The sequence below is a fragment of the Pieris napi genome, chromosome 10, assembly GCF_905475465.1.
Source record: "Pieris napi chromosome 10, ilPieNapi1.2, whole genome shotgun sequence".
Taxonomy (NCBI): Eukaryota; Metazoa; Arthropoda; class Insecta; order Lepidoptera; family Pieridae; genus Pieris; species Pieris napi.
In genome coordinates, this window is record NC_062243.1 from 7,038,080 (window position 1) to 7,110,168 (window position 72,089).

Below are 72,089 nucleotides of genomic sequence, written 5' to 3' on the forward strand. Positions count from 1 at the left end.
CAGAAGTTATAATCAAATAAAAAAAACTATTCGAAATAAGCTACGAAGTGATTTAACCAAAAATAACTTCATTAAAGAACAAATCACGGTATTCTCGAAATCACACTATATCTACCATAAAATTTACTTGTACAATCAAAACAACACGACTTTGGGTATTTTAAAAACAACCGTTAACCTTAAAATAATTACACAAAAATTACCGAATAAAAGTAACCCAAAACGTACTCACAGTATGCGGCCTCGACACCAACCACTTTTCTTGTCAACGTCCGAGCAACACCAGAGCCCGTGGAACACTGAGGCCTTTCTTTTAAAGAAGGCGGGTGGGGATCGAAAGCACCCACTATGATTTCTGCTTAAATTTATTTATTTATTTAGTTATTAAGCTTACATCACACAGTACAAAATCTTACATCTAAAATGTGTGACAATTAATGTAAACATACGTTTCACAAAAAATTAAAGAGAAATTTTAAATTTAAAAAAAAAGACAGTTACAATACTTATATATAGGGAAATAACACATAAGAAACAGCTTTTGACGGCTACCCTCAATATGAGTGCGAGGCGGCGGCGTCCTAATTGGCAAATTATTCTAAAATTAACGGTTGTTTACGAAGCTTATTTGTGAGCGATATCCTATCCCACTTCTGATTTTAGCAACCAGAAGTTATAATCAAATAAAAAAAACTATTCGAAATAAGCTACGAAGTGATTTAACCAAAAATAACTTCATTAAAGAACAAATCACGGTATTCTCGAAATCACACTATATCTACCATAAAATTTACTTGTACAATCAAAACAACACGACTTTGAGTATTTTAAAAACAACCGTTAACCTTAAAATAATTACACAAAAATTACCGAATAAAAGTGACACAAAACGTACTCACAGTATGCGGCCTCGACACCAACCACTTTTCTTGTCAACGTCCGAGCAACACCAGAGCCCGTGGAACACTGAGGCCTTTCTTTTAAAGAAGGCGGGTGGGGATCGAAAGCACCCACTATGATTTCTGCTTAAATTTATTTAGTTATTAAGCTTACATCACACAGTACAAAATCTTACATCTTTAATGTGTGACCATTAATGTAAACACAAAAAAATTAAAGAGAAATTTAAAATTAAAAATTAAAAAAAAAGACAGTTAAAATACTTATATATAGGTAAATAACACATAAGAAACAGCTTTTGACGGCTACCCTCAATATGAGAGCGAGGCGGCGGCGTCCTAATTGGCAAATTATTCTAAAATTAACGGTTGGTTACGAAGCTTATTTGTGAGTGATATCCTATCCCACTTCTGATTTTAGCAACCAGAAGTTATAATCAAATAAAAAAAACTATTCGAAATAAGCTACGAAGTGATTTAACCAAAAATAACTTCATTAAAGAACAAATCACGGTATTCTCGAAATCACACTATATCTACCATAAAATTTACTTGTACAATCAAAACAACACGACTTTGGGTATTTTAAAAACAACCGTTAACCTTAAAATAATTACACAAAAATTACCGAATAAAAGTAACAAAACGTACTCACAGTATGCGGCCTTGACACCAACCACTTTTCTTGTCAACGTCCGAGCAACACCAGAGCCCGTGGAACACTGAGGCCTTTCTTTTAAAGAAGGCGGGTGGGGATCGAAAGCACCCACTATGATTTCTGCTTAAATTTATTTAGTTATTAAGCTTACATCACACAGTACAAAATCTTACATCTTTAATGTGTGACCATTAATGTAAACACAAAAAAATTAAAGAGAAATTTAAAATTAAAAATTAAAAAAAAAGACAGTTAAAATACTTATATATAGGTAAATAACACATAAGAAACAGCTTTTGACGGCTACCCTCAATATGAGAGCGAGGCGGCGGCGTCCTAATTGGCAAATTATTCTAAAATTAACGGTTGGTTACGAAGCTTATTTGTGAGTGATATCCTATCCCACTTCTGATTTTAGCAACCAGAAGTTATAATCAAATAAAAAAAACTATTCGAAATAAGCTACGAAGTGATTTAACCAAAAATAACTTCATTAAAGAACAAATCACGGTATTCTCGAAATCACACTATATCTACCATAAAATTTACTTGTACAATCAAAACAACACGACTTTGGGTATTTTAAAAACAACCGTTAACCTTAAAATAATTACACAAAAATTACCGAATAAAAGTAACCCAAAACGTACTCACAGTATGCGGCCTCGACACCAACCACTTTTCTTGTCAACGTCCGAGCAACACCAGAGCCCGTGGAACACTGAGGCCTTTCTTTTAAAGAAGGCGGGTGGGGATCGAAAGCACCCACTATGATTTCTGCTTAAATTTATTTATTTATTTAGTTATTAAGCTTACATCACACAGTACAAAATCTTACATCTAAAATGTGTGACAATTAATGTAAACATACGTTTCACAAAAAATTAAAGAGAAATTTTAAATTTAAAAAAAAAGACAGTTACAATACTTATATATAGGGAAATAACACATAAGAAACAGCTTTTGACGGCTACCCTCAATATGAGTGCGAGGCGGCGGCGTCCTAATTGGCAAATTATTCTAAAATTAACGGTTGTTTACGAAGCTTATTTGTGAGCGATATCCTATCCCACTTCTGATTTTAGCAACCAGAAGTTATAATCAAATAAAAAAAACTATTCGAAATAAGCTACGAAGTGATTTAACCAAAAATAACTTCATTAAAGAACAAATCACGGTATTCTCGAAATCACACTATATCTACCATAAAATTTACTTGTACAATCAAAACAACACGACTTTGAGTATTTTAAAAACAACCGTTAACCTTAAAATAATTACACAAAAATTACCGAATAAAAGTGACACAAAACGTACTCACAGTATGCGGCCTCGACACCAACCACTTTTCTTGTCAACGTCCGAGCAACACCAGAGCCCTCGGCAATATGGGGCCTATCTTTTATATAAGGCGGGTGGGGATTGAAACCCCCCTCTATGATTTCTGCTTATATTTTTTTATTTATTTCGTTATTAAGCTTACAACATCACACACAGTACAAAATCTACTAAATATTTTACAAAATCTTACATCTAAAATGTGTGACAATTAATGTAAACACATACGTTTCACAAAAAAATGAAAGAGAAATTTTAAATTTTAAATTTAAAAAAAAAGACTATTAAAATCCTTATATATAGGGAAATAACACATAAGACACAGCTTTTGACGGCTACCCTCAATATGAGAACGAGGCGGCGGCGTCCTAATTGGCAAATTATTCTAAAATTAACGGTTGGTTACGAAGCTTATTTGTGAGTGATATCCTATCCCACTTCTGATTTTAGCAACCAGAAGTTATAATCAAATAAAAAAAACTATTCGAAATAAGCTACGAAGTGATTTAACCAAAAATAACTTCATTAAAGAACAAATCACGGTATTCTCGAAATCACACTATATCTACCATAAAATTTACTTGTACAATCAAAACAACACGACTTTGGGTATTTTAAAAACAACCGTTAACCTTAAAATAATTACACAAAAATTACCGAATAAAAGTAACCCAAAACGTACTCACAGTATGCGGCCTCGACACCAACCACTTTTCTTGTCAACGTCCGAGCAACACCAGAGCCCGTGGAACACTGAGGCCTTTCTTTTAAAGAAGGCGGGTGGGGATCGAAAGCACCCACTATGATTTCTGCTTAAATTTATTTAGTTATTAAGCTTACATCACACAGTACAAAATCTTACATCTTTAATGTGTGACCATTAATGTAAACACAAAAAAATTAAAGAGAAATTTAAAATTAAAAATTAAAAAAAAGACAGTTAAAATACTTATATATAGGTAAATAACACATAAGAAACAGCTTTTGACGGCTACCCTCAATATGAGAACGAGGCGGCGGCGTCCTAATTGGCAAATTATTCTAAAATTAACGGTTGGTTACGAAGCTTATTTGTGAGTGATATCCTATCCCACTTCTGATTTTAGCAACCAGAAGTTATAATCAAATAAAAAAAACTATTCGAAATAAGCTACGAAGTGATTTAACCAAAAATAACTTCATTAAAGAACAAATCACGGTATTCTCGAAATCACACTATATCTACCATAAAATTTACTTGTACAATCAAAACAACACGACTTTGGGTATTTTAAAAACAACCGTTAACCTTAAAATAATTACACAAAAATTACCGAATAAAAGTAACCCAAAACGTACTCACAGTATGCGGCCTCGACACCAACCACTTTTCTTGTCAACGTCCGAGCAACACCAGAGCCCGTGGAACACTGAGGCCTTTCTTTTAAAGAAGGCGGGTGGGGATCGAAAGCACCCACTATGATTTCTGCTTAAATTTATTTATTTATTTAGTTATTAAGCTTACATCACACAGTACAAAATCTTACATCTAAAATGTGTGACAATTAATGTAAACATACGTTTCACAAAAAATTAAAGAGAAATTTTAAATTTTAAAAAAAAGACAGTTACAATACTTATATATAGGGAAATAACACATAAGAAACAGCTTTTGACGGCTACCCTCAATATGAGTGCGAGGCGGCGGCGTCCTAATTGGCAAATTATTCTAAAATTAACGGTTGTTTACGAAGCTGATTTGTGAGCGATATCCTATCCCACTTCTGATTTTAGCAACCAGAAGTTATAATCAAATAAAAAAAACTATTCGAAATAAGCTACGAAGTGATTTAACCAAAAATAACTTCATTAAAGAACAAATCACGGTATTCTCGAAATCACACTATATCTACCATAAAATTTACTTGTACAATCAAAACAACACGACTTTGGGTATTTTAAAAACAACCGTTAACCTTAAAATAATTACACAAAAATTACCGAATAAAAGTGACACAAAACGTACTCACAGTATGCGGCCTCGACACCAACCACTTTTCTTGTCAACGTCCGAGCAACACCAGAGCCCTCGGCAATATGGGGCCTATCTTTTATATAAGGCGGGTGGGGATTGAAACCCCCCTCTATGATTTCTGCTTATATTTTTTTATTTATTTCGTTATTAAGCTTACAACATCACACACAGTACAAAATCTACTAAATATTTTACAAAATCTTACATCTAAAATGTGTGACAATTAATGTAAACACATACGTTTCACAAAAAAATGAAAGAGAAATTTTAAATTTTAAATTAAAAAAAAAAGACTATTAAAATCCTTATATATAGGGAAATAACACATAAGAAACAGCTTTTGACGGCTACCCTCAATATGAGAACGAGGCGGCGGCGTCCTAATTGGCAAATTATTCTAAAATTAACGGTTGGTTACGAAGCTTATTTGTGAGTGATATCCTATCCCACTTCTGATTTTAGCAACCAGAAGTTATAATCAAATAAAAAAAACTATTCGAAATAAGCTACGAAGTGATTTAACCAAAAATAACTTCATTAAAGAACAAATCACGGTATTCTCGAAATCACACTATATCTACCATAAAATTTACTTGTACAATCAAAACAACACGACTTTGGGTATTTTAAAAACAACCGTTAACCTTAAAATAATTACACAAAAATTACCGAATAAAAGTAACAAAACGTACTCACAGTATGCGGCCTTGACACCAACCACTTTTCTTGTCAACGTCCGAGCAACACCAGAGCCCGTGGAACACTGAGGCCTTTCTTTTAAAGAAGGCGGGTGGGGATCGAAAGCACCCACTATGATTTCTGCTTAAATTTATTTAGTTATTAAGCTTACATCACACAGTACAAAATCTTACATCTTTAATGTGTGACCATTAATGTAAACACAAAAAAATTAAAGAGAAATTTAAAATTAAAAATTAAAAAAAAAGACAGTTAAAATACTTATATATAGGTAAATAACACATAAGAAACAGCTTTTGACGGCTACCCTCAATATGAGAGCGAGGCGGCGGCGTCCTAATTGGCAAATTATTCTAAAATTAACGGTTGGTTACGAAGCTTATTTGTGAGTGATATCCTATCCCACTTCTGATTTTAGCAACCAGAAGTTATAATCAAATAAAAAAAACTATTCGAAATAAGCTACGAAGTGATTTAACCAAAAATAACTTCATTAAAGAACAAATCACGGTATTCTCGAAATCACACTATATCTACCATAAAATTTACTTGTACAATCAAAACAACACGACTTTGGGTATTTTAAAAACAACCGTTAACCTTAAAATAATTACACAAAAATTACCGAATAAAAGTAACCCAAAACGTACTCACAGTATGCGGCCTCGACACCAACCACTTTTCTTGTCAACGTCCGAGCAACACCAGAGCCCGTGGAACACTGAGGCCTTTCTTTTAAAGAAGGCGGGTGGGGATCGAAAGCACCCACTATGATTTCTGCTTAAATTTATTTATTTATTTAGTTATTAAGCTTACATCACACAGTACAAAATCTTACATCTAAAATGTGTGACAATTAATGTAAACATACGTTTCACAAAAAATTAAAGAGAAATTTTAAATTTAAAAAAAAAGACAGTTACAATACTTATATATAGGGAAATAACACATAAGAAACAGCTTTTGACGGCTACCCTCAATATGAGTGCGAGGCGGCGGCGTCCTAATTGGCAAATTATTCTAAAATTAACGGTTGTTTACGAAGCTTATTTGTGAGCGATATCCTATCCCACTTCTGATTTTAGCAACCAGAAGTTATAATCAAATAAAAAAAACTATTCGAAATAAGCTACGAAGTGATTTAACCAAAAATAACTTCATTAAAGAACAAATCACGGTATTCTCGAAATCACACTATATCTACCATAAAATTTACTTGTACAATCAAAACAACACGACTTTGAGTATTTTAAAAACAACCGTTAACCTTAAAATAATTACACAAAAATTACCGAATAAAAGTGACACAAAACGTACTCACAGTATGCGGCCTCGACACCAACCACTTTTCTTGTCAACGTCCGAGCAACACCAGAGCCCTCGGCAATATGGGGCCTATCTTTTATATAAGGCGGGTGGGGATTGAAACCCCCCTCTATGATTTCTGCTTATATTTTTTTATTTATTTCGTTATTAAGCTTACAACATCACACACAGTACAAAATCTACTAAATATTTTACAAAATCTTACATCTAAAATGTGTGACAATTAATGTAAACACATACGTTTCACAAAAAAATGAAAGAGAAATTTTAAATTTTAAATTTAAAAAAAAAGACTATTAAAATCCTTATATATAGGGAAATAACACATAAGACACAGCTTTTGACGGCTACCCTCAATATGAGAACGAGGCGGCGGCGTCCTAATTGGCAAATTATTCTAAAATTAACGGTTGGTTACGAAGCTTATTTGTGAGTGATATCCTATCCCACTTCTGATTTTAGCAACCAGAAGTTATAATCAAATAAAAAAAACTATTCGAAATAAGCTACGAAGTGATTTAACCAAAAATAACTTCATTAAAGAACAAATCACGGTATTCTCGAAATCACACTATATCTACCATAAAATTTACTTGTACAATCAAAACAACACGACTTTGGGTATTTTAAAAACAACCGTTAACCTTAAAATAATTACACAAAAATTACCGAATAAAAGTAACAAAACGTACTCACAGTATGCGGCCTTGACACCAACCACTTTTCTTGTCAACGTCCGAGCAACACCAGAGCCCGTGGAACACTGAGGCCTTTCTTTTAAAGAAGGCGGGTGGGGATCGAAAGCACCCACTATGATTTCTGCTTAAATTTATTTAGTTATTAAGCTTACATCACACAGTACAAAATCTTACATCTTTAATGTGTGACCATTAATGTAAACACAAAAAAATTAAAGAGAAATTTAAAATTAAAAATTAAAAAAAAAGACAGTTAAAATACTTATATATAGGTAAATAACACATAAGAAACAGCTTTTGACGGCTACCCTCAATATGAGAACGAGGCGGCGGCGTCCTAATTGGCAAATTATTCTAAAATTAACGGTTGGTTACGAAGCTTATTTGTGAGTGATATCCTATCCCACTTCTGATTTTAGCAACCAGAAGTTATAATCAAATAAAAAAAACTATTCGAAATAAGCTACGAAGTGATTTAACCAAAAATAACTTCATTAAAGAACAAATCACGGTATTCTCGAAATCACACTATATCTACCATAAAATTTACTTGTACAATCAAAACAACACGACTTTGGGTATTTTAAAAACAACCGTTAACCTTAAAATAATTACACAAAAATTACCGAATTAAAGTAACCCAAAACGTACTCACAGTATGCGGCCTCGACACCAACCACTTTTCTTGTCAACGTCCGAGCAACACCAGAGCCCGTGGAACACTGAGGCCTTTCTTTTAAAGAAGGCGGGTGGGGATCGAAAGCACCCACTATGATTTCTGCTTAAATTTATTTATTTATTTAGTTATTAAGCTTACATCACACAGTACAAAATCTTACATCTAAAATGTGTGACAATTAATGTAAACATACGTTTCACAAAAAATTAAAGAGAAATTTTAAATTTAAAAAAAAAGACAGTTACAATACTTATATATAGGGAAATAACACATAAGAAACAGCTTTTGACGGCTACCCTCAATATGAGTGCGAGGCGGCGGCGTCCTAATTGGCAAATTATTCTAAAATTAACGGTTGTTTACGAAGCTTATTTGTGAGCGATATCCTATCCCACTTCTGATTTTAGCAACCAGAAGTTATAATCAAATAAAAAAAACTATTCGAAATAAGCTACGAAGTGATTTAACCAAAAATAACTTCATTAAAGAACAAATCACGGTATTCTCGAAATCACACTATATCTACCATAAAATTTACTTGTACAATCAAAACAACACGACTTTGGGTATTTTAAAAACAACCGTTAACCTTAAAATAATTACACAAAAATTACCGAATAAAAGTGACACAAAACGTACTCACAGTATGCGGCCTCGACACCAACCACTTTTCTTGTCAACGTCCGAGCAACACCAGAGCCCTCGGCAATATGGGGCCTATCTTTTATATAAGGCGGGTGGGGATTGAAACCCCCCTCTATGATTTCTGCTTATATTTTTTTATTTATTTCGTTATTAAGCTTACAACATCACACACAGTACAAAATCTACTAAATATTTTACAAAATCTTACATCTAAAATGTGTGACAATTAATGTAAACACATACGTTTCACAAAAAAATGAAAGAGAAATTTTAAATTTTAAATTAAAAAAAAAAGACTATTAAAATCCTTATATATAGGGAAATAACACATAAGAAACAGCTTTTGACGGCTACCCTCAATATGAGAACGAGGCGGCGGCGTCCTAATTGGCAAATTATTCTAAAATTAACGGTTGGTTACGAAGCTTATTTGTGAGTGATATCCTATCCCACTTCTGATTTTAGCAACCAGAAGTTATAATCAAATAAAAAAACTATTCGAAATAAGCTACGAAGTGATTTAACCAAAAATAACTTCATTAAAGAACAAATCACGGTATTCTCGAAATCACACTATATCTACCATAAAATTTACTTGTACAATCAAAACAACACGACTTTGGGTATTTTAAAAACAACCGTTAACCTTAAAATAATTACACAAAAATTACCGAATAAAAGTAACCCAAAACGTACTCACAGTATGCGGCCTCGACACCAACCACTTTTCTTGTCAACGTCCGAGCAACACCAGAGCCCGTGGAACACTGAGGCCTTTCTTTTAAAGAAGGCGGGTGGGGATCGAAAGCACCCACTATGATTTCTGCTTAAATTTATTTATTTATTTAGTTATTAAGCTTACATCACACAGTACAAAATCTTACATCTAAAATGTGTGACAATTAATGTAAACACATACGTTTCACAAAAAAATGAAAGAGAAATTTTAAATTTTAAATTTAAAAAAAAAGACAATTAAAATCCTTACATATAGGGAAATAACACATAAGAAACAGCTTTTGACGGCTACCCTCAATATGAGAACGAGGCGGCGGCGTCCTAATTGGCAAATTATTCTAAAATTAACGGTTGGTTACGAAGCTTATTTGTGAGTGATATCCTATCCCACTTCTGATTTTAGCAACCAGAAGTTATAATCAAATAAAAAAAACTATTCGAAATAAGCTACGAAGTGATTTAACCAAAAATAACTTCATTAAAGAACAAATCACGGTATTCTCGAAATCACACTATATCTACCATAAAATTTACTTGTACAATCAAAACAACACGACTTTGGGTATTTTAAAAACAACCGTTAACCTTAAAATAATTACACAAAAATTACCGAATAAAAGTAACAAAACGTACTCACAGTATGCGGCCTTGACACCAACCACTTTTCTTGTCAACGTCCGAGCAACACCAGAGCCCGTGGAACACTGAGGCCTTTCTTTTAAAGAAGGCGGGTGGGGATCGAAAGCACCCACTATGATTTCTGCTTAAATTTATTTAGTTATTAAGCTTACATCACACAGTATGCGGCCTCGACACCAACCACTTTTCTTGTCAACGTCCGAGCAACACCAGAGCCCGTGGAACACTGAGGCCTTTCTTTTAAAGAAGGCGGGTGGGGATCGAAAGCACCCACTATGATTTCTGCTTAAATTTATTTAGTTATTAAGCTTACATCACACAGTACAAAATCTTACATCTTTAATGTGTGACCATTAATGTAAACACAAAAAAATTAAAGAGAAATTTAAAATTAAAAATTAAAAAAAAAAACAGTTAAAATACTTATATATAGGTAAATAACACATAAGAAACAGCTTTTGACGGCTACCCTCAATATGAGAGCGAGGCGGCGGCGTCCTAATTGGCAAATTATTCTAAAATTAACGGTTGGTTACGAAGCTTATTTGTGAGTGATATCCTATCCCACTTCTGATTTTAGCAACCAGAAGTTATAATCAAATAAAAAAAACTATTCGAAATAAGCTACGAAGTGATTTAACCAAAAATAACTTCATTAAAGAACAAATCACGGTATTCTCGAAATCACACTATATCTACCATAAAATTTACTTGTACAATCAAAACAACACGACTTTGGGTATTTTAAAAACAACCGTTAACCTTAAAATAATTACACAAAAATTACCGAATAAAAGTAACAAAACGTACTCACAGTATGCGGCCTTGACACCAACCACTTTTCTTGTCAACGTCCGAGCAACACCAGAGCCCGTGGAACACTGAGGCCTTTCTTTTAAAGAAGGCGGGTGGGGATCGAAAGCACCCACTATGATTTCTGCTTAAATTTATTTAGTTATTAAGCTTACATCACACAGTACAAAATCTTACATCTTTAATGTGTGACCATTAATGTAAACACAAAAAAATTAAAGAGAAATTTAAAATTAAAAATTAAAAAAAAAGACAGTTAAAATACTTATATATAGGTAAATAACACATAAGAAACAGCTTTTGACGGCTACCCTCAATATGAGAGCGACGCGGCGGCGTCCTAATTGGCAAATTATTCTAAAATTAACGGTTGGTTACGAAGCTTATTTGTGAGTGATATCCTATCCCACTTCTGATTTTAGCAACCAGAAGTTATAATCAAATAAAAAAAACTATTCGAAATAAGCTACGAAGTGATTTAACCAAAAATAACTTCATTAAAGAACAAATCACGGTATTCTCGAAATCACACTATATCTACCATAAAATTTACTTGTACAATCAAAACAACACGACTTTGGGTATTTTAAAAACAACCGTTAACCTTAAAATAATTACACAAAAATTACCGAATAAAAGTAACCCAAAACGTACTCACAGTATGCGGCCTCGACACCAACCACTTTTCTTGTCAACGTCCGAGCAACACCAGAGCCCGTGGAACACTGAGGCCTTTCTTTTAAAGAAGGCGGGTGGGGATCGAAAGCACCCACTATGATTTCTGCTTAAATTTATTTATTTATTTAGTTATTAAGCTTACATCACACAGTACAAAATCTTACATCTAAAATGTGTGACAATTAATGTAAACATACGTTTCACAAAAAATTAAAGAGAAATTTTAAATTTAAAAAAAAAGACAGTTACAATACTTATATATAGGGAAATAACACATAAGAAACAGCTTTTGACGGCTACCCTCAATATGAGTGCGAGGCGGCGGCGTCCTAATTGGCAAATTATTCTAAAATTAACGGTTGTTTACGAAGCTTATTTGTGAGCGATATCCTATCCCACTTCTGATTTTAGCAACCAGAAGTTATAATCAAATAAAAAAAACTATTCGAAATAAGCTACGAAGTGATTTAACCAAAAATAACTTCATTAAAGAACAAATCACGGTATTCTCGAAATCACACTATATCTACCATAAAATTTACTTGTACAATCAAAACAACACGACTTTGAGTATTTTAAAAACAACCGTTAACCTTAAAATAATTACACAAAAATTACCGAATAAAAGTGACACAAAACGTACTCACAGTATGCGGCCTCGACACCAACCACTTTTCTTGTCAACGTCCGAGCAACACCAGAGCCCTCGGCAATATGGGGCCTATCTTTTATATAAGGCGGGTGGGGATTGAAACCCCCCTCTATGATTTCTGCTTATATTTTTTTATTTATTTCGTTATTAAGCTTACAACATCACACACAGTACAAAATCTACTAAATATTTTACAAAATCTTACATCTAAAATGTGTGACAATTAATGTAAACACATACGTTTCACAAAAAAATGAAAGAGAAATTTTAAATTTTAAATTTAAAAAAAAAGACTATTAAAATCCTTATATATAGGGAAATAACACATAAGACACAGCTTTTGACGGCTACCCTCAATATGAGAACGAGGCGGCGGCGTCCTAATTGGCAAATTATTCTAAAATTAACGGTTGGTTACGAAGCTTATTTGTGAGTGATATCCTATCCCACTTCTGATTTTAGCAACCAGAAGTTATAATCAAATAAAAAAAACTATTCGAAATAAGCTACGAAGTGATTTAACCAAAAATAACTTCATTAAAGAACAAATCACGGTATTCTCGAAATCACACTATATCTACCATAAAATTTACTTGTACAATCAAAACAACACGACTTTGGGTATTTTAAAAACAACCGTTAACCTTAAAATAATTACACAAAAATTACCGAATAAAAGTAACAAAACGTACTCACAGTATGCGGCCTTGACACCAACCACTTTTCTTGTCAACGTCCGAGCAACACCAGAGCCCGTGGAACACTGAGGCCTTTCTTTTAAAGAAGGCGGGTGGGGATCGAAAGCACCCACTATGATTTCTGCTTAAATTTATTTAGTTATTAAGCTTACATCACACAGTACAAAATCTTACATCTTTAATGTGTGACCATTAATGTAAACACAAAAAAATTAAAGAGAAATTTAAAATTAAAAATTAAAAAAAAAGACAGTTAAAATACTTATATATAGGTAAATAACACATAAGAAACAGCTTTTGACGGCTACCCTCAATATGAGAGCGAGGCGGCGGCGTCCTAATTGGCAAATTATTCTAAAATTAACGGTTGGTTACGAAGCTTATTTGTGAGTGATATCCTATCCCACTTCTGATTTTAGCAACCAGAAGTTATAATCAAATAAAAAAAACTATTCGAAATAAGCTACGAAGTGATTTAACCAAAAATAACTTCATTAAAGAACAAATCACGGTATTCTCGAAATCACACTATATCTACCATAAAATTTACTTGTACAATCAAAACAACACGACTTTGGGTATTTTAAAAACAACCGTTAACCTTAAAATAATTACACAAAAATTACCGAATAAAAGTAACCCAAAACGTACTCACAGTATGCGGCCTCGACACCAACCACTTTTCTTGTCAACGTCCGAGCAACACCAGAGCCCGTGGAACACTGAGGCCTTTCTTTTAAAGAAGGCGGGTGGGGATCGAAAGCACCCACTATGATTTCTGCTTAAATTTATTTATTTATTTAGTTATTAAGCTTACATCACACAGTACAAAATCTTACATCTAAAATGTGTGACAATTAATGTAAACATACGTTTCACAAAAAATTAAAGAGAAATTTTAAATTTAAAAAAAAAGACAGTTACAATACTTATATATAGGGAAATAACACATAAGAAACAGCTTTTGACGGCTACCCTCAATATGAGTGCGAGGCGGCGGCGTCCTAATTGGCAAATTATTCTAAAATTAACGGTTGTTTACGAAGCTTATTTGTGAGCGATATCCTATCCCACTTCTGATTTTAGCAACCAGAAGTTATAATCAAATAAAAAAAACTATTCGAAATAAGCTACGAAGTGATTTAACCAAAAATAACTTCATTAAAGAACAAATCACGGTATTCTCGAAATCACACTATATCTACCATAAAATTTACTTGTACAATCAAAACAACACGACTTTGAGTATTTTAAAAACAACCGTTAACCTTAAAATAATTACACAAAAATTACCGAATAAAAGTGACACAAAACGTACTCACAGTATGCGGCCTCGACACCAACCACTTTTCTTGTCAACGTCCGAGCAACACCAGAGCCCTCGGCAATATGGGGCCTATCTTTTATATAAGGCGGGTGGGGATTGAAACCCCCCTCTATGATTTCTGCTTATATTTTTTTATTTATTTCGTTATTAAGCTTACAACATCACACACAGTACAAAATCTACTAAATATTTTACAAAATCTTACATCTAAAATGTGTGACAATTAATGTAAACACATACGTTTCACAAAAAAATGAAAGAGAAATTTTAAATTTTAAATTTAAAAAAAAAGACTATTAAAATCCTTATATATAGGGAAATAACACATAAGACACAGCTTTTGACGGCTACCCTCAATATGAGAACGAGGCGGCGGCGTCCTAATTGGCAAATTATTCTAAAATTAACGGTTGGTTACGAAGCTTATTTGTGAGTGATATCCTATCCCACTTCTGATTTTAGCAACCAGAAGTTATAATCAAATAAAAAAAACTATTCGAAATAAGCTACGAAGTGATTTAACCAAAAATAACTTCATTAAAGAACAAATCACGGTATTCTCGAAATCACACTATATCTACCATAAAATTTACTTGTACAATCAAAACAACACGACTTTGGGTATTTTAAAAACAACCGTTAACCTTAAAATAATTACACAAAAATTACCGAATAAAAGTAACAAAACGTACTCACAGTATGCGGCCTTGACACCAACCACTTTTCTTGTCAACGTCCGAGCAACACCAGAGCCCGTGGAACACTGAGGCCTTTCTTTTAAAGAAGGCGGGTGGGGATCGAAAGCACCCACTATGATTTCTGCTTAAATTTATTTAGTTATTAAGCTTACATCACACAGTACAAAATCTTACATCTTTAATGTGTGACCATTAATGTAAACACAAAAAAATTAAAGAGAAATTTAAAATTAAAAATTAAAAAAAAAGACAGTTAAAATACTTATATATAGGTAAATAACACATAAGAAACAGCTTTTGACGGCTACCCTCAATATGAGAGCGAGGCGGCGGCGTCCTAATTGGCAAATTATTCTAAAATTAACGGTTGGTTACGAAGCTTATTTGTGAGTGATATCCTATCCCACTTCTGATTTTAGCAACCAGAAGTTATAATCAAATAAAAAAAACTATTCGAAATAAGCTACGAAGTGATTTAACCAAAAATAACTTCATTAAAGAACAAATCACGGTATTCTCGAAATCACACTATATCTACCATAAAATTTACTTGTACAATCAAAACAACACGACTTTGGGTATTTTAAAAACAACCGTTAACCTTAAAATAATTACACAAAAATTACCGAATAAAAGTAACCCAAAACGTACTCACAGTATGCGGCCTCGACACCAACCACTTTTCTTGTCAACGTCCGAGCAACACCAGAGCCCGTGGAACACTGAGGCCTTTCTTTTAAAGAAGGCGGGTGGGGATCGAAAGCACCCACTATGATTTCTGCTTAAATTTATTTATTTATTTAGTTATTAAGCTTACATCACACAGTACAAAATCTTACATCTAAAATGTGTGACAATTAATGTAAACATACGTTTCACAAAAAATTAAAGAGAAATTTTAAATTTAAAAAAAAAGACAGTTACAATACTTATATATAGGGAAATAACACATAAGAAACAGCTTTTGACGGCTACCCTCAATATGAGTGCGAGGCGGCGGCGTCCTAATTGGCAAATTATTCTAAAATTAACGGTTGTTTACGAAGCTTATTTGTGAGCGATATCCTATCCCACTTCTGATTTTAGCAACCAGAAGTTATAATCAAATAAAAAAAACTATTCGAAATAAGCTACGAAGTGATTTAACCAAAAATAACTTCATTAAAGAACAAATCACGGTATTCTCGAAATCACACTATATCTACCATAAAATTTACTTGTACAATCAAAACAACACGACTTTGGGTATTTTAAAAACAACCGTTAACCTTAAAATAATTACACAAAAATTACCGAATAAAAGTAACAAAACGTACTCACAGTATGCGGCCTTGACACCAACCACTTTTCTTGTCAACGTCCGAGCAACACCAGAGCCCGTGGAACACTGAGGCCTTTCTTTTAAAGAAGGCGGGTGGGGATCGAAAGCACCCACTATGATTTCTGCTTAAATTTATTTAGTTATTAAGCTTACATCACACAGTATGCGGCCTCGACACCAACCACTTTTCTTGTCAACGTCCGAGCAACACCAGAGCCCGTGGAACACTGAGGCCTTTCTTTTAAAGAAGGCGGGTGGGGATCGAAAGCACCCACTATGATTTCTGCTTAAATTTATTTAGTTATTAAGCTTACATCACACAGTACAAAATCTTACATCTTTAATGTGTGACCATTAATGTAAACACAAAAAAATTAAAGAGAAATTTAAAATTAAAAATTAAAAAAAAAGACAGTTAAAATACTTATATATAGGTAAATAACACATAAGAAACAGCTTTTGACGGCTACCCTCAATATGAGAGCGAGGCGGCGGCGTCCTAATTGGCAAATTATTCTAAAATTAACGGTTGGTTACGAAGCTTATTTGTGAGTGATATCCTATCCCACTTCTGATTTTAGCAACCAGAAGTTATAATCAAATAAAAAAAACTATTCGAAATAAGCTACGAAGTGATTTAACCAAAAATAACTTCATTAAAGAACAAATCACGGTATTCTCGAAATCACACTATATCTACCATAAAATTTACTTGTACAATCAAAACAACACGACTTTGGGTATTTTAAAAACAACCGTTAACCTTAAAATAATTACACAAAAATTACCGAATAAAAGTAACAAAACGTACTCACAGTATGCGGCCTTGACACCAACCACTTTTCTTGTCAACGTCCGAGCAACACCAGAGCCCGTGGAACACTGAGGCCTTTCTTTTAAAGAAGGCGGGTGGGGATCGAAAGCACCCACTATGATTTCTGCTTAAATTTATTTAGTTATTAAGCTTACATCACACAGTACAAAATCTTACATCTTTAATGTGTGACCATTAATGTAAACACAAAAAAATTAAAGAGAAATTTAAAATTAAAAATTAAAAAAAAAGACAGTTAAAATACTTATATATAGGTAAATAACACATAAGAAACAGCTTTTGACGGCTACCCTCAATATGAGAGCGAGGCGGCGGCGTCCTAATTGGCAAATTATTCTAAAATTAACGGTTGGTTACGAAGCTTATTTGTGAGTGATATCCTATCCCACTTCTGATTTTAGCAACCAGAAGTTATAATCAAATAAAAAAAACTATTCGAAATAAGCTACGAAGTGATTTAACCAAAAATAACTTCATTAAAGAACAAATCACGGTATTCTCGAAATCACACTATATCTACCATAAAATTTACTTGTACAATCAAAACAACACGACTTTGGGTATTTTAAAAACAACCGTTAACCTTAAAATAATTACACAAAAATTACCGAATAAAAGTAACCCAAAACGTACTCACAGTATGCGGCCTCGACACCAACCACTTTTCTTGTCAACGTCCGAGCAACACCAGAGCCCGTGGAACACTGAGGCCTTTCTTTTAAAGAAGGCGGGTGGGGATCGAAAGCACCCACTATGATTTCTGCTTAAATTTATTTATTTATTTAGTTATTAAGCTTACATCACACAGTACAAAATCTTACATCTAAAATGTGTGACAATTAATGTAAACATACGTTTCACAAAAAATTAAAGAGAAATTTTAAATTTAAAAAAAAAGACAGTTACAATACTTATATATAGGGAAATAACACATAAGAAACAGCTTTTGACGGCTACCCTCAATATGAGTGCGAGGCGGCGGCGTCCTAATTGGCAAATTATTCTAAAATTAACGGTTGTTTACGAAGCTTATTTGTGAGCGATATCCTATCCCACTTCTGATTTTAGCAACCAGAAGTTATAATCAAATAAAAAAAACTATTCGAAATAAGCTACGAAGTGATTTAACCAAAAATAACTTCATTAAAGAACAAATCACGGTATTCTCGAAATCACACTATATCTACCATAAAATTTACTTGTACAATCAAAACAACACGACTTTGAGTATTTTAAAAACAACCGTTAACCTTAAAATAATTACACAAAAATTACCGAATAAAAGTGACACAAAACGTACTCACAGTATGCGGCCTCGACACCAACCACTTTTCTTGTCAACGTCCGAGCAACACCAGAGCCCTCGGCAATATGGGGCCTATCTTTTATATAAGGCGGGTGGGGATTGAAACCCCCCTCTATGATTTCTGCTTATATTTTTTTATTTATTTCGTTATTAAGCTTACAACATCACACACAGTACAAAATCTTACATCTAAAATGTGTGACAATTAATGTAAACACATACGTTTCACAAAAAAATGAAAGAGAAATTTTAAATTTTAAATTTAAAAAAAAAGACTATTAAAATCCTTATATATAGGGAAATAACACATAAGACACAGCTTTTGACGGCTACCCTCAATATGAGAACGAGGCGGCGGCGTCCTAATTGGCAAATTATTCTAAAATTAACGGTTGGTTACGAAGCTTATTTGTGAGTGATATCCTATCCCACTTCTGATTTTAGCAACCAGAAGTTATAATCAAATAAAAAAAACTATTCGAAATAAGCTACGAAGTGATTTAACCAAAAATAACTTCATTAAAGAACAAATCACGGTATTCTCGAAATCACACTATATCTACCATAAAATTTACTTGTACAATCAAAACAACACGACTTTGGGTATTTTAAAAACAACCGTTAACCTTAAAATAATTACACAAAAATTACCGAATAAAAGTAACAAAACGTACTCACAGTATGCGGCCTTGACACCAACCACTTTTCTTGTCAACGTCCGAGCAACACCAGAGCCCGTGGAACACTGAGGCCTTTCTTTTAAAGAAGGCGGGTGGGGATCGAAAGCACCCACTATGATTTCTGCTTAAATTTATTTAGTTATTAAGCTTACATCACACAGTACAAAATCTTACATCTTTAATGTGTGACCATTAATGTAAACACAAAAAAATTAAAGAGAAATTTAAAATTAAAAATTAAAAAAAAAGACAGTTAAAATACTTATATATAGGTAAATAACACATAAGAAACAGCTTTTGACGGCTACCCTCAATATGAGAGCGAGGCGGCGGCGTCCTAATTGGCAAATTATTCTAAAATTAACGGTTGGTTACGAAGCTTATTTGTGAGTGATATCCTATCCCACTTCTGATTTTAGCAACCAGAAGTTATAATCAAATAAAAAAAACTATTCGAAATAAGCTACGAAGTGATTTAACCAAAAATAACTTCATTAAAGAACAAATCACGGTATTCTCGAAATCACACTATATCTACCATAAAATTTACTTGTACAATCAAAACAACACGACTTTGGGTATTTTAAAAACAACCGTTAACCTTAAAATAATTACACAAAAATTACCGAATAAAAGTAACACAAAACGTACTCACAGTATGCGGCCTCGACACCAACCACTTTTCTTGTCAACGTCCGAGCAACACCAGAGCCCGTGGAACACTGAGGCCTTTCTTTTAAAGAAGGCGGGTGGGGATCGAAAGCACCCACTATGATTTCTGCTTAAATTTATTTATTTATTTAGTTATTAAGCTTACATCACACAGTACAAAATCTTACATCTAAAATGTGTGACAATTAATGTAAACATACGTTTCACAAAAAATTAAAGAGAAATTTTAAATTTAAAAAAAAAGACAGTTACAATACTTATATATAGGGAAATAACACATAAGAAACAGCTTTTGACGGCTACCCTCAATATGAGTGCGAGGCGGCGGCGTCCTAATTGGCAAATTATTCTAAAATTAACGGTTGTTTACGAAGCTTATTTGTGAGCGATATCCTATCCCACTTCTGATTTTAGCAACCAGAAGTTATAATCAAATAAAAAAAACTATTCGAAATAAGCTACGAAGTGATTTAACCAAAAATAACTTCATTAAAGAACAAATCACGGTATTCTCGAAATCACACTATATCTACCATAAAATTTACTTGTACAATCAAAACAACACGACTTTGAGTATTTTAAAAACAACCGTTAACCTTAAAATAATTACACAAAAATTACCGAATAAAAGTGACACAAAACGTACTCACAGTATGCGGCCTCGACACCAACCACTTTTCTTGTCAACGTCCGAGCAACACCAGAGCCCTCGGCAATATGGGGCCTATCTTTTATATAAGGCGGGTGGGGATTGAAACCCCCCTCTATGATTTCTGCTTATATTTTTTTATTTATTTCGTTATTAAGCTTACAACATCACACACAGTACAAAATCTACTAAATATTTTACAAAATCTTACATCTAAAATGTGTGACAATTAATGTAAACACATACGTTTCACAAAAAAATGAAAGAGAAATTTTAAATTTTAAATTTAAAAAAAAAGACTATTAAAATCCTTATATATAGGGAAATAACACATAAGACACAGCTTTTGACGGCTACCCTCAATATGAGAACGAGGCGGCGGCGTCCTAATTGGCAAATTATTCTAAAATTAACGGTTGGTTACGAAGCTTATTTGTGAGTGATATCCTATCCCACTTCTGATTTTAGCAACCAGAAGTTATAATCAAATAAAAAAAACTATTCGAAATAAGCTACGAAGTGATTTAACCAAAAATAACTTCATTAAAGAACAAATCACGGTATTCTCGAAATCACACTATATCTACCATAAAATTTACTTGTACAATCAAAACAACACGACTTTGGGTATTTTAAAAACAACCGTTAACCTTAAAATAATTACACAAAAATTACCGAATAAAAGTAACAAAACGTACTCACAGTATGCGGCCTTGACACCAACCACTTTTCTTGTCAACGTCCGAGCAACACCAGAGCCCGTGGAACACTGAGGCCTTTCTTTTAAAGAAGGCGGGTGGGGATCGAAAGCACCCACTATGATTTCTGCTTAAATTTATTTAGTTATTAAGCTTACATCACACAGTACAAAATCTTACATCTTTAATGTGTGACCATTAATGTAAACACAAAAAAATTAAAGAGAAATTTAAAATTAAAAATTAAAAAAAAAGACAGTTAAAATACTTATATATAGGTAAATAACACATAAGAAACAGCTTTTGACGGCTACCCTCAATATGAGAGCGAGGCGGCGGCGTCCTAATTGGCAAATTATTCTAAAATTAACGGTTGGTTACGAAGCTTATTTGTGAGTGATATCCTATCCCACTTCTGATTTTAGCAACCAAAAATAACTTCATTAAAGAACAAATCACGGTATTCTCGAAATCACACTATATCTACCATAAAATTTACTTGTACAATCAAAACAACACGACTTTGGGTATTTTAAAAACAACCGTTAACCTTAAAATAATTACACAAAAATTACCGAATAAAAGTAACCCAAAACGTACTCACAGTATGCGGCCTCGACACCAACCACTTTTCTTGTCAACGTCCGAGCAACACCAGAGCCCGTGGAACACTGAGGCCTTTCTTTTAAAGAAGGCGGGTGGGGATCGAAAGCACCCACTATGATTTCTGCTTAAATTTATTTATTTATTTAGTTATTAAGCTTACATCACACAGTACAAAATCTTACATCTAAAATGTGTGACCATTAATGTAAACATACGTTTCACAAAAAAATTAAAGAGAAATTTAAAATTAAAAATTAAAAAAAAAAGACAGTTAAAATACTTATATATAGGTAAATAACACATAAGAAACAGCTTTTGACGGCTGCCCTCAATATGAGAGCGAGGCGGCGGCGTCCTAATTGGCAAATTATTCTAAAATTAACGGTTGGTTACGAAGCTTATTTGTGAGTGATATCCTATCCCACTTCTGATTTTAGCAACCAGAAGTTATAATCAAATAAAAAAAACTATTCGAAATAAGCTACGAAGTGATTTAACCAAAAATAACTTCAGTAAAGAACAAATCACGGTATTCTCGAAATCACACTATATCTACCATAAAATTTACTTGTACAATCAAAACAACACGACTTTGGGTATTTTAAAAACAACCGTTAACCTTAAAATAATTACACAAAAATTACCGAATAAAAGTAACACAAAACGTACTCACAGTATGCGGCCTCGACACCAACCACTTTTCTTGTCAACGTCCGAGCAACACCAGAGCCCTCGGCAATATGGGGCCTATCTTTTATATAAGGCGGGTGGGGATTGAAACCCCCCTCTATGATTTCTGCTTATTTTTTTTTTATTTTTTTCGTTATTAAGCTTACAACATCACACACAGTACAAAATCTACTAAATATTTTACAAAATCTTACATCTAAAATGTGTGACAATTAATGTAAACATACGTTTCACAAAAAATTAAAGAGAAATTTTAAATTTTAAAAAAAAGACAATTAAAATCCTTATATATAGGGAAATAACACATTAGAAACAGCTTTTGACGGCTACCCTCAATATGAGAGCGAGGCGGCGGCGTCCTAATTGATCGTTCACGTGGCGACTTATTCTAAAATTAACGGTTGTTTACAAGGCTTATTTGTGAGCGAAATCCTATCCCACTTCTGATTTTAGCAACCAGAAGTTATAATCAAATAAAAAAAACTATTCGAAATAAGCTACGAAGTGATTTAACCAAAAATAACTTCATTAAAGAACAAATCACGGTATTCTGGAAATCACACTATATCTACCATAAAATTTACTTGTACAATCAAAACAACACGACTTTGGGTATTTTAAAAACAACCGTTAACCTTAAAATAATTACACAAAAATTACCGAATAAAAGTAACCCAAAACGTACTCACAGTATGCGGCCTCGACACCAACCACTTTTCTTGTCAACGTCCGAGCAACACCAGAGCCCGTGGAACACTGAGGCCTTTCTTTTAAAGAAGGCGGGTGGGGATCGAAAGCACCCACTATGATTTCTGCTTAAATTTATTTATTTATTTAGTTATTAAGCTTACATCACACAGTACAAAATCTTACATCTAAAATGTGTGACCATTAATGTAAACATACGTTTCACAAAAAAATTAAAGAGAAATTTAAAATTAAAAATTAAAAAAAAAAGACAGTTAAAATACTTATATATAGGTAAATAACACATAAGAAACAGCTTTTGACGGCTGCCCTCAATATGAGAGCGAGGCGGCGGCGTCCTAATTGGCAAATTATTCTAAAATTAACGGTTGGTTACGAAGCTTATTTGTGAGTGATATCCTATCCCACTTCTGATTTTAGCAACCAGAAGTTATAATCAAATAAAAAAAACTATTCGAAATAAGCTACGAAGTGATTTAACCAAAAATAACTTCAGTAAAGAACAAATCACGGTATTCTCGAAATCACACTATATCTACCATAAAATTTACTTGTACAATCAAAACAACACGACTTTGGGTATTTTAAAAACAACCGTTAACCTTAAAATAATTACACAAAAATTACCGAATAAAAGTAACACAAAACGTACTCACAGTATGCGGCCTCGACACCAACCACTTTTCTTGTCAACGTCCGAGCAACACCAGAGCCCTCGGCAATATGGGGCCTATCTTTTATATAAGGCGGGTGGGGATTGAAACCCCCCTCTATGATTTCTGCTTATTTTTTTTTTATTTTTTTCGTTATTAAGCTTACAACATCACACACAGTACAAAATCTACTAAATATTTTACAAAATCTTACATCTAAAATGTGTGACAATTAATGTAAACATACGTTTCACAAAAAATTAAAGAGAAATTTTAAATTTTAAAAAAAAGACAATTAAAATCCTTATATATAGGGAAATAACACATTAGAAACAGCTTTTGACGGCTACCCTCAATATGAGAGCGAGGCGGCGGCGTCCTAATTGATCGTTCACGTGGCGACTTATTCTAAAATTAACGGTTGTTTACAAGGCTTATTTGTGAGCGAAATCCTATCCCACTTCTGATTTTAGCAACCAGAAGTGATAATGAAATTTAAAAAAACTATTCGAAATAACACTAAATCTACCTTAAAATTAACTTATACAATCAAAACAACATGACATTGGGTATTTTAAAAACAACCGTTAACCTTAACCCTTATCTTCATTTTGTATAGTATACCATACATCCAACTTTATAAAAATATATGATCCCTATAAAATCATTTTTAACCCTTATCGTGGCAAGATTCTATTTTAGAAGAAAAGCAAAAAAAATTATATAGAAAAACAAGATGTATACTATTCTATACATTGCTACACGTACAGTGATTATCGCATTTTCAGGAATGTATATTATGCTATACATTGGTATATTTAGGGAGAGTTGAAATGTCACTAGTAGTTTTTAATATATACCAAAAGATTATTGTAAATAACATGATTTTAAATAAAAATAACTGTCTTGGTGGAAATAAAATGTTTAATAAAATTAATCTTTCTTGAACAACAAAATAATCGTAATTTAATAATTCAGAGACCCTATTGCTTGCAGTGGTACTCCAAAAAACATTTTCGATTCTTCACATAACAAAGATGAACCTTACATTTTGTTCACATCGTACTTGCCTGGCCAACTTTGCAGTACTTGCACCTCTCATATCCGGTTATTTGCGGCCAATGATCATATTTGTCACACCGGACATCATCGCATGGTTTTTATATTTGCTTTGTCCGGTATTACGTCTAAATTTTTCACTGAAACGTTTCGACCTCGTTTCGGTAGGCCACTGTAGATTTCGTACCTAAAATCTTCTAGACGATCCTGCTTTCTAGTGGTATTTATCATTTTGTTATGTCTGTGACGTAAAGCCAAGCGTTGTTGATGCCTACGAGTATATACAAAAGCTGGGAGAAAATTTTCATATACCACCTGTGCCATCTTATTCCAGTGCGATATAATGCAATCAGCATGTCTGCCAAATCGACACCTCTAATGTGACGATTATAGTCTTTAACAATTTTAGGACATCTAACATCAACACGAGATTTTGCTTCTTTGCCGAATCGTTTTATATTTTCGACAGGGTATGCATCATCATAAGAACCCACCAATGTGACCTGTTTATTATCAACCCACTAAGTATTTAATAATTATTTCTTTTTCAAAGCCTTTTCAGTTAGCAGGTTAGTAGCAGCATCTTTGAGTCTATTTTGTATTTTGTCTGATTGTTCCTTAACTAAATATACCATAATTTTCCCTCAACATAATTTATAGCAGTCTATTAGCCCAAAGCAAAAGAAACATGCAAAAAACCCATCGTTATAGTAAAGCCAAACCATATTGTATTATAGATATATATTTATATATCAGTTATGTAGTATTTCAGTAATAATAATATGTGTATTTTTTGTGGGAATCGAATCCCAACTTTGTGTGTAGCTTTCTACAACCACTATATCAACGAGGCAGTCAAACATAAGTTCAACTGTCTTTTAAATTGTAATAAAATTGGTTTAATATACATATAAGACAGACATACTTGCAATTTAATTTTTATAGTAAAGTCCATTAAAATATTCATTCCGTGCAGTTAGCAATGTATATTATTCTATACACTATCAACGAAAGGTAAATTACTGTAACTGCGGCATTGTGTAGTATAATATACGTTAGTAAAAAACACGACAAAAACATACTGATTCTCATAGCGACAACAGCATATTATATATAAAAATGTGTTAAAACAAACATTTAGGCATGTGTATTTTATAAAAAACATGCATATTTAGGAGTACAAACATAAAAATAAAATAAAACTTACTATAGATAAACCTGTGCGGCGCATTTTGACATTTATTTTTCACAATTGATTTAAAATTATGACAGATAAACTACTATTTTTATCTTTGAAGTATAAATAGACGTCTAGAAATGTCATGTGTTTAATAAAACTAAGTTAACCCTTATATTCATTTTGTATAGTATACCATACATCCAACTTTATAAAAATATATGATCACTATAAAATCATTTTTAACTTCCTAATTTTAAATCAATTGTGAAAAATAAACGTCAAAATGCGCCGCACAGGTTTATCTATAGTAAGTTTTATTTTATTTTTATGTTTGTACTCCTAAATATGCATGTTTTTTATAAAATACACATGCCTAAATGTTTGTTTTAACACATTTTTATATATAATATGCTGTTGTCGCTATGAGAATCAGTATGTTTTTGTCGTGTTTTTTACTAACGTATATTATACTATACAATGCCGCAGTTACAGTAATTTACCTTTCGTTGATAGTGTATAGAATAATATACATTGCTAACTGCACGGAATGAATATTTTAATGGACTTTACTATAAAAATTAAATTGCAAGTATGTCTGTCTTATATGTATATTAAACCAATTTTATTACAATTTAAAAGACAGTTGAACTTATGTTTGACTGCCTCGTTGATATAGTGGTTGTAGAAAGCTACACACAAAGTTGGGATTCGATTCCCACAAAAAATACACATATTATTATTACTGAAATACTACATAACTGATATATAAATATATATCTATAATACAATATGGTTTGGCTTTACTATAACGATGGGTTTTTTGCATGTTTCTTTTGCTTTGGGCTAATAGACTGCTATAAATTATGTTGAGGGAAAATTATGGTATATTTAGTTAAGGAACAATCAGACAAAATACAAAATAGACTCAAAGATGCTGCTACTAACCTGCTAACTGAAAAGGCTTTGAAAAAGAAATAATTATTAAATACTTAGTGGGTTGATAATAAACAGGTCACATTGGTGGGTTCTTATGATGATGCATACCCTGTCGAAAATATAAAACGATTCGGCAAAGAAGCAAAATCTCGTGTTGATGTTAGATGTCCTAAAATTGTTAAAGACTATAATCGTCACATTAGAGGTGTCGATTTGGCAGACATGCTGATTGCATTATATCGCACTGGAATAAGATGGCACAGGTGGTATATGAAAATTTTCTCCCAGCTTTTGTATATACTCGTAGGCATCAACAACGCTTGGCTTTACGTCACAGACATAACAAAATGATAAATACCACTAGAAAGCAGGATCGTCTAGAAGATTTTAGGTACGAAATCTACAGTGGCCTACCGAAACGAGGTCGAAACGTTTCAGTGAAAAATTTAGACGTAATACCGGACAAAGCAAATATAAAAACCATGCGATGATGTCCGGTGTGACAAATATGATCATTGGCCGCAAATAACCGGATATGAGAGGTGCAAGTACTGCAAAGTTGGCCAGGCAAGTACGATGTGAACAAAATGTAAGGTTCATCTTTGTTATGTGAAGAATCGAAAATGTTTTTTGGAGTACCACTGCAAGCAATAGGGTCTCTGAATTATTAAATTACGATTATTTTGTTGTTCAAGAAAGATTAATTTTATTAAACATTTTATTTCCACCAAGACAGTTATTTTTATTTAAAATCATGTTATTTACAATAATCTTTTGGTATATATTAAAAACTACTAGTGACATTTCAACTCTCCCAAAACATACCAATGTATAGCATAATATACATTCCTGAAAATGCGATAATCACTGTACGTGTAGCAATGTATAGAATAGTATACATCTTGTTTTTCCAAAATTTTCATGTCACGTTTTTTTTATTTATTTTTTTGATGATTTTTATGCCCCAAAGAAGCTACCTATATAATTTTGTTTTGCTTTTCTTCTAAAAAAAGAATCTTGCCACGATAAGAGTTAAAACAATTGCCTCGACACCAACCACTTATCTTCTCAACGTCCGAACAAGAACAGAGCACGTAGCACACTGAGCCTCAGTGACTGAGGTCTTTCTTTTATAGAAGGCGGGTGGGGATCGAAACCAACCACTAAGATAATTCTGCTTGATGAATTTGTAATAAACAAGTTTCGTGACATTTCGTGTACTCGTTCCACGACCGAACCCGAATCGACCATAGAGACAAACGGCAGTCATAGAAACGAGTGTCAAAGATTTCTTTAATATTTATTATTAATAAGTTTTAAATGTTTAAAGTGATATGATAATATACTACTTTCAATATTAATAATAATGACTATGGAGTCATTATTATTATCGACCATTGAATAGTCGTTAATTTATAGATCTAGCAACATTGACAAATTAAAAAAACCATTCGTATTAACGGCCTCGAACCAATTCGACTTTGACATTATTAATTGACAATGACAGCTGACACTAACACAATGTCTTCAATATTAATTATAAAGACTACAGACTATCAAATAGTCGTTAATTTGCAGATCCATTAATATTGGTAAATAAAATAAACCATATAACCGTTTTCAACTAATTTGACCCCGATATTACCAAATGATGATGAATGACAATTCCTTAAACATAAATAATAAATGCTATGAATTTACCACAGACTATCAATCCTTTATATTGTTTATTATTATCTTAAATATACTTATTTAGTTGAATTAAATATCAATCTTTATATTTTTGTAACAATATAATCATTATATAATATGAATTTGCGCCCATATATATACTTACGAACAAATTGCATTAAACCGGGAAACCAAAAGTGTTTTAAAATTAGGTCACAAGTCATGTCAACCCCGATATGTTCATGCTCGTCATGGAATACCCTCAGTAAGCTAGGCCTCTGACCCTTAGGTACATAACAAAGCAAACGCGGCTCTTCACCAACGGGTGAATAACGATAATAGAGCACATCGTTTTGACATACATATCGTCTGGGATCTAAATTACCTTCTCCGAGCTTACGTATGAGATCGGCGGTCTCGGAGTCGGCTGATTGAGCCATCTGCGCACAGTTCAAGGGCCGGGCCGCTCTAGTGGATTCCTACTCAAGTAATCCGCATGACCCATCATGGTACATTTACGATATTGAATTTCAAAATTAATGTCCTGCAGGTAAATCCACCAGCGTGCAACTCGTGGAAGAAAATGCTTCTTACATTCAATGGCCTTCAAGGCATTGCAATCGGTGATTATCTTAAAACTTATACCAACCAGATAATGCCGGAAATTTTGCTGATCCTTGACGACCGCCAACGTTTCTAATTCATAATATAAATGGTACTTGCTGGGCTCCGCGCCCTGGGTGACCCTACTAAAATATGTTACTACTCGTTTATTACCATCCGTGTGGGCCTGCACGAGCACGGCACCATATCCTGCACTGCTAGCGTCAGTATGTGAACTACACAGTGGAAAGGCTCGGGTCAAAAATCGCAAGTATTGGCTCGCTAGTCAATTGCTTCAAGAACTCTTGTCGGACTCGATCTTGTTCGGGTCCCTATTCAAACTTGACGTCTTTCTTAGTGAGACGCGATATACGGTCTTTGTCGCGTAACCTTCAATATAACGCTGGAAGTATCCAGCTAAACCTAAAAATATGTAGATATTATATATTGCTTTGAACAATTTCCAGGCGTAAAGTGCTACATGTCTCGGCTAGTTTTTTTTACATTGCGTGTTCAATTAAATAGATTCATTACTCGATCAATCGAAGTACATTTTGAAATAAAAATGAGTTTATCAACAACACACATTATTCATACAAATGTTAAACAAACAATGCGTGTTTAATTAACTTAGTATCGTTGATGATTTTCCGCCGAGCTCTAGTTTCGCGTGTTCCTCGCAGGCCACGTCGATGTTATAAAGACTTTTGAACCGCGCCTTCTTCACAGGGATTCTTTACTACGTACTTCGCTCACTCCAGTGAGCTGCTGTCCTGCACTTCAGGCGAATGACGACCCCGCGGCGGCCCAAACCCGAGGTCCCGGGAAAAGCCCGTGTCGGCTGAAAACAGCCCGAGCTTAGCTGTCAGGGCCCTTTGGCAACAGCGAGATTAATAATTTCCCAAATAAAAAATGTATAAACATGCATCATCGCATCGACGCGTGATTATGGCTTCATAGCGGCGTGTCCTCTACACATTCTGTATTAACGACTTAACGTAATCTTGTAGTAGCTTATCTATAACATATACAACTTGTTTTAAAAAAATCTCACGTTGAAAGAAGATAATTGAATTATTTGAAAACTTTCGGATGGCAACACAGTCATTGAATTTCTTAGGTTAGTATGGTTTATTGTCTTGATTTTATTTTTATTTATTTATTTATTCTATACATCATCCTAAATAGAAAAAAGTTGGCGTGGTGGAAACACAAACTGGACACAGTTGATACTTCATGCAATTACTCATTTTTATTTCTATTATTTATTTTTTCCGAATAGTTAACAGGTATAATAGCCTAAGCATTTAGAAAGCTTTATAATCAATGTGAGAGACAGTGATAACAGCAATGACTCTGATGAATCTATGCATATTGATTTTTTCGATTCTGATTTTGATTATTCCGAATTTGCCGCGCTTTTTCGTTATCTTCTTTCATTTGCCTGACTCTATCTGTCAAGTATTAATTCAATTATATACCTTTAATTCAAAACTCAATTGTCACTCATGTCTAGTTCTAGTCTGTGCCAATAACATTTTAAAACACTATTTTGTATGGAATATGCATTAAAGTATTTACTAATGATTATTTCTTGCTTTCGTTTAATACCCTACCTAGTATTATATCTCCATCTTTAAATTACAATAATGAACCTTCTTCCAAAAAGCCATAAAGAATTTAGTGATAAAGACTATTGGAATAAGTTTTTCAAAAAACGTGGAAACAAAGCTTTTGAATGGTAGGTTAACTTTAGATTTGCACATCTTACAAGTTAATTCCATGTATGTGACTAAATAAAATATTTTGCAGGTACGGGGAATATTTAGAACTATGTACATACTTACATAAATACATTAAACAGACGGACAAAATATTAATCCCTGGCTGTGGTAATTCTAGTCTTAGTGCTGATCTTTATGATGTTGGATTGAAACAAATAACAAACATAGATGTCTCAGAAGTTGTAATTAGGCAAATGAAGGCTAAAAATGTGGCAAGATCAGAAATGACCTTTACCTGTATGGATGCTATGAAAACAACATTTGAAGATGATGAATTTAATGTGGTACTTGATAAAGGTACATTGGATGCTTTAATGCCAGATGAATCTGAAGACACTATAGCAAACATTGATAATTATTTTAAAGAGATGAAGAGAATATTAAAAACAGGTGGAAGATTTATATGTATATCTCTTCTTCAGAGTCATATTTTAAAGAAACTAGTTGATGTATTTTCTGATAAATCATGGATGTTTAGAGTTGTTAGATGTCATGAAGCTGAGCAGAAAAATATTGAAAATGGTGATGGAACAACATTGCCAGTGTTTGTAGTTATTGCTACTAAGTTCAAACTGATGCCAAACTTGGTTTGTTCTTTTTTTACATTAATCTACCTAAGTTCATATAACTTTTCTTTCTTAGCAAGATCTTTATAGGTTTGAAATTACTGGTAACCATATAGCACTCAAGGTATTACTTACCTATAGAGTGTTTGTTATTGAATGAGTCCAGGAAATTGTATGTTAATATAAAGATTTTTCTACAAAAAAACATAATAGGAAAAACTTTTACTCTAAAAATCTAAAGATATACTTTATTACAGAATGTGCTATATATACACTCAAAAACATATTTTATGAAGAGATCATTATTTGTTTTGTTCATATTTTCAGCTTTTAGAAGTATGTTTAGCTGGTGAAAAAATGATAAGACTAAAATCGCCAGAAGAGTTACTTAGTTGTGTGAAGTCTGCTCAAGACACTGCATTTATCACAAACAGCTTGGGGAAATCACGCCTCGATGAGGATGATGAGGTAAAGTGGAATTTAATTAAACATGATTATAGATAGCCCATAGATAAATAGTAGTAGCATACATACTGATTTGGTTTCAATCAAATAAAATTAAAAAGGCATACAATTCTAAAAAATAACAATACCTTGCTCACTTCATAACTTACAAGCCTTATATTATAATGGCGCTTCTAAACGGGCCATGTTTTGCTGCAATTGATGGCTGCAACACTGTGGCCGGCAACATTGCAAAAAATAGCAGCCACACTATGCAATAATGCAGTAATGTCCCGGCCATATAGCCAAACATGTTTTGTATAGCCACATATGGCCGATGTTGCTCCGATGGGTGGCCGGACGATTGCTGGTCTATCGAATTCAACTGCAATATTGCACAGCCAGTTCTATTGTTGTTTCAGTCACTCTCTTTGTTATGGCACAGTGTATCCTTTTTTACGCGACATGAAGTTTGCTATGAGTGAAGTGTGCCTGTTGCTATATTCTGTGTTTTGCGATCAGCTGCATTTTGACGTTAAATTAAATATTAATTAAAATTTAGGCTACTACGTAAAAATGACTGCTACGTGGTCTAACGAAAAAATTACTGATTTCATTAATGAAGTACATTTATACCCTGAGTTGTGGGATATAAAAACCGACATAAACAATGATAGGAATGCTAAAAAAGATGCATGGAATGAAATCGCTGAAAAGTTTGGCATAACAAGCAACGAGGCTTACAAAAAAAATATTTTTATTTTTGGTCCAATTTTGTTTAAAAGAAAGTCTAATTAATAAAGAATAATTTATTATCAGGCTTATTTCAAGACTCAAATTGTCTACAGTTTCACGCCTATTTAAGTAAGGTCGAATCCACAATCTCTTCTTTTTCTGTTTCTTTTTTAAAACAATATAAGCTGCTGCGATCAGTGTGATTTCGTCAGCCATTGTTGCCGGTTTGTGTGGCCCGTTTAGGAGTCTGCATCATGGGCCATACTATTGCAGACATATTGCAACACATGGCCCAGCCATAGATTGTTCGGCCATCAGCTGCATTAAAATATTTTTGTAATGGCCGGGAAATTAGTTGCCAACAGTGCAGCCATCAATTGCAGCAAAACATGGCCCGTTTAGAAGCGCCATAATATACAGATAAATGAACATAACTACATAGTCAGTATCAAAATTCTGTCATAAATGGAAATAATGATAGAAACAAAAGTACTGATCAGTTTTTAATGAGTGATATATCAATTTATAGTACATTAATTAAGGAATAGAAATAGCATAAAATTATTTGAAATGACCTCCCTTATTTTTAATACAGGCCCTTAAGCGCCGCGGCCAGACGTCTATCACAGCACGCACCATATTGATGTCGATTTCAGAGTCGGCTTTCGGCTAATTTTTATGGGGTTTATCATAGACCTTCCTCTAAGACCTGCCAAATATTAAGGTCCGGACTAATGTCTTATTAAGTCAATGTTTTGAGGCTAAAACCAGGCTTGAGTGGTCTTGGCTTTGTGTGCAGGTACAAATTCTTGCTGAACTGCCCCTTTTCGCAAAAATGAACCTCAGTTGGCCTGTAATAGGACACTCCCAACCAGACCATTACTTATGGTGGATGATGTCCATGTTGCACCCTCGGAACTTTATTTCCAGCTTCTTCACAACTCCTAGCGTACACTCTGTATGCTAGGGCTAGTTCTTTTCTTGTCCTTAACACTGGAGACTTCATTGTACCTATCAATAGTACGGTACACAAACGTTATATTAAAAAATTTGAGCAACTTGAAAATGGTACTCAGCAAGTGCCCACAGCGGTGCAACGCAATAACAGCTATTCAGTTTTCTTTCAATGTCCACTCCATCGTGAAAAATTACGAAAACTGATTGTTTTTTGTTTTAAAACAAAAGTCAAACATTCAAAAATAGAAAGCAATAATTTTTTTATAAAATCATGTTCGAAATTTAAAAATAATGTGCCAGTGACAGAACTTTAGGACCAACTACGTATTTTGTCTATTAAAAACTTTTGAAGGCATAAATATTATGTATTAAAGGCTAGGTTTTGTTAAATCTAATTGAATAAATCATTTATGCTATCTATAGGCTGACTTTTATGATTTAATAGATTATAAAATATGGTAGAAACCAGAGAGGGAACAGAGATAAAGTATATTTATATGTTTAGCCAGTAGGAAAAGCTTAGGTCACTTATGTATATTTCTTTGAAAAAGCATGGCAACTAACCAGTTTTGTAACTTTTCTTTATGTTTATGAATTATGAAATGCTGACAGGATTTCTTTAAACAATTGAAGATGTAGGTTTTTCATTTTGACAGGTGTCCCTTGACCTTATGATGCCTGGGGAAGATACTCCCCGCTACACTCTGTATGTTGTAGATAAGAAAAAATCGCAAGCTGTTAACAAATATGCTGTATTTATTGTGCCGCAGGGAAGGTAAAATATTTGATTGATATTTGATTAAGAAATGCAAATTTATTGTGGTAAATAATATAACAGACCAGATATTGTTTGCAAAATCTGCATATCATGTTTATAATATCTTAATTATTATTGATCTTATCATACTTGGTTAACCCAATTTATAATGAAAGCAATAACTTATTTCAGTGAATATTACATTATCATAATTAATTTGTCTTACATTTTGTATCATCTATAATTAGAATATGAATATAGCTGTTTATTAACGTCCAGAAGGATCTTCATAATATTTACTAACACGCTTCTTTGGATACGTGCCCGTTATTCGGTGTTGAAAAGAACAAAAAGATATAGAGTGTATAACTTAAATAAAAAAATCATATTTTTTAAGGCTATTTCATGTTGAATATTATCTTAATATTATAATACCATACTCGCAAATACATACTATGAACTACAATGTTTAAAGTTAAAGATAAATTCGAATTTATTATTAATAATCTTTATAAGCCTCGACACACAAGTCTGGCAAAAGTTTAGGTATAAGATAAGTCGGTTTGAATCCCAGGCACCACCACGGTATAAACATGTCTATCGTGATTACATTGCGTGTGGCTCAACCAATTCTAAAAACTTTTCATATAGAAAACAGATATGTATCTGACATATATATGATAACTTTTATATTAAATTAGTTTTAACATTAGCGATTCCACAGTTTCTGTAGTATGCGTGCCACGCCTTAATTTTGGGCCAATCGTAGTCGCTGCGGAGGTGTATTCCATCATTATATTGTACACTGCAACAAACACAACATTTGGTCTAAAAGATTTGGAAAGTGCACTGTTTTGTGAGGAATATTTTAGTGTTTTTTTGATATTTTGATAATTTTATATAGATACTACTTTAAATAAGGTAAGGGTTCCGAATATTCGAAAAAACAGTATATTCTTTTAATTTTTCATTAATTCTAATGATTAAAGTTGTTTTTGATTTTTACGATTACTACACATTTAAAGAAAACTTAGTGAGAATTTAAAATATTATTATGTTTGCGTTAAATATGTTATCAAATAATTCAGAAAATCCATAGTTTTACTTAGTATCCGTTTGAGAAATATTTATCAATTATTCAGTTTCATTTGTCATTAAGTAGTCGTGTGGCTATATGAATTCTAGAATTTGACAAGCTATAGATTTTGTTGACATGGAATAACTAAAACTGTTTTATCATATTTTTGAATCGTTCTTTATTATTACATTGGGCAATCCTACGCACTCTGCGCGTTAAATTTAGACCAAAACATATACAGTTCGCTAATAAAGTTGTTTACCTGTTCTATATCAATGTTTTTGCCAATATGGTGTTAAGCGCAAAATTTCGATGTTTATGCAAATATCTATATATATAAAAGAAAGTCGTGTTTGTTACAACACTTATAACTCGAGAACGGCCGGACCGATTGCCATGGTTTTTGATTTGTTGGATTTGTTTCCGTCCCGAATAGCAGAATAAGCAATAAAATATGGGATAAGTTATCGAATAACAATAAATAAATTAATTAATTTTACGAATTCAAAAACCATATGGTGCCATCTGTTGACAAAACTACGCATCATTTTACGTCGAATTCGTGTCAGTTCAAGAAATTCCGATCTTGAGGTGAATGAGGAGATGCATAACCATGCTTTGATCCTAATCAAAAGATGTTGGATATCAGAAAGTGCTTAACATGCAGTATCGCCATATTGACGCTAGAGATGTGCCTAATGTGTAAAACTGCCATTATTCTTTCGCAATGGCAAGCAATAAAATATTTCTGTATTTGCAAAAGAGTTGTATTAATGTAATACTTAACATTAATGAAATCCTAAAATAAGTTAAATTAAAGTAACAACGATATTATAAGGTTGTAGGGCGGAACGAAGTTAGCCAGGTCAGCTAGTATAAAAATAAATCAGTGGCGCTACAACCTTTAGGTCTCAGATTTCTGAATCTGTTTCATGATCATTTTTAAATCTAATAGGCAAGCTGATCAGCCTCCAGTGCCTGACACACGCCGTCGACTTTTTGGGTCTAAGATATGTCGGTTTCCTCACGATGTTTTCCTTCACCGTTCGAGAAAATGTTAATTGCGCACATAGAAAGAAAGTCCATTGGTACGACCTCAGGTGTGAGAGTCGCACGCTGAAGCCACTTGGTTCTTTTGTATTTTTGTCATTTATGTAAACATAATTATTTTGTGCACGCCATCCGTACCTATAATCCAGAACCCACTTTGTTTCTAGTTTGTGTAACTTCTTGTTTTTATGTGTATAAATTTATTTATTCATAAAAATACATACAGCCAATGCGACAATGTAGAAATTAAAGTATAAAAATAGATATAATATTAAATAGACAGGAAGGACTGTTTAAAGTCATAGGTGTCGTGTCGCATCAATTTTATTTTTGTCGAACGTGTATTAAATTTTAAGACAAACACATTCTCTTACATTATTTCGCGATATCAGATCAGAACAAATACACAGGAAATTAATAAATCATTTCCAAGCATTCCATTGGAATAATGTACCGTTTTTTACGTTTATTAAAATAAAAGCTATTCACTATTATTTAAGGTGAGAGCAAATCAAATCAATCAAAATACGTTTATTCAGTTTAGATGCGTCTTAGAGCATGCTTATGAATGTCAGAAACGTTTTTAAAATTCGCGAAAGAGCAAGATCCCTCCATTCGCAAAACTACCAGGAGGCCTTGTTCTGAGAAGATCAGGCAAGAATCTCAGCAAGTTTTACCCTCCACATTACAATTTTTCAAAGGAAAATGTCATAAACAACGTCATTCAAGTCCACAAATATTTGAGAAACCACCTTTTAATTCCAGAGAGTCGGAGTGGTTGTTCGGTACACCAACAGGACGCAGGCAATTGCAGGATTCGGCGCGTTTTAGTAGACTCGTCGTAGCTGTGTTGAGAAGAGGACACCATTTTGAAAGTCTCGACGCTGTGAAAGAGGAATTAGCTCAGTCCGCGAAGATGCTCACACCAAACGGACTTAGTGGTCAGGTAGGAAGAGTTTAGGAATATGCAAGTCATCCTCTGTTTTATGTTTGAAGCGGTTTTACATTTTTTGAGTAGTTTTTTTTTTCTAATAGGCAATTTGGTGATCAGCCTTTTGTGCCTAACACAAGTCGCCGACTGTTTTCGCGTCGGGCACATGAAAGTCCATTGGTGCACAGCTAGGGTTGGAACCTACGTCTCAGAGATGAGCTGACGGCAAAGCAAAATACGAAATTCCACCCGTATCACCTCGATGTCCGTCTTTCCACAACTAAGCGTTTTTAAGACAGTTTTTTATTTATTTCCTAACCATTTCAACTTAGGGTCCTTTAAGAAAAGACCGCACCAATTCTTAAAAGACCGGCACCGCACTCGCGAGCCCTTTGGCATTGAGAATGCGGTATCACTTAAGATCAGGTGAGCTAACAGCCCGTTTGTCCCGTTAGATTAAATAAAATTAAATGTAACCATAATTGTAGAAAAGGTTACAAATATTTAGGTCTTCTTACTTTTTTAAATAATATATTAAGTTCGTATTTGGCGTTTTCGGCAGATTCCGTTTCTCTCGTTAGGTAGTGACGTCGGTCGTCGTGTGAAAGTTTATGAAGGCAGTTCGAAGGTGTCGGGAGAGTTTGTGGTGGAGGAAGTGGATGTTGGCGAAGATACCTTCAAAAGACTTATATTTTTGGATAATCAATTTCTTGTGCAGTCAGAGGCGAAGCTTAAAACAGGTACAATTATTACTATCGCAACACAATGACATTTCTATTCATTCATAACGCCCGCCTTCCACTGCCAGCAACGGACCCATTACAGACTGCGCTATACTCGTAACGATGATTTTCATACATTTTCATTTCCGTGGGAAACTCGGTTATCTCGCTAACCTCATATGTGACTCTTTCAACTTAGTCCATTAAAATGCTACATTTTTTAGGCCTTACCTTGCGTTTTTTAGAGGACGCAATTTTATTTTTTTGATGTGTAGGTGGGGGGTCAGTGTAAAGCTAAAGACAAGTTTGTGGGGTCGCCACCCTTGTCCCACGGCAGCCATCTTGGAAATAGGGGTTCAAATGGTATTTTCGATATATCTCTTAAACTATTTATTTGATAAAAAAAAATTTGTTAACATTTTTTGTTGCAAATTAAATTCTCTACAACTTTGGTCCAGTAACTTTTTGTCGTAGAACTATAAATAAAAAAGACTACCCCTCCCCTACACATCAAAAAAATAAAATTGCGTCCTCTAAAAAACGCAACCCCAAATGTAACTTTTCAAAGGACTAACTCGCTCTCTCTGCTTTGGTGGAAGCACATGAATGAAAATCATCGTCACGAGTATAGCGGAGTCCGTAATGGGTCCGTTCCGCTCGCAGTGGAAGGCGGGCATAAATCCGATAGCGGAGCGGACTTTGGTATAAATTTTAAAGTTACTAAGGAAGCGTTGAATATTCATGATTAAAGCCTATTTTGAAGCGATACAAGCACTAGGTCATATTTCATTCTAGAACGTTAGTCAAATTTAAAATTTAAGAGCTGTCAAACCATTTTTTCTGCATGAAGTTTGACATATTTGACAGCGCTCTAGACGAGATTCTGACTTCAGGTAAATTAGAAATGACCTAATAGTCTAGTCGACAAGTTGAAAATGCTACAAAACAGAGATACTGCTCTTAAAATTATGTGCGATAGCTCATTGGATCCGGAATGACGTCTAGAAAAATGTGCCAAAAGCGTGTATTAGCACATAAAAAATTGCAAAAGTTATAAATAATTAAAGATGAAAAAAAAAATGGCATTTCGTTTTTTGCCAATGTTTAACAAACTATTAATATTTAAGAAATTTCAAAAAAAGATTCTGAAAGAGGAGGAAATTTCCAATAAAAAACTCACAGCAGTATCTCTATTTTGTACCATTTTCAACTTGTCGACTAGACTATAAGTGTTGGAATCTGCCACTACGAACTCCTCTTGTAACAGTTTCTCAGTAAGATCTGCCGAAGCTATCGCACCAGTGCCTTTAAATTATTGTTTATTATGGATCAAAATTCTCGTAACCACCATTCATTAAATAATAAAATTTTTGGTAGGGGAGCCCACGATGCTAAATGGGGATTTACTCGAGCGTCGTAGAGACCTATTGGGATGCAAAGCTTAGATAATAAGAAGAAAAAAATGTTATATGATATATACCTTTTCATCGGTGGGGGAAGCGGATATAGATTGTTAAATATGTAAAAAAAAACTGTTGCATGGACATCCTCGAGCGCGTCAGATATTGATAGCATCAATGCCCTACGTATTTTTAATAATGTACGTATGTTAATCTGATCGTTTGCATGATGCGGGTGGTTGTATTTAAGGGTTGAAAATGAAAAAAAAATAAAAATTATCGAGCGCGTCAGATTTTCTAAGGGAGTGTTAAGTGCACCAAAAAAAAGCTCTCATTCACTAATCTGACGATTTCGATGGGACGCAAACCCACGGCCATTTTCATAATTTGCAAAAAAAAATCGCAATTTTGAAATACTCAAGCGCGTCAGATTAAGATATATGTGGTTCATCTCTATATTCTAAACGTACTGTCTCATAATCTGACGATTATCTAGAGGGATTCGCCTGATCTGACAAAAAAAAATTAGAAAAACGGTTCACCTAAAGCCCTGCAACTTCCCGCTAATTCCATTCCTGGGCGCTTAAAATTGATATTTTGAGCTCGCTGAGTTCAAAGAAATAACATTTCTATGCATTTGACCTCTCCCAGCTCGAAAGTCTGATAGAAGTTTCATAGAACACTATTTTTTGAATTTTCAAACCGCAATAACTTTTGAATGGATCAAGCAATTTTCACGCAGTTGGCGGCATTCGACGCAGTTTTATCATCCTCATAAGTCATTTTGCAATTTTAATTGATCGAACCACAAATTTCGGAGTAATCCCGAAAAAACACTTTTCGGGCTTCTTTTGTTCACGATATCTCTCGAACGAATCAACCGCTTTTGACCAGCTTGGTGGTGATCGACGTGGATTTTCAAGCTCAAAGGCGGATTAGTTTTTGAAGTTGATCGATAAAGAAACCTCTTTAAAAAAAAAAATTTCTTTTTTTTTTAAGATATTTCAAAATTTCTCAAAATCTATCGGTCCGAATCGGTTCAAATTCACAGGAAATGTAATTTTGAGGGAAATATATAGAACGCCGTTTAGTAGATTCCGATCGGTTTAAGGAAATGTAGGCATCACGCAGCTGCACGCATTTAATTTTATCGACGAATTTTTGTTATTTCGGCTCGCGGAAATCGTCAGATTATATATTTTTCATTATTCTTGAATTATTTCCTTCAAAATAAAATAAAATTAGCTACGCTCGAGAATGTCGAGATGACGTTTTTTTTTTACAACTTTGTTGCCCTCCCCTTTTTCTCCGTCACTCTCAAATTGTCAGATTAGTGGAATATACACTTTTTAGGATGTAATTAACTCACCCTACCTTAATCTGACGCGCTCGGGAATTTCTGATGGTCAAATTTTTTTTACTAATCTGATCCTGTCTCCTTCACGGGCGGCCTTATATATGGGCCTCATATTTTGTGAAGGTACTTAACCGGGTACAAGGTATCCCCCTATATATTAATCTGCCGCGCTTTAGTAAATCCCGAAATCCCCTCTTGGGCTCCCCTACCATTATTAAATAACAAATTTGTCATACCAATAAACCATTTTGAACATACGGAATTCATAGTTTGCATTAGAATCTGAGATTCGAAAGTATTCTCTCAGAAAGTAAATATATTACTTGTTCACACACATGCTTTTTTGCAGATATTTTCAATTTTCATTTGAACTAGGAAATTTGAGTTTATTTAAAAGAGAATAAAGACTTACCTAATAGTTAGCTGTAGTTAAATTGATTCATTGTCAAGTGATATTAGTGACACCTTCCATGCTTAATGTAATATCTTTACTTTGGCACGATTCAAATTTAAACAAAGCGTTAACGGATATAAGCGCGTCATAAATTTATAATATTTACATTTACTTTTGGCCTTGCATTGATCATGGTTAGATAATATTTTATTAAGATTTACATACATTTAAAGAAAAATCTTTTTAACCGGATTAAAGTTATGTATTATTATATATAATATGCCAAAACTCTCCATCTTTTAGTTGATACCAACTCCGGGGAAATAAATATATAGAGCAAGATCCCAGCAGAAATGCTACCAACTCTTCATTTTTCTTCAAAATATTAAACGGCTTTTGCTTGCCCTTTTTGAATAATAATAATTTTTCAAGTAATTTTCATGGCTTTAACAGCGCAGTCGGTCTCACTCAGTCTCATGCGCGTAGATAATGCTCTCGCGCTCATAGAGATATTAAAATTTAGTTTAGGGGATGATTGGCCCCTTGGATCGGTCTGTCTTCTTGTCAAAGCTTTTAAAATAGTTGTGGGATGAACATATATAAAAATGGAGCGTCAGAATTTACGTGAAGTTGACTAATTATTTTGAGACCCTTAAAGCGTCTGTTAAGCAATATGGCCGACGGAAAGTGTCTGGGAGTATTGACAGTTTATTTTTAACTATACACTCGAAAACATATATAAAAATCAGCCATGAGAATTTACGTGAAGTAAGTAATGTTTTTGTGTACCTTGATTACCTGATACCTGGAAATTGGCCGTTTGACCTAGCTAGCAGGTAGGCATACGATCATAGTACATACTAACACTACCCAATCGTCCACATTTCATCCGTCAGAAAATACGTGACGTCTGGCGGCCCTGGGATCTTGGACCAATAGATAATGCAACTTTCTCTACGGCTGTGATACTTTTTGACATCCAACACCTTTTGTCTTCAGTCACCGTGACCATGCACGCTGTAAAGTAAGCGAAACGTCGGATAAATTTAAAATTATGTTAAATAGTTGTAAATTTATAATACATAACTTTAATCCGGTTAAAAAGTTTTTTCTTTAAATGTTCTTTCTTATGTGTCTTTAAAATTATAATACCTTTTATATGTTTAAATTAATGTGATAAATGAATATTTATTATTTCAATATATTTGTCATGTTTGAAATATTTTTTTTCAGTTAAAAAGAAGAATAAAACAAAGCAAGTGATTGATTTTGGTCATATATCACAATACCATTCCTTTATGTGTGCATGTTTGCACCTGACTCCGGCAACAGATATAGCCATAATAGGTCTAGGTGGAGGCGGTCTATGTATGTTTCTCAAAAAATGCTACCCAAAAATGAAAATCACTGCAGTGGACTTGGACCCAGCTATGTTGGAAGTGGCCAAAAATCAGTTTGAGTTGGAAGTAGATGAGCGATTGAGTGTGCAAATTAAAGATGGTTTGGATTTCTTGAAGGAAGAGGCTGACATATGTAAGTAATTTATAAACCATTTTTACATAGTGTATTACAAATAGCAGATGAGTCATCTTTGTCTATACTGCTTAGTGTAGAAATGCTTGAAAAAATGAGAAATAATTTCCTTTGCATCCTTCTCTCCAATAAGGGAGTGTTCAAGTATTACGTAACGAATTTTGGAAGGGGGGGGGGGGGGTCCTTTGGTAAAACGTTACGATGCGGGGCGGGGATTGAATTACGCGTTATTGTTAAAAAAACGACTTTCCAGTACTTTACACCACATAATGGTAACTTTTAGGTATAAAGAGTCCCTAGGTGGTCACGAAACGTTTTATTATTATGTACAGAAAAACGTTACGGCGCGTTACGGGGGGGGGGGGGGGGGGGGACACGTAATAACTGCATGAACGTTCCCTAAGCTACTTATGGCATCATGAAACTAAATAGTGTACAATAAATATATCATGGTTTAAGAGGTTTAATTTGTACATTTCATTTCTTTATTTATTTAGTTAAAAAGAATTACTATTAAAAAACAAAAAACCAGTATTATTATATCATCATACCCATTATATACATAAAATAAGTAATAATTATTGGATTAAAATAACTATAAAACTGGTATATAGCCCATTGTTTGTAATCTTTTTAATTAAAGATTTTTCAATTCCAGGCCGCCAGTATAGCTGCGTGATGTTTGATGTAGACAGCAAGGATCGAACTCTGGGTCTCTCATGTCCACCGCAACAGTTTCTGCAGGACGAAGCACTGAGTCACGTCGAGAGGATACTTACGAATGACGGTATAACTTTATTTTAAGATGTTTTAGAAAATATAATTTTTGTTTTAAGATAAATAGCATGTATTTTTGAAGTTATACTTCTTTAGGTGCGTTATGAAAAATTGATGAGTGAAATTTTACGATGCGCGCGCACCGTGACACAAAATTAATAGAATGAAGTTTATTTATTTAATTTTTCAAATGTAAACTGAACTTTATTGACTATAATGACTACTTTTCCAGTCTTTGATTATTTAATTGTAATTAATTATTTGCATGCAATCAAAAACTATTTTTAATAATGCCAAAGAAGTATACGCACCCTTTTTTTAAAAACTAAAATATCAGTTTTATGATTATATTATGTATTTACTAATTTAACCATGAAGTAATATTAAAAAAACATTTTCTAGGTCACTTTATCCTCAACTTTGTGTGTCGAGATAAAAGTCTTCAGGAGAAAACGATTGAAACGCTAAAGCGGCATTTTAAGCACATAGTGTCGGTTAAACTGTATGAAGAAGTTAATGAAATAATTTTTGCTACAAATAGCAATATGCCTTATAATATTGAAGTTTTAGAACAAGCTGCTAAAAATTTAAACGCAACTGCGCGGAAGCAAAATTTAGTTAAAATAAAATGTGTTGATTTAAAAGACTTTTTGCAAGCTGTTACTATTGAATCATAGATGTATATATATTTTAATAAAGTTATTAAGTTATATAGTTTTTTTATTAAGTAGTAAAGGTATGCATTGGTTCTACCTCTTTCTCGTAATGAGCACATGTTAGACATTTCAACGTTAAATAAGTAAAAAAAATGTAATTATGCAAATTGTGATATATTGAAGTTATACTTCGTTAGGCGCGTTATGAAAAATTGATGATAGTGAAATTTTACGACGCGCGCGCACCGTGACACAAAATTAACAGAATGAAGTTGCCCACGGAAGATGTTACGGCATTGGACATAATTTAAAAACAACATTCGAATAATAATAGAATTTATGTTACACTTAATGTAAGAGAATTATAATAAATATTTACTTATTTAATTTTTCAAATGTAAACTGAACTTTATTGACTATAATGACTCCTTTTCCAGTCTTTGATTATTTAATTGTAATTAATTATTTGCATGCAATCAAAAACTATTTTTAATAATGCCAAAGAAGTATAACTTCTTACGCGCGTACTTAAGTACACGCACCGTTGAGTGTTAAAGGTACGCATTGGTTCTACCTCGTTCTCGTAATGAGCACATGTTAGACATTTCAACGTTAATAAAGTTAACACTTTTTTAATTATGCAAAATAGTGATATATTTTTAATTTGTTGCTATAAAAATTAGGAAGACCCTTTTAGCGTGTACTTCAATCCCAGAGGTCGTGCTTTAACGGTTGTGCGCCAACGTGGTTTCTTTGTGCGTATTACGTAGTTCTAGTACTGCTACAATCTCTACATTTTGAGGAGGCTGGCATACCTCTGACTCAAAAAAAATTATGGCATTTGTCAAGACACAGAACTGCAATAATATAAGTATGTAATATTACGAAATATATAAGAGATTGATTCCTTGGTTCGAATAGGTGAATAAAAGTTTAAAAATTTGCTATAATTTCATCTTAGACCAAAACAATTATATTAAGCAATTCTTATAGAATTTCTTAATATTCTATTTCATTTCATTTCATTTCAACTATTTTGGTAGATCGACTTGTTTCTTGGCAATTTTTTTCGACATAATTTAACTTTAATTAACCATTTGAGAAATATGAGTTAAAACCTTGTGTAAAATAGTTATGATTTAATGATTATTTATCTACTAATACCTAATATAGGTAAAGCTAAGGTTTTAACTTTAAAATCTCTACTTTCTATTCAAATATATGCTATGGTGAGTCTAAATGAAACAGAAAATAAAATAAAACGCATTTAATGCCATTTCTTTGTATTCGCTCACTCGACTAGTGTCCATGATCAATTTACTTTATTGTCCCAAGCGGCATTACAAAACAATTCAACAACTATCATTAGGCTCCCTAATTTATCACAATTGGCACCTACACAGCTCTAACATTCATACAAATAATATACAATAATTTAACAATAATTACATCCACATTGAAATAAATTACAATAGCCAAATAGCATAGAAACATGATTATATAAGTCCTAAAACACTTTTTTAAGGATATTTTTTAAACTTTTCTTCTTTTTACCGTTTTCACTATACTGTGGTCCGTTTTGTGAAATATCTGTGGATTCTGACCACAGACTACCAGTAGGCGACTCAGAAGCAGCCTTTTTACCTATTTTTCCGTTAAAAATAGGCTCAATAGTCCTCATAATGGGACTAGGAGTACTTCGGAGACTTTGTCTGTTTAAAGTTCTTAGGAAAGCGGGAGACGAGAGTCGCCTCGTTTTCAGAGTCTTGTTCTTCAAGTTGTTGAAGAAAGACCCGTTGGTTTTTGGTAACTCTTTTTTATTTACATCAATAAATTCTACTGGTTCTGGTATGGGCGCGAAATATTCGTTTGCGTCTAACGCTATTGGATTCTCGTCTAGCTTTCTGATTTCATCTTGATTTGTGTTAATGTTTGTATTTAATTCTATGTGTTGTTGATACACTGATGGTTTTCGTCGCCTGTTCTTCTTGGCTACTTGCCATTCTCCATGGTTATGTTCTATTTCTACATCTTCGGTAGACTGTCTTGCAATTTGGAATGCCTCCTCACTTGGCCGCCTTTTCTTCGCAGCAGGAGTTGCATGTCCACTCACACCTTCCACAGATCGCCTTCTTAATTTCTCCTGTCTTTTCTTTATCTTTTTCGGTACATGCAATATGACTGGTTCTGGCTTTTGTTTTTGTAACAGATAATAAATGATTCCTATAACTATTAAAACTTGGAAAACTATAAATTTAAAGAACGTTACGTTTCCGAACCAGCTATCTCGATCTTCCATAAGTAGTTCCATATTTATGGCCATTTTAGCTAGTTGCTCTTGCAAGTTGCTCATTTGCTCTATGTACTTTTGTTCCCGTTCGTTGCTTTTCTTTCTTTCTTCTGTCATCTGTACCAAAGTTTTCTCGAAAGATTTCTGCATTTCTTCAACCTGTTTCTTATATCGCCTGCTCAACTCTTCTAGATACTGCCCAGAGAGAGACATGTTACGCTCGAGCGTCTGAAATTAGAAAAATATTTGTCATATATATTATACACTAGATATGTATATGGTTTCACTATTTGGCTTCGATTAAATATATTGTCAAAGAACAATGCATTTAATACGCTGGAATGAAAAAAGACAGGTGAGTGCATAACGTTGCAATTCGACTGAATAAGTTTGTATGCATTAGGGAAGTTGCAATCCGTAGCCGTATCAAATATTTCGATCGAGGACTTCTCTGGTTGAGACAAAACCGAGTATCGAGTAGGTAAAGTTTGTACCCGGCACAGCTTTAAATCTGATTTGAAATATATAACTCATACTCTTAAATTCAATTTTAATTTAATTCAAACTATTATATTAAAAACTAATAATAAACACCTACCTTAACCCTATTTGACAGCCGCAGAAACACAGATTCCTTCTGTATCGTCGATTGTGCTTGGTTCTGATTAACAGTATTCTGACTGCCTGGTTGCGGGTCTACAGCCATCTGATCAAAATAAATATATAAAGCTGTCACCGTCAATAGAAACTACGGGTTCACTTATATCCTCAGCATTATTTGACGAATCTTTGGTTTTTTCTATCAATATTTCCGGTTTACTGTATTTCGTATCTGTTTTCAATATATCCTGTTTCTCTGCTTCTGCAGTTTCAACTTTGCTATCGGGTAATATGTCTTCTTGGGAAACTAGCACTACCGTGTCTTCAACTACCACATTAGATTCATCTTTATTATCATCTTTTTTATCTTCTTTTATATCTATAGGAGTACTATCATTCTTTTCTTCAGGTACTGTAGGTTTCTCTTCTAATGTCAATGTTTTTTCATCATCTTTGTCACTGACTGTGTTTACTGCAATTAATTTGACATCTTGTTCGCTGTTGGTTTCACTATGATTTTGAGGCGATTCGTCGACGGTTATATTTGTGGTAACATTTAATTCAGACTCAAAACTCGTATTCAGAACGACCTTCTTTTCTTTAATAGCGAGAATGTTACACAACGCGGCCAAATATTTTGGCGGAAATAAAGCGTTCATGTATGCTACACGCTCCTCACTAAATTCTATAGTCTTTGTACTTTTAAAATCTAAACCGAACTTCTGACATATGCCGGTACACTTTAAAGTATCTCTAAGGAATACAGTTCGCACTAAATTTGTTAATTTGTCCGAGCTACAACTAAGAAGTTCATACACATCACTGTAAAGAATGTCACTACAGTTATCACACACTATAATATGGCTTGGAGAGCAACACCGTTTGTACACTTTGTCTGATAATGTATCGTTTTGTTCATTCAGGTCAGCACCCGCAACACTCTCAAAAGAGCTCCAGCACTAAGGCTGTGTCAGGGACTGCGCTTGATTTGTGTTAAAAAAACACATCTTTCGGGACAGCGCCCGTTGTACTCATAAAAGAGCACCAGCACTAAGGCTGTCAGGACTATGCCTGATATGTGTTAAAAAAACACATCTTTCAAGTCAGCACCCGTAACACTCTCAAAAGAAGTCCAGCACTAAGGCTGTGTCAGGGATTGCGCCTGATTAATATTCATTCAGGTCAGCACCCGTAACACTCTCAAAAGAGCTCCAGCACTAAGGCTGTGTCAGGGACTGCGCCTGATTAATGTTCATTCAGGTCAGCACCCGTAACACTCTCAAAAGAGCTCCAGCACTAAGGCTGTGTCAGGGACTGCGCTTGATTTGTGTTAAAAAACACATCTTTCGGGACAGCGCCCGTTGTACTCATAAAAGAGCACCAGCACTAAGGCTGTCAGGACTATGCCTGATATGTGTTAAAAAAACACATCTTTCAAGTCAGCACCCGTAACACTCTCAAAAGAGCTCTAGCACTAAGGCTGTGTCAGGGACTGCGCCTGATTAATGTTCATTCAGGTCAGCACCCGCAACACTCTCAAAAGAGCTCCAGCACTAAGGCTGTGTCAGGGACTGCGCTTGATTTGTGTTAAAAAAACACATCTTTCGGGACAGCGCCCGTTGTACTCATAAAAGAGCACCAGCACTAAGGCTGTCAGGACTATGCCTGATATATGTTAAAAAAACACATCTTTCAAGTCAGCACCCGTAACACTCTCAAAAGAGCTCCAGCACTAAGGCTATGTCAGGGACTGCGCCTGATTAATGTTCATTCAGGTCAGCACCCGTAACACTCTCAAAAGAGCTCCAGCACTAAGGCTGTGTCAGGGACTGCGCTTGATTTGTGTTAAAAAAACACATCTTTCGGGACAGCGCCCGTTGTACTCATAAAAGAGCACCAGCACTAAGGCTGTGTCAGGGACTGCGCCTGATTAATGTTCATTCAGGTCAGCACCCGTAACACTCTCAAAAGAGCTCCAGCACTAAGGCTGTGTCAGGGACTGCGCTTGATTTGTGTTAAAAAAACACATCTTTCGGGACAGCGCCCGTTGTACTCATAAAAGAGCACCAGCACTAAGGCTGTCAGGACTATGCCTGATATGTGTTAAAAAACACACCTTTCAAGTCAGCACCCGTAACACTCTCAAAAGAGCTCCAGCACTAAGGCTGTGTCAGGGACTGCGCCTGATTAATGTTCATTCAGGTCAGCACCCGTAACACTCTCAAAAGAGCTCCAGCACTAAGGCTGTGTCAGGGACTGCGCTTGATTTGTTTTAAAAAAACACATCTTTCGGGACAGCGCCCGTTGTACTCATAAAAGAGCACCAGCACTAAGGCTGTCAGGACTATGCCTGATATGTGTTAAAAAAACACATCTTTCAAGTCAGCACCCGTAACACTCTCAAAAGAGCTCCAGCACTAAGGCTGTGTCAGGGACTGCGCCTGATTAATGTTCATTCAGTTCAGCACCCGTAACACTCTCAAAAGAGCTCCAGCACTAAGGCTGTGTCAGGGACTGCGCTTGATTTGTGTTAAAAAAACACATCTTTCGGGACAGCGCCCGTTGTACTCATAAAAGAGCACCAGCACTAAGGCTGTCAGGACTATGCCTGATATGTGTTAAAAAAACACATCTTTCAAGTCAGCACCCGTAACACTATCAATAGAGCTCCAGCACTAAGGCTGTGTCAGGGACTGCGCCTGATTAATGTTCATTCAGGTCAGCACCCGTAACACTCTCAAAAGAGCTCCAGCACTAAGGCTGTGTCAGGGACTGCGCTTGATTTGTGTTAAAAAAACACATCTTTCGGGACAGCGCCCGTTGTACTCATAAAAGAGCACCAGCACTAAGGCTGTCAGGACTATGCCTGATTAATGTTCATTCAGGTCAGCACCCGTAACACTCTAAAAAGAGCTCCAGCACTAAGGCTGTGTCAGGGACTGCGCTTGATTTGTGTTAAAAAAACACATCTTTCGGGACAGCGCCCGTTGTACTCATAAAAGAGCACCAGCACTAAGGCTGTCAGGACTATGCCTGATATGTGTTAAAAAAACACATCTTTCAAGTCAGCACCCGTAACACTCTCAAAAGAGCTCCAGCACTAAGGCTGTGTCAGGGACTGCGCCTGATTAATGTTCATTCAGGTCAGCACCCGTAACACTCTCAAAAGAGCTCCAGCACTAAGGCTGTGTCAGGGACTGCGCTTGATTTGTGTTAAAAAAACACATCTTTCGGGACAGCGCCCGTTGTACTCATAAAAGAGCACCAGCACTAAGGCTGTCAGGACTATGCCTGATTAATGTTCATTCAGGTCAGCACCCGTAACACTCTAAAAAGAGCTCCAGCACTAAGGCTGTGTCAGGGACTGCGCTTGATTTGTGTTAAAAAAACACATCTTTCGAGACAGCGCCCGTTGTACTCATAAAAGAGCACCAGCACTAAGGCTGTCAGGACTATGCCTGATATGTGTTAAAAAAGCACATCTTTCAAGTCAGCACCCGTAACACTCTCAAAAGAGCTCCAGCACTAAGACTGTGTCAGGGACTGCGCCTGATTAATGTTCATTCAGGTCAGCACCCGTAACACTCTAAAAAGAGCTCCAGCACTAAGGCTGTGTCAGGAACTGCGCTTGATTTGTGTTAAAAAAACACATCTTTCGGGACAGCGCCCGTTGTACTCATAAAAGAGCACCAGCACTAAGGCTGTCAGGACTATGCCTGATATGTGTTAAAAAAACACATCTTTCAAGTCAGCACCCGTAACACTCTCAAAAGAGCTCCAGCACTAAGGCTGTGTCAGGGACTGCGCCTGATTAATGTTCATTCAGGTCAGCACCCGTAACACTCTCAAAAGAGCTCCAGCACTAAGGCTGTGTCAGGGACTGCGCCTGATTAATGTTCATTCAGGTCAGCACCCGTAACACTCTCAAAAGAGCTCCAGCACTAAGGCTGTGTCAGGGACTGCGCTTGATTTGTGTTAAAAAAACACATCTTTCGGGACAGCGCCCGTTGTACTCATAAAAGAGCACCAGCACTAAGGCTGTCAGGACTATGCCTGATATGTGTTAAAAAAACACATCTTTCAAGTCAGCACCCGTAACACTCTCAAAAGAGCTCCAGCACTAAGGCTGTGTCAGGGACTGCGCCTGATTAATGTTCATTCAGGTCAGCACCCGTAACACTCTCAAAAGAGCTCCAGCACTAAGGCTGTGTCAGGGACTGCGCTTGATTTGTGTTAAAAAAACACATCTTTCGGGACAGCGCCCGTTGTACTCATAAAAGAGCACCAGCACTAAGGCTGTCAGGACTATGCCTGATATGTGTTAAAAAAGCACATCTTTCAAGTCAGCACCCGTAACACTCTCAAAAGAGCTCCAGCACTAAGGCTGTGTCAGGGACTGCGCTTGATTTGTGTTAAAAAAACACATCTTTCGGGACAGCGCCCGTTGTACTCATAAAAGAGCACCAGCACTAAGGCTGTCAGGACTATGCCTGATATGTGTTAAAAAAACACATCTTTCAAGTCAGCACCCGTAACACTCTCAAAAGAGCTCCAGCACTAAGGCTGTGTCAGGGACTGCGCCTGTTTAATGTTCATTCAGGTCAGCACCCGTAACACTCTCAAAAGAGCTCCAGCACTAAGGCTGTGTCAGGGACTGCGCTTGATTTGTGTTAAAAAAACACATCTTTCGGGACAGCGCCCGTTGTAATCATAAAAGAGCACCAGCACTAAGACTGTCAGGACTATGCCTGATATGTGTTAAAAAAGCACATCTTTCAAGTCAGCACCCGTAACACTCTCAAAAGAGCTCCAGCACTAAGGCTGTGTCAGGGACTGCGTCTGATTAATGTTCATTCAGGTCAGCACCCGTAACACTCTCAAAAGAGCTCCAGCACTAAGGCTGTGTCAGGGACTGCGCTTGATTTGTGTTAAAAAAACACATCTTTCGGGACAGCGCCCGTTGTACTCATAAAAGAGCACCAGCACTAAGGCTGTCAGGACTATGCCTGATATGTGTTAAAAAAACACACCTTTCAAGTCAGCACCCGTAACACTCTCAAAAGAGCTCCAGCACTAAGGCTGTGTCAGGGACTGCGCCTGATTAATGTTCATTCAGGTCAGCACCCGTAACACTCTCAAAAGAGCTCCAGCACTAAGGCTGTGTCAGGGACTGCGCTTGATTTGTTTTAAAAAAACACATCTTTCGGGACAGCGCCCGTTGTACTCATAAAAGAGCACCAGCACTAAGGCTGTCAGGACTATGCCTGATATGTGTTAAAAAAACACATCTTTCAAGTCAGCACCCGTAACACTCTCAAAAGAGCTCCAGCACTAAGGCTGTGTCAGGGACTGCGCCTGATTAATGTTCATTCAGTTCAGCACCCGTAACACTCTCAAAAGAGCTCCAGCACTAAGGCTGTGTCAGGGACTGCGCTTGATTTGTGTTAAAAAAACACATCTTTCGGGACAGCGCCCGTTGTACTCATAAAAGAGCACCAGCACTAAGGCTGTCAGGACTATGCCTGATATGTGTTAAAAAAGCACATCTTTCAAGTCAGCACCCGTAACACTCTCAAAAGAGCTCCAGCACTAAGACTGTGTCAGGGACTGCGCCTGATTAATGTTCATTCAGGTCAGCACCCGTAACACTCTAAAAAGAGCTCCAGCACTAAGGCTGTGTCAGGAACTGCGCTTGATTTGTGTTAAAAAAACACATCTTTCGGGACAGCGCCCGTTGTACTCATAAAAGAGCACCAGCACTAAGGCTGTCAGGACTATGCCTGATATGTGTTAAAAAAACACATCTTTCAAGTCAGCACCCGTAACACTCTCAAAAGAGCTCCAGCACTAAGGCTGTGTCAGGGACTGCGCCTGATTAATGTTCATTCAGGTCAGCACCCGTAACACTCTCAAAAGAGCTCCAGCACTAAGGCTGTGTCAGGGACTGCGCCTGATTAATGTTCATTCAGGTCAGCACCCGTAACACTCTCAAAAGAGCTCCAGCACTAAGGCTGTGTCAGGGACTGCGCTTGATTTGTGTTAAAAAAACACATCTTTCGGGACAGCGCCCGTTGTACTCATAAAAGAGCACCAGCACTAAGGCTGTCAGGACTATGCCTGATATGTGTTAAAAAAACACATCTTTCAAGTCAGCACCCGTAACACTCTCAAAAGAGCTCCAGCACTAAGGCTGTGTCAGGGACTGCGCCTGATTAATGTTCATTCAGGTCAGCACCCGTAACACTCTCAAAAGAGCTCCAGCACTAAGGCTGTGTCAGGGACTGCGCTTGATTTGTGTTAAAAAAACACATCTTTCGGGACAGCGCCCGTTGTACTCATAAAAGAGCACCAGCACTAAGGCTGTCAGGACTATGCCTGATATGTGTTAAAAAAGCACATCTTTCAAGTCAGCACCCGTAACACTCTCAAAAGAGCTCCAGCACTAAGGCTGTGTCAGGGACTGCGCTTGATTTGTGTTAAAAAAACACATCTTTCGGGACAGCGCCCGTTGTACTCATAAAAGAGCACCAGCACTAAGGCTGTCAGGACTATGCCTGATATGTGTTAAAAAAACACATCTTTCAAGTCAGCACCCGTAACACTCTCAAAAGAGCTCCAGCACTAAGGCTGTGTCAGGGACTGCGCCTGTTTAATGTTCATTCAGGTCAGCACCCGTAACACTCTCAAAAGAGCTCCAGCACTAAGGCTGTGTCAGGGACTGCGCTTGATTTGTGTTAAAAAAACACATCTTTCGGGACAGCGCCCGTTGTAATCATAAAAGAGCACCAGCACTAAGACTGTCAGGACTATGCCTGATATGTGTTAAAAAAGCACATCTTTCAAGTCAGCACCCGTAACACTCTCAAAAGAGCTCCAGCACTAAGGCTGTGTCAGGGACTGCGTCTGATTAATGTTCATTCAGGTCAGCACCCGTAACACTCTCAAAAGAGCTCCAGCACTAAGGCTTTGTCAGGGACTGCGCTTGATTTGTGTTAAAAAAACACATCTTTCGGGACAGCGCCCGTTGTACTCATAAAAGAGCACCAGCACTAAGGCTGTCAGGACTATGCCTGATATGTGTTAAAAAAACACATCTTTCAAGTCAGCACCCGTAACACTCTCAAAAGAGCTCCAGCACTAAGGCTGTGTCAGGGACTGCGCTTGATTTGTGTTAAAAAAACACATCTTTCGGGACAGCGCCCGTTGTACTCATAAAAGAGCACCAGCACTAAGGCTGTCAGGACTATGCCTGATATGTGTTAAAAAAACACATCTTTCAAGTCAGCACCCGTAACACTCTCAAAAGAGCTCCAGCACTAAGGCTGTGTCAGGGACTGCGCCTGATTAATGTTCATTCAGGTCAGCACCCGTAACACTCTCAAAAGAGCTCCAGCACTAAGGCTGTGTCAGGGACTGCGCTTGATTTGTGTTAAAAAAACACATCTTTCGGGACAGCGCCCGTTGTACTCATAAAAGAGCACCAGCACTAAGACTGTCAGGACTATGCCTGATATGTGTTAAAAAAGCACATCTTTCAAGTCAGCACCCGTAACACTCTCAAAAGAGCTCCAGCACTAAGGCTTTGTCAGGGACTGCGCCTGATTAATGTTCATTCAGGTCAGCACCCGTAACACTCTAAAAAGAGCTCCAGCACTAAGGCTGTGTCAGGAACTGCGCTTGATTTGTGTTAAAAAAACACATCTTTCGGGACAGCGCCCGTTGTACTCATAAAAGAGCACCAGCACTAAGGCTGTCAGGACTATGCCTGATATGTGTTAAAAAAACACATCTTTCAAGTCAGCACCCGTAACACTCTCAAAAGAGCTCCAGCACTAAGGCTGTGTCAGGGACTGCGCTTGATTTGTGTTAAAAAAACACATCTTTCGGGACAGCGCCCGTTGTACTCATAAAAGAGCACCAGCACTAAGGCTGTCAGGACTATGCCTGATATGTGTTAAAAAAACACATCTTTCAAGTCAGCACCCGTAACACTCTCAAAAGAGCTCCAGCACTAAGGCTGTGTCAGGGACTGCGCCTGATTAATGTTCATTCAGGTCAGCACCCGTAACACTCTCAAAAGAGCTCCAGCACTAAGGCTGTGTCAGGGACTGCGCTTGATTTGTGTTAAAAAAACACATCTTTCGGGACAGCGCCCGTTGTACTCATAAAAGAGCACCAGCACTAAGGCTGTCAGGACTATGCCTGATATGTGTTAAAAAAACACATCTTTCAAGTCAGCACCCGTAACACTCTCAAAAGAGCTCCAGCACTAAGGCTGTGTCAGGGACTGCGCTTGATTTGTGTTAAAAAAACACATCTTTCGGGACAGCGCCCGTTGTACTCATAAAAGAGCACCAGCACTAAGGCTGTCAGGACTATGCCTGATATGTGTTAAAAAAACACATCTTTCAAGTCAGCACCCGTAACACTCTCAAAAGAGCTCCAGCACTAAGGCTGTGTCAGGGACTGCGCCTGATTAATGTTCATTCAGGTCAGCACCCGTAACACTCTCAAAAGAGCTCCAGCACTAAGGCTGTGTCAGGGACTGCGCTTGATTTGTGTTAAAAAAACACATCTTTCGGGACAGCGCCCGTTGTACTCATAAAAGAGCACCAGCACTAAGGCTGTCAGGACTATGCCTGATATGTGTTAAAAAAGCACATCTTTCAAGTCAGCACCCGTAACACTCTCAAAAGAGCTCCAGCACTAAGGCTGTGTCAGGGACTGCGCTTGATTTGTGTTAAAAAAACACATCTTTCGGGACAGCGCCCGTTGTACTCATAAAAGAGCACCAGCACTAAGGCTGTCAGGACTATGCCTGATATGTGTTAAAAAAACACATCTTTCAAGTCAGCACCCGTAACACTCTCAAAAGAGCTCCAGCACTAAGGCTGTGTCAGGGACTGCGCCTGATTAATGTTCATTCAGGTCAGCACCCGTAACACTCTCAAAAGAGCTCCAGCACTAAGGCTGTGTCAGGGACTGCGCTTGATTTGTGTTAAAAAAACACATCTTTCGGGACTGCGCCCGTTGTACTCATAAAAGAGCACCAGCACTAAGGCTGTCAGGACTATGCCTGATATGTGTTAAAAAAACACATCTTTCAAGTCAGCACCCGTAACACTCTCAAAAGAGCTCCAGCACTAAGGCTGTGTCAGGGACTGCGCCTGATTAATGTTCATTCAGGTCAGCACCCGTAACACTCTCAAAAGAGCTCCAGCACTAAGGCTGTGTCAGGGACTGCGCTTGATTTGTGTTAAAAAAACACATCTTTCGGGACAGCGCCCGTTGTACTCATAAAAGAGCACCAGCACTAAGGCTGTCAGGACTATGCCTGATATGTGTTAAAAAAACACATCTTTCAAGTCAGCACCCGTAACACTCTCAAAAGAGCTCCAGCACTAAGGCTGTGTCAGGGACTGCGCCTGATTAATGTTCATTCAGGTCAGCACCCGTAACACTCTCAAAAGAGCTCCAGCACTAAGGCTGTGTCAGGGACTGCGCTTGATTTGTGTTAAAAAAACACATCTTTTGGGACAGCGCCCGTTGTACTCATAAAAGAGCACCAGCACTAAGGCTGTCAGGACTATGCCTGATATGTGTTAAAAAAACACATCTTTCAAGTCAGCACCCGTAACACTCTCAAAAGAGCTCCAGCACTAAGGCTGTGTCAGGGACTGCGCTTGATTTGTGTTAAAAAAACACATCTTTCGGGACAGCGCCCGTTGTACTCATAAAAGAGCACCAGCACTAAGGCTGTCAGGACTATGCCTGATATGTGTTAAAAAAACACATCTTTCAAGTCAGCACCCGTAACACTCTCAAAAGAGCTCCAGCACTAAGGCTGTGTCAGGGACTGCGCCTGATTAATGTTCATTCAGGTCAGCACCCGTAACACTCTCAAAAGAGCTCCAGCACTAAGGCTGTGTCAGGGACTGCGCTTGATTTGTGTTAAAAAAACACATCTTTCGGGACAGCGCCCGTTGTAATCATAAAAGAGCACCAGCACTAAGACTGTCAGGACTATGCCTGATATGTGTTAAAAAAGCACATCTTTCAAGTCAGCACCCGTAACACTCTCAAAAGAGCTCCAGCACTAAGGCTGTGTCAGGGACTGCGCCTGATTAATGTTCATTCAGGTCAGCACCCGTAACACTCTCAAAAGAGCTCCAGCACTAAGGCTGTGTCAGGGACTGCGCTTGATTTGTGTTAAAAAAACACATCTTTCGGGACTGCGCCCGTTGTACTCATAAAAGAGCACCAGCACTAAGGCTGTCAGGACTATGCCTGATATGTGTTAAAAAAACACATCTTTCAAGTCAGCACCCGTAACACTCTCAAAAGAGCTCCAGCACTAAGGCTGTGTCAGGGACTGCGCCTGTTTAATGTTCATTCAGGTCAGCACCCGTAACACTCTCAAAAGAGCTCCAGCATTAAGGCTGTGTCAGGGACTGCGCTTGATTTGTGTTAAAAAAACACATCTTTCGGGACAGCGCCCGTTGTAATCATAAAAGAGCACCAGCACTAAGACTGTCAGGACTATGCCTGATATGTGTTAAAAAAGCACATCTTTCAAGTCAGCACCCGTAACACTCTCAAAAGAGCTCCAGCACTAAGGCTGTGTCAGGGACTGCGTCTGATTAATGTTCATTCAGGTCAGCACCCGTAACACTCTCAAAAGAGCTCCAGCACTAAGGCTGTGTCAGGGACTGCGCTTGATTTGTGTTAAAAAAACACATCTTTCGGGAAAGCGCCCGTTGTACTCATAAAAGAGCACCAGCACTAAGGCTGTCAGGACTATGCCTGATATGTGTTAAAAAAACACATCTTTCAAGTCAGCACCCGTAACACTCTCAAAAGAGCTCCAGCACTAAGGCTGTGTCAGGGACTGCGCCTGATTAATGTTCATTCAGGTCAGCACCCGTAACACTCTCAAAAGAGCTCCAGCACTAAGGCTGTGTCAGGGACTGCGCTTGATTTGTGTTAAAAAAACACATCTTTCGGGACAGCGCCCGTTGTACTCATAAAAGAGCACCAGCACTAAGGCTGTCAGGACTATGCCTGATATGTGTTAAAAAAACACATCTTTCAAGTCAGCACCCGTAACACTCTCAAAAGAGCTCCAGCACTAAGGCTGTGTCAGGGACTGCGCCTGATTAATGTTCATTCAGGTCAGCACCCGTAACACTCTCAAAAGAGCTCCAGCACTAAGGCTGTGTCAGGGACTGCGCTTGATTTGTGTTAAAAAAACACATCTTTCGGGACAGCGCCCGTTGTACTCATAAAAGAGCACCAGCACTAAGGCTGTCAGGACTATGCCTGATATGTGTTAAAAAAGCACATCTTTCAAGTCAGCACCCGTAACACTCTCAAAAGAGCTCCAGCACTAAGGCTGTGTCAGGGACTGCGCTTGATTTGTGTTAAAAAAACACATCTTTCGGGACAGCGCCCGTTGTACTCATAAAAGAGCACCAGCACTAAGGCTGTCAGGACTATGCCTGATATGTGTTAAAAAAACACATCTTTCAAGTCAGCACCCGTAACACTCTCAAAAGAGCTCCAGCACTAAGGCTGTGTCAGGGACTGCGCCTGTTTAATGTTCATTCAGGTCAGCACCCGTAACACTCTCAAAAGAGCTCCAGCACTAAGGCTGTGTCAGGGACTGCGCTTGATTTGTGTTAAAAAAACACATCTTTCGGGACAGCGCCCGTTGTAATCATAAAAGAGCACCAGCACTAAGACTGTCAGGACTATGCCTGATATGTGTTAAAAAAGCACATCTTTCAAGTCAGCACCCGTAACACTCTCAAAAGAGCTCCAGCACTAAGGCTGTGTCAGGGACTGCGTCTGATTAATGTTCATTCAGGTCAGCACCCGTAACACTCTCAAAAGAGCTCCAGCACTAAGGCTGTGTCAGGGACTGCGCTTGATTTGTGTTAAAAAAACACATCTTTCGGGACAGCGCCCGTTGTACTCATAAAAGAGCACCAGCACTAAGGCTGTCAGGACTATGCCTGATATGTGTTAAAAAAACACATCTTTCAAGTCAGCACCCGTAACACTCTCAAAAGAGCTCCAGCACTAAGGCTGTGTCAGGGACTGCGCCTGATTAATGTTCATTCAGGTCAGCACCCGTAACACTCTCAAAAGAGCTCCAGCACTAAGGCTGTGTCAGGGACTGCGCTTGATTTGTGTTAAAAAAACACATCTTTCGGGACAGCGCCCGTTGTACTCATAAAAGAGCACCAGCACTAAGGCTGTCAGGACTATGCCTGATATGTGTTAAAAAAACACATCTTTCAAGTCAGCACCCGTAACACTCTCAAAAGAGCTCCAGCACTAAGGCTGTGTCAGGGACTGCGCCTGATTAATGTTCATTCAGGTCAGCACCCGTAACACTCTAAAAAGAGCTCCAGCACTAAGGCTGTGTCAGGAACTGCGCTTGATTTGTGTTAAAAAAACACATCTTTCGGGACAGCGCCCGTTGTACTCATAAAAGAGCACCAGCACTAAGGCTGTCAGGACTATGCCTGATATGTGTTAAAAAAACACATCTTTCAAGTCAGCACCCGTAACACTCTCAAAAGAGCTCCAGCACTAAGGCTGTGTCAGGGACTGCGCCTGATTAATGTTCATTCAGGTCAGCACCCGTAACACTCTCAAAAGAGCTCCAGCACTAAGGCTGTGTCAGGGACTGCGCTTGATTTGTGTTAAAAAAACACATCTTTCGGGACAGCGCCCGTTGTACTCATAAAAGAGCACCAGCACTAAGGCTGTCAGGACTATGCCTGATATGTGTTAAAAAAACACATCTTTCAAGTCAGCACCCATAACACTCTCAAAAGAGCTCCAGCACTAAGGCTGTGTCAGGGACTGCGCCTGATTAATGTTCATTCAGGTCAGCACCCGTAACAATCTCAAAAGAGCTCCAGCACTAAGGTTGTGTCAGGGACTGCGCCTGATTAATGTTCATTCAGGTCAGCACCCGTAACACTCTAAAAAGAGCTCCAGCACTAAGGCTGTGTCAGGAACTGCGCTTGATTTGTGTTAAAAAAACACATCTTTCGGGACAGCGCCCGTTGTACTCATAAAAGAGCACCAGCACTAAGGCTGTCAGGACTATGCCTGATATGTGTTAAAAAAACACATCTTTCAAGTCAGCACCCGTAACACTCTCAAAAGAGCTCCAGCACTAAGGCTGTGTCAGGGACTGCGCTTGATTTGTGTTAAAAAAACACATCTTTCGGGACAGCGCCCGTTGTACTCATAAAAGAGCACCAGCACTAAGGCTGTCAGGACTATGCCTGATATGTGTTAAAAAAACACATCTTTCAAGTCAGCACCCGTAACACTCTCAAAAGAGCTCCAGCACTAAGGCTGTGTCAGGGACTGCGCCTGATTAATGTTCATTCAGGTCAGCACCCGTAACACTCTCAAAAGAGCTCCAGCACTAAGGCTGTGTCAGGGACTGCGCTTGATTTGTGTTAAAAAAACACATCTTTCGGGACAGCGCCCGTTGTACTCATAAAAGAGCACCAGCACTAAGGCTGTCAGGACTATGCCTGATATGTGTTAAAAAAACACATCTTTCAAGTCAGCACCCGTAACACTCTCAAAAGAGCTCCAGCACTAAGGCTGTGTCAGGGACTGCGCCTGATTAATGTTCATTCAGGTCAGCACCCGTAACACTCTCAAAAGAGCTCCAGCACTAAGGCTGTGTCAGGGACTGCGCTTGATTTGTGTTAAAAAAACACATCTTTCGGGACAGCGCCCGTTGTACTCATAAAAGAGCACCAGCACTAAGGCTGTCAGGACTATGCCTGATATGTGTTAAAAAAACACATCTTTCAAGTCAGCACCCGTAACACTCTCAAAAGAGCTCCAGCACTAAGGCTATGTCAGGGACTGCGCCTGATTAATGTTCATTCAGGTCAGCACCCGTAACACTCTCAAAAGAGCTCCAGCACTAAGGCTGTGTCAGGGACTGCGCTTGATTTGTGTTAAAAAAACACATCTTTCGGGACTGCGCCCGTTGTACTCATAAAAGAGCACCAGCACTAAGGCTGTCAGGACTATGCCTGATATGTGTTAAAAAAACACATCTTTCAAGTCAGCACCCGTAACACTCTCAAAAGAGCTCCAGCACTAAGGCTGTGTCAGGGACTGCGCCTGATTAATGTTCATTCAGGTCAGCACCCGTAACACTCTCAAAAGAGCTCCAGCACTAAGGCTGTGTCAGGGACTGCGCTTGATTTGTGTTAAAAAAACACATCTTTCGGGACAGCGCCCGTTGTACTCATAAAAGAGCACCAGCACTAAGGCTGTCAGGACTATGCCTGATATGTGTTAAAAAAACACATCTTTCAAGTCAGCACCCGTAACACTCTCAAAAGAGCTCCAGCACTAAGGCTGTGTCAGGGACTGCGCCTGATTAATGTTCATTCAGGTCAGCACCCGTAACACTCTCAAAAGAGCTCCAGCACTAAGGCTGTGTCAGGGACTGCGCCTGATTAATGTTCATTCAGGTCAGCACCCGTAACACTCTCAAAAGAGCTCCAGCACTAAGGCTGTGTCAGGGACTGCGCTTGATTTGTGTTAAAAAAACACATCTTTCGGGACAGCGCCCGTTGTACTCATAAAAGAGCACCAGCACTAAGGCTGTCAGGACTATGCCTGATATGTGTTAAAAAAACACATCTTTCAAGTCAGCACCCGTAACACTCTCAAAAGAGCTCCAGCACTAAGGCTGTGTCAGGGACTGCGCCTGATTAATGTTCATTCAGGTCAGCACCCGTAACACTCTCAAAAGAGCTCCAGCACTAAGGCTGTGTCAGGGACTGCGCTTGATTTGTGTTAAAAAAACACATCTTTCGGGACAGCGCCCGTTGTAATCATAAAAGAGCACCAGCACTAAGACTGTCAGGACTATGCCTGATATGTGTTAAAAAAGCACATCTTTCAAGTCAGCACCCGTAACACTCTCAAAAGAGCTCCAGCACTAAGGCTGTGTCAGGGACTGCGCCTGATTAATGTTCATTCAGGTCAGCACCCGTAACACTCTCAAAAGAGCTCCAGCACTAAGGCTGTGTCAGGGACTGCGCTTGATTTGTGTTAAAAAAACACATCTTTCGGGACTGCGCCCGTTGTACTCATAAAAGAGCACCAGCACTAAGGCTGTCAGGACTATGCCTGATATGTGTTAAAAAAACACATCTTTCAAGTCAGCACCCGTAACACTCTCAAAAGAGCTCCAGCACTAAGGCTGTGTCAGGGACTGCGCCTGATTAATGTTCATTCAGGTCAGCACCCGTAACACTCTCAAAAGAGCTCCAGCACTAAGGCTGTGTCAGGGACTGCGCTTGATTTGTGTTAAAAAAACACATCTTTCGGGACAGCGCCCGTTGTAATCATAAAAGAGCACCAGCACTAAGACTGTCAGGACTATGCCTGATATGTGTTAAAAAAGCACATCTTTCAAGTCAGCACCCGTAACACTCTCAAAAGAGCTCCAGCACTAAGGCTGTGTCAGGGACTGCGCCTGATTAATGTTCATTCAGGTCAGCACCCGTAACATTCTAAAAAGAGCTCCAGCACTAAGGCTGTGTCAGGAACTGCGCTTGATTTGTGTTAAAAAAACACATCTTTCGGGACAGCGCCCGTTGTACTCATAAAAGAGCACCAGCACTAAGGCTGTCAGGACTATGCCTGATATGTGTTAAAAAAACACATCTTTCAAGTCAGCACCCGTAACACTCTCAAAAGAGCTCCAGCACTAAGGCTGTGTCAGGGACTGCGCTTGATTTGTGTTAAAAAAACACATCTTTCGGGACAGCGCCCGTTGTACTCATAAAAGAGCACCAGCACTAAGGCTGTCAGGACTATGCCTGATATGTGTTAAAAAAACACATCTTTCAAGTCAGCACCCGTAACACTCTCAAAAGAGCTCCAGCACTAAGGCTGTGTCAGGGACTGCGCCTGATTAATGTTCATTCAGGTCAGCACCCGTAACACTCTCAAAAGAGCTCCAGCACTAAGGCTGTGTCAGGGACTGCGCTTGATTTGTGTTAAAAAAACACATCTTTCGGGACTGCGCCCGTTGTACTCATAAAAGAGCACCAGCACTAAGGCTGTCAGGACTATGCCTGATATGTGTTAAAAAAACACATCTTTCAAGTCAGCACCCGTAACACTCTCAAAAGAGCTCCAGCTCTAAGGCTGTGTCAGGGACTGCGCCTGATTAATGTTCATTCAGGTCAGCACCCGTAACACTCTCAAAAGAGCTCCAGCACTAAGGCTGTGTCAGGGACTGCGCTTGATTTGTGTTAAAAAAACACATCTTTCGGGACAGCGCCCGTTGTACTCATAAAAGAGCACCAGCACTAAGGCTGTCAGGACTATGCCTGATATGTGTTAAAAAAACACATCTTTCAAGTCAGCACCCGTAACACTCTCAAAAGAGCTCCAGCACTAAGGCTGTGTCAGGGACTGCGCTTGATTTGTGTTAAAAAAACACATCTTTCGGGACAGCGCCCGTTGTACTCATAAAAGAGCACCAGCACTAAGGCTGTCAGGACTATGCCTGATATGTGTTAAAAAAACACATCTTTCAAGTCAGCACCCGTAACACTCTCAAAAGAGCTCCAGCACTAAGGCTGTGTCAGGGACTGCGCCTGATTAATGTTCATTCAGGTCAGCACCCGTAACACTCTCAAAAGAGCTCCAGCACTAAGGCTGTGTCAGGGACTGCGCTTGATTTGTGTTAAAAAAACACATCTTTCGGGACAGCGCCCGTTGTACTCATAAAAGAGCACCAGCACTAAGGCTGTCAGGACTATGCCTGATATGTGTTAAAAAAACACATCTTTCAAGTCAGCACCCGTAACACTCTCAAAAGAGCTCCAGCACTAAGGCTGTGTCAGGGACTGCGCCTGATTAATGTTCATTCAGGTCAGCACCCGTAACACTCTCAAAAGAGCTCCAGCACTAAGGCTGTGTCAGGGACTGCGCTTGATTTGTGTTAAAAAAACACATCTTTCGGGACTGCGCCCGTTGTACTCATAAAAGAGCACCAGCACTAAGGCTGTCAGGACTATGCCTGATATGTGTTAAAAAAACACATCTTTCAAGTCAGCACCCGTAACACTCTCAAAAGAGCTCCAGCTCTAAGGCTGTGTCAGGGACTGCGCCTGATTAATGTTCATTCAGGTCAGCACCCGTAACACTCTCAAAAGAGCTCCAGCACTAAGGCTGTGTCAGGGACTGCGCTTGATTTGTGTTAAAAAAACACATCTTTCGGGACAGCGCCCGTTGTACTCATAAAAGGGCACCAGCACTAAGGCTGTCAGGACTATGCCTGATATGTGTTAAAAAAACACATCTTTCAAGTCAGCACCCGTAACACTCTCAAAAGAGCTCCAGCACTAAGGCTGTGTCAGGGACTGCGCTTGATTTGTGTTAAAAAAACACATCTTTCGGGACTGCGCCCGTTGTACTCATAAAAGAGCACCAGCACTAAGGCTGTCAGGACTATGCCTGATATGTGTTAAAAAAACACATCTTTCAAGTCAGCACCCGTAACACTCTCAAAAGAGCTCCAGCACTAAGGCTGTGTCAGGGACTGCGCCTGATTAATGTTCATTCAGGTCAGCACCCGTAACACTCTCAAAAGAGCTCCAGCACTAAGGCTGTGTCAGGGACTGCGCTTGATTTGTGTTAAAAAAAACACATCTTTCGGGACTGCGCCCGTTGTACTCATAAAAGAGCACCAGCACTAAGGCTGTCAGGACTATGCCTGATATGTGTTAAAAAAACACATCTTTCAAGTCAGCACCCGTAACACTCTCAAAAGAGCTCCAGCACTAAGGCTGTGTCAGGGACTGCGCCTGATTAATGTTCATTCAGGTCAGCACCCGTAACACTCTCAAAAGAGCTCCAGCACTAAGGCTGTGTCAGGGACTGCGCTTGATTTGTGTTAAAAAAACACATCTTTCGGGACAGCGCCCGTTGTACTCATAAAAGAGCACCAGCACTAAGGCTGTCAGGACTATGCCTGATATGTGTTAAAAAAACACATCTTTCAAGTCAGCACCCGTAACACTCTCAAAAGAGCTCCAGCACTAAGGCTGTGTCAGGGACTGCGCCTGATTAATGTTCATTCAGGTCAGCACCCGTAACACTCTCAAAAGAGCTCCAGCACTAAGGCTGTGTCAGGGACTGCGCTTGATTTGTGTTAAAAAAACACATCTTTCGGGACTGCGCCCGTTGTACTCATAAAAGAGCACCAGCACTAAGGCTGTCAGGACTATGCCTGATATGTGTTAAAAAAACACATCTTTCAAGTCAGCACCCGTAACACTCTCAAAAGAGCTCCAGCACTAAGGCTGTGTCAGGGACTGCGCCTGATTAATGTTCATTCAGGTCAGCACCCGTAACACTCTCAAAAGAGCTCCAGCACTAAGGCTGTGTCAGGGACTGCGCTTGATTTGTGTTAAAAAAACACATCTTTCGGGACAGCGCCCGTTGTACTCATAAAAGAGCACCAGCACTAAGGCTGTCAGGACTATGCCTGATATGTGTTAAAAAAACACATCTTTCAAGTCAGCACCCGTAACACTCTCAAAAGAGCTCCAGCTCTAAGGCTGTGTCAGGGACTGCGCCTGATTAATGTTCATTCAGGTCAGCACCCGTAACACTCTCAAAAGAGCTCCAGCACTAAGGCTGTGTCAGGGACTGCGCTTGATTTGTGTTAAAAAAACACATCTTTCGGGACAGCGCCCGTTGTACTCATAAAAGAGCACCAGCACTAAGGCTGTCAGGACTATGCCTGATATGTGTTAAAAAAACACATCTTTCAAGTCAGCACCCGTAACACTCTCAAAAGAGCTCCAGCACTAAGGCTGTGTCAGGGACTGCGCTTGATTTGTGTTAAAAAAACACATCTTTCGGGACAGCGCCCGTTGTACTCATAAAAGAGCACCAGCACTAAGGCTGTCAGGACTATGCCTGATATGTGTTAAAAAAACACATCTTTCAAGTCAGCACCCGTAACACTCTCAAAAGAGCTCCAGCACTAAGGCTGTGTCAGGGACTGCGCCTGATTAATGTTCATTCAGGTCAGCACCCGTAACACTCTCAAAAGAGCTCCAGCACTAAGGCTGTGTCAGGGACTGCGCTTGATTTGTGTTAAAAAAACACATCTTTCGGGACAGCGCCCGTTGTAATCATAAAAGAGCACCAGCACTAAGACTGTCAGGACTATGCCTGATATGTGTTAAAAAAGCACATCTTTCAAGTCAGCACCCGTAACACTCTCAAAAGAGCTCCAGCACTAAGGCTGTGTCAGGGACTGCGCCTGATTAATGTTCATTCAGGTCAGCACCCGTAACACTCTCAAAAGAGCTCCAGCACTAAGGCTGTGTCAGGGAATGCGCTTGATTTGTGTTAAAAAAACACATCTTTCGGGACAGCGCCCGTTGTAATCATAAAAGAGCACCAGCACTAAGACTGTCAGGACTATGCCTGATATGTGTTAAAAAAGCACATCTTTCAAGTCAGCACCCGTAACACTCTCAAAAGAGCTCCAGCACTAAGGCTGTGTCAGGGACTGCGCCTGATTAATGTTCATTCAGGTCAGCACCCGTAACACTCTAAAAAGAGCTCCAGCACTAAGGCTGTGTCAGGAACTGCGCTTGATTTGTGTTAAAAAAACACATCTTTCGGGACAGCGCCCGTTGTACTCATAAAAGAGCACCAGCACTAAGGCTGTCAGGACTATGCCTGATATGTGTTAAAAAAACACATCTTTCAAGTCAGCACCCGTAACACTCTCAAAAGAGCTCCAGCACTAAGGCTGTGTCAGGGACTGCGCTTGATTTGTGTTAAAAAAACACATCTTTCGGGACAGCGCCCGTTGTACTCATAAAAGAGCACCAGCACTAAGGCTGTCAGGACTATGCCTGATATGTGTTAAAAAAACACATCTTTCAAGTCAGCACCCGTAACACTCTCAAAAGAGCTCCAGCACTAAGGCTGTGTCAGGGACTGCGCCTGATTAATGTTCATTCAGGTCAGCACCCGTAACACTCTCAAAAGAGCTCCAGCACTAAGGCTGTGTCAGGGACTGCGCTTGATTTGTGTTAAAAAAACACATCTTTCGGGACAGCGCCCGTTGTACTCATAAAAGAGCACCAGCACTAAGGCTGTCAGGACTATGCCTGATATGTGTTAAAAAAACACATCTTTCAAGTCAGCACCCGTAACACTCTCAAAAGAGCTCCAGCACTAAGGCTGTGTCAGGGACTGCGCCTGATTAATGTTCATTCAGGTCAGCACCCGTAACACTCTCAAAAGAGCTCCAGCACTAAGGCTGTGTCAGGGACTGCGCTTGATTTGTGTTAAAAAAACACATCTTTCGGGACAGCGCCCGTTGTACTCATAAAAGAGCACCAGCACTAAGGCTGTCAGGACTATGCCTGATATGTGTTAAAAAAACACATCTTTCAAGTCAGCACCCGTAACACTCTCAAAAGAGCTCCAGCACTAAGGCTGTGTCAGGGACTGCGCCTGATTAATGTTCATTCAGGTCAGCACCCGTAACACTCTCAAAAGAGCTCCAGCACTAAGGCTGTGTCAGGGACTGCGCTTGATTTGTGTTAAAAAAACACATCTTTCGGGACAGCGCCCGTTGTACTCATAAAAGAGCACCAGCACTAAGGCTGTCAGGACTATGCCTGATATGTGTTAAAAAAACACATCTTTCAAGTCAGCACCCGTAACACTCTCAAAAGAGCTCCAGCACTAAGGCTGTGTCAGGGACTGCGCCTGATTAATGTTCATTCAGGTCAGCACCCGTAACACTCTCAAAAGAGCTCCAGCACTAAGGCTGTGTCAGGGACTGCGCTTGATTTGTGTTAAAAAAACACATCTTTCGGGACTGCGCCCGTTGTACTCATAAAAGAGCACCAGCACTAAGGCTGTCAGGACTATGCCTGATATGTGTTAAAAAAACACATCTTTCAAGTCAGCACCCGTAACACTCTCAAAAGAGCTCCAGCACTAAGGCTGTGTCAGGGACTGCGCCTGATTAATGTTCATTCAGGTCAGCACCCGTAACACTCTCAAAAGAGCTCCAGCACTAAGGCTGTGTCAGGGACTGCGCTTGATTTGTGTTAAAAAAACACATCTTTCGGGACAGCGCCCGTTGTACTCATAAAAGAGCACCAGCACTAAGGCTGTCAGGACTATGCCTGATATGTGTTAAAAAAACACATCTTTCAAGTCAGCACCCGTAACACTCTCAAAAGAGCTCCAGCTCTAAGGCTGTGTCAGGGACTGCGCCTGATTAATGTTCATTCAGGTCAGCACCCGTAACACTCTCAAAAGAGCTCCAGCACTAAGGCTGTGTCAGGGACTGCGCTTGATTTGTGTTAAAAAAACACATCTTTCGGGACAGCGCCCGTTGTACTCATAAAAGAGCACCAGCACTAAGACTGTCAGGACTATGCCTGATATGTGTTAAAAAAACACATCTTTCAAGTCAGCACCCGTAACACTCTCAAAAGAGCTCCAGCACTAAGGCTGTGTCAGGGACTGCGCCTGATTAATGTTCATTCAGGTCAGCACCCGTAACACTCTCAAAAGAGCTCCAGCACTAAGGCTGTGTCAGGGACTGCGCTTGATTTGTGTTAAAAAAACACATCTTTCGGGACAGCGCCCGTTGTACTCATAAAAGAGCACCAGCACTAAGACTGTCAGGACTATGCCTGATATGTGTTAAAAAAGCACATCTTTCAAGTCAGCACCCGTAACACTCTCAAAAGAGCTCCAGCACTAAGGCTGTGTCAGGGACTGCGCCTGATTAATGTTCATTCAGGTCAGCACCCGTAACACTCTCAAAAGAGCTCCAGCACTAAGGCTGTGTCAGGGACTGCGCTTGATTTGTGTTAAAAAAACACATCTTTCGGGACTGCGCCCGTTGTACTCATAAAAGAGCACCAGCACTAAGGCTGTCAGGACTATGCCTGATATGTGTTAAAAAAACACATCTTTCAAGTCAGCACCCGTAACACTCTCAAAAGAGCTCCAGCACTAAGGCTGTGTCAGGGACTGCGCCTGATTAATGTTCATTCAGGTCAGCACCCGTAACACTCTCAAAAGAGCTCCAGCACTAAGGCTGTGTCAGGGACTGCGCTTGATTTGTGTTAAAAAAACACATCTTTCGGGACTGCGCCCGTTGTACTCATAAAAGAGCACCAGCACTAAGGCTGTCAGGACTATGCCTGATATGTGTTAAAAAAACACATCTTTCAAGTCAGCACCCGTAACACTCTCAAAAGAGCTCCAGCACTAAGGCTGTGTCAGGGACTGCGCCTGATTAATGTTCATTCAGGTCAGCACCCGTAACACTCTCAAAAGAGCTCCAGCACTAAGGCTGTGTCAGGGACTGCGCTTGATTTGTGTTAAAAAAACACATCTTTCGGGACAGCGCCCGTTGTACTCATAAAAGAGCACCAGCACTAAGGCTGTCAGGACTATGCCTGATATGTGTTAAAAAAACACATGTTTCAAGTCAGCACCCGTAACACTCTCAAAAGAGCTCCAGCACTAAGGCTGTGTCAGGGACTGCGCCTGATTAATGTTCATTCAGGTCAGCACCCGTAACACTCTCAAAAGAGCTCCAGCACTAAGGCTGTGTCAGGGACTGCGCTTGATTTGTGTTAAAAAAACACATCTTTCGGGACTGCGCCCGTTGTACTCATAAAAGAGCACCAGCACTAAGGCTGTCAGGACTATGCCTGATATGTGTTAAAAAAACACATCTTTCAAGTCAGCACCCGTAACACTCTCAAAAGAGCTCCAGCACTAAGGCTGTGTCAGGGACTGCGCCTGATTAATGTTCATTCAGGTCAGCACCCGTAACACTCTCAAAAGAGCTCCAGCACTAAGGCTGTGTCAGGGACTGCGCTTGATTTGTGTTAAAAAAACACATCTTTCGGGACAGCGCCCGTTGAACTCATAAAAGAGCACCAGCACTAAGGCTGTCAGGACTATGCCTGATATGTGTTAAAAAAACACATCTTTCAATTCAGCACCCGTAACACTCTCAAAAGAGCTCCAGCACTAAGGCTGTGTCAGGGACTGCGCTTGATTTGTGTTAAAAAAACACATCTTTCGGGACAGCGCCCGTTGTACTCATAAAAGAGCACCAGCACTAAGGCTGTCAGGACTATGCCTGATATGTGTTAAAAAAACACATCTTTCAAGTCAGCACCCGTAACACTCTCAAAAGAGCTCCAGCACTAAGGCTGTCAGGACTATGCCTGATATGTGTTAAAAAAACACATCTTTCAAGTCAGCACCCGTAACACTCTCAAAAGAGCTCCAGCACTAAGGCTGTGTCAGGGACTGCGCCTGATTAATGTTCATTCAGGTCAGCACCCGTAACACTCTCAAAAGAGCTCCAGCACTAAGGCTGTGTCAGGGACTGCGCTTGATTTGTGTTAAAAAAACACATCTTTCGGGACAGCGCCCGTTGTACTCATAAAAGAGCACCAGCACTAAGGCTGTCAGGACTATGCCTGATATGTGTTAAAAAAACACATCTTTCAAGTCAGCACCCGTAACACTCTCAAAAGAGCTCCAGCACTAAGGCTGTGTCAGGGACTGCGCCTGATTAATGTTCATTCAGGTCAGCCCCCGTAACACTCTCAAAAGAGCTCCAGCACTAAGGCTGTGTCTGGGACTGCGCTTGATTTGTGTTAAAAAAACACATCTTTCGGGACAGCGCCCGTTGTACTCATAAAAGAGCACCAGCACTAAGGCTGTCAGGACTATGCCTGATATGTGTTAAAAAAACACATCTTTCAAGTCAGCACCCGTAACACTCTCAAAAGAGCTCCAGCACTAAGGCTGTGTCAGGGACTGCGCCTGATTAATGTTCATTCAGGTCAGCACCCGTAACACTCTCAAAAGAGCTCCAGCACTAAGGCTGTGTCAGGGACTGCGCCTGATTAATGTTCATTCAGGTCAGCACCCGTAACACTCTCAAAAGAGCTCCAGCACTAAGGCTGTGTCAGGGACTGCGCTTGATTTGTGTTAAAAAAACACATCTTTCGGGACAGCGCCCGTTGTACTCATAAAAGAGCACCAGCACTAAGGCTGTCAGGACTATGCCTGATATGTGTTAAAAAAACACATCTTTCAAGTCAGCACCCGTAACACTCTCAAAAGAGCTCCAGCTCTAAGGCAGTGTCAGGGACTGCGCCTGATTAATGTTCATTCAGGTCAGCACCCGTAACACTCTCAAAAGAGCTCCAGCACTAAGGCTGTGTCAGGGACTGCGCTTGATTTGTGTTAAAAAAACACATCTTTCGGGACAGCGCCCGTTGTACTCATAAAAGAGCACCAGCACTAAGGCTGTCAGGACTATGCCTGATATGTGTTAAAAAAACACATCTTTCAAGTCAGCACCCGTAACACTCTCAAAAGAGCTCCAGCACTAAGGCTGTGTCAGGGACTGCGCTTGATTTGTGTTAAAAAAACACATCTTTCGGGACAGCGCCCGTTGTACTCATAAAAGAGCACCAGCACTAAG

At 37.8% G+C, this 72,089-nt stretch overlaps 3 protein-coding genes across 3 annotated transcripts; 1 reads left to right on the forward strand and 2 right to left on the reverse strand.

Moving 5' to 3' along the window:
• The first annotated feature begins 30,981 nt into the window (after positions 1–30,981).
• LOC125053086 (eEF1A lysine and N-terminal methyltransferase homolog) lies at positions 30,982–44,663 on the forward strand. Its single transcript, XM_047654295.1, has 9 exons — positions 30,982–31,207; positions 31,279–31,837; positions 32,144–32,284; positions 34,609–34,727; positions 37,603–37,783; positions 38,331–38,508; positions 42,875–43,174; positions 43,833–43,961; positions 44,354–44,663. The coding sequence occupies exons 1-9, from the start codon at positions 31,116–31,118 to the stop codon at positions 44,626–44,628; spliced, it is 1,974 nt and encodes a 657-aa protein (XP_047510251.1). The 5' UTR covers positions 30,982–31,115; the 3' UTR covers positions 44,629–44,663.
• A 1,196-nt stretch (positions 44,664–45,859) lies between these two features.
• LOC125053253 lies at positions 45,860–47,608 on the reverse strand. The gene is made up of 2 exons (XM_047654514.1): positions 47,496–47,608; positions 45,860–47,125 (listed from the first exon to the last, which is right to left on the reverse strand). Exons 1-2 carry the CDS (start codon positions 47,601–47,603, stop codon positions 46,115–46,117), a joined length of 1,119 nt encoding a protein of 372 aa, XP_047510470.1. The 5' UTR covers positions 47,604–47,608; the 3' UTR covers positions 45,860–46,114.
• On the reverse strand, positions 47,608–48,306 carry LOC125053254. The gene has a single exon (XM_047654515.1). It carries the CDS (start codon positions 48,154–48,156, stop codon positions 47,608–47,610), a length of 549 nt encoding a protein of 182 aa, XP_047510471.1. The 5' UTR covers positions 48,157–48,306.
• Positions 48,307–72,089: the final 23,783 nt, after the last annotated feature.

What these genes read in the sequence shown, in the direction of transcription:
- LOC125053253 (XM_047654514.1), bottom strand. Translation starts at nt 47,603, where the DNA reads ATGGCTGTAGACCCGCAACCAGGCAGTCAGAATACTGTTAATCAGAAC. An exon ending in GGCTGTCAAATAGGGTTAAG is followed by an intron (nt 47,126 to 47,495) that starts GTAGGTGTTTAT and finishes TTCTAATTTCAG; the next exon opens with ACGCTCGAGCGTAACATGTC.
- LOC125053086 (XM_047654295.1), top strand. Translation starts at nt 31,116, where the DNA reads ATGAACCTTCTTCCAAAAAGCCATAAAGAATTTAGTGATAAAGACTAT. An exon ending in TTTATTGTGCCGCAGGGAAG is followed by an intron (nt 34,728 to 37,602) that starts GTAAAATATTTG and finishes TTTTAATTCCAG; the next exon opens with AGAGTCGGAGTGGTTGTTCG. An exon ending in GAGGATACTTACGAATGACG is followed by an intron (nt 43,962 to 44,353) that starts GTATAACTTTAT and finishes AACATTTTCTAG; the next exon opens with GTCACTTTATCCTCAACTTT.
- LOC125053254 (XM_047654515.1), bottom strand. Translation starts at nt 48,156, where the DNA reads ATGAACGCTTTATTTCCGCCAAAATATTTGGCCGCGTTGTGTAACATT.